The sequence below is a fragment of the Pithys albifrons genome, chromosome 22, assembly GCF_047495875.1.
Source record: "Pithys albifrons albifrons isolate INPA30051 chromosome 22, PitAlb_v1, whole genome shotgun sequence".
NCBI lineage: Eukaryota > Metazoa > Chordata > Aves > Passeriformes > Thamnophilidae > Pithys > Pithys albifrons.
Genome location: NC_092479.1, coordinates 4146869 through 4199983, shown reverse-complemented (window position 1 = coordinate 4199983; position 53115 = coordinate 4146869). Strand labels below are relative to the sequence as shown.

Sequence of the window (53115 nt, the reverse complement as noted above, 5' to 3'; positions counted from 1 at the left end):
GTACAGGTAATTTACTTTCAGCAAAGGGTTACCCAGCATATCAAATGACTGTAAAGCACCGAGTATGCCTGAAGAGTGGAAGGAAAAACAAAGAGCTTTGGTTTGGGTCATTCTCTGAATTTATTCTCTGGTTCATTCTCCGAGTTTACTCTTGCACTTGGTTTGTCAGAGACATGTTCTCAAAAGCTCTCAGTCTAACCAGACACACTGACACAGAGGTGGGCATTGTTGCTTCAAGGCTGTGATTTTTGATGAACAAATATTTCTTGCCTAAAAGGAAGACAATAACCTAAACATGAAGTATGTTCTTAGCAGTTTTGCATTATGCTTTTGTCACCAGTACAGGAAGTGCCTAAAGGGAAGACAAGGTTTCTCCTGGACTTTCCTGTTCTGTGCTTCCTGTGGTCAGCTTAAAATACAGTCACAAACTATGTTTAGAAAGTTTTTAAAGAGGCAAGGTTAGGAAGAAATTACTTTGAACTTTATATAGGTAGTTGAGGATCAGCCTCTACGTTTCTGTATTTCTGCTGCCTCAGTGAAACTTCTGACTTCTTTTTGGGAACAGGGAATTTCATTGTGAAGAGCGAACTGATAACCATTATTATTGCACAGAGTCTAAAAGCTTTAATCCCAGGCTGTGGTTGGATGCACAGGAGCTGTACAACTTGATCCAACAGGCAGAGCCCCCTGACACTTCTGCCAATGCCGTGCCAGAGTTGGTGTGGTACAGCTGTGAATTGGCAGCATGGAGAGCTGGCCACGCTACTGGACCTGTGGGCTACGAGAGAAAAGCAGAGAGATGGTGAATGTGTGTCATCGTGGACCATTGTACATCCCTGCAGTTCCTCCCTTTGAATTTCTGCAGGTGGTATGAGGCTGTTTAACACACTCTGTAGAGGGGAAGAGCTCGTGGGATGGGCAGTGGAGAGTGAAACACCAGATGCATTTCTCAGGTGAGGGTGAGGGCAGTGTGAGTGAACCCCACGGTCAAGGCTGTTCTAACCTTGCCTCAAGTCCTTCAGAATCACCTGGGAGTGAAAGCCAAGCCAGTCTCGGTCTCTAGCACCGCACTGTGGTGTGCAGGACTCAGCCTGTTGGAACTGCTTAAGTGTTCTCTTTGCTGCTCATTCATTTTGAGTCCAATGCTTTGGGCTATTCGTTGCTGCAAACCACAAATGCTGAGGGACAGCTTTTCTGCAATCTGTTTCATGTCTGAAGTGCTGATTGACAAGATGGTTGGTGTTTTCTATGTCCCAATGTGTACTCCAACTCACATTTCTTATTTTTGGTCTAGTTTGCCTCCAGCTGCAAACATCCCATGAGAATATGAAGGTGCATTTCAGAGGCATTGCTAAGCCCTCACATAGAGCTGTAATTGTAGCAGCTACTTTTTCAAACAGGCTTTCCCTGGCCATTCATGCCAAAAGTGTCACCAGACTTGGCTGTTATACCATTAAACAGCAGGGGTTTTTATCAAGACTGTTACAATTTACTGCCATCATGCTGTGGTTACTAAAGGTAAGTAAAAACATGCTGTGTGTAGTAGTACTGTGGGATGAACACAGATTGCACAAACTTCAGAATTTGGAGCGCTACATTCTTCTTTTTTGGTTCCTAGTCATCCTTTTACAATCTGAAAAATTAATTCAAGAGTAGCTTTACTCTGATTTTGCCATAGAAGAGGTGAATGACCCCTTGATGGTTTCTGGCAGGTTGATAAAGCTTTTCCTTCCTGCTGATAAGAAACACTCCCCATATGAAAACTACTACAGAATCTGTTTTATAGTTGTGTCCATGCCCTTCTGTCCTCTTCTGGGAATGCATGAATAATAAAATTTAACTTCTCAGCACACAGCATAGCCATGATCGAGGAACATCCTTTCATTTCCAGGTTCCACCTACATATTATCATGAACCACTTATTATAAAGAACAAGCACTAGAGACTGAAGAGGAGTAAATCTCTAGGAAAGATGAAATTTGCTTTTAGCTTGCTTAGAGTGTGAATTGCAGTAAATGACCATAGTCTATGTCTAGGAAGTATTTACTGTTTGGATGGTGTTCACTTTACAGCAGTACTTGGCATCCAGAAAGAAGTTTAACACTCATCTGCCTTTACTACTACTCAGTTAAGTTTCAGAGGGGAAAAAAACCCAACAGCAACAAAACAAACCAAACAACCCCCCCAAAAATGCAAAACAAAACAAAAACCAAAACCCCCACCCACACCAAGCTCATAAGGTGCCTGAAAGACCTTTACAGATATAGGTAGTGTTTTAAAAGTATTTTGCCATACTCATTCCTAGGTGTTGCCAAGTGATGTTCATCCTTGTAACCAATAATTTTGAGTTTTTATGCTTGTAAACATAACAGTGTAGGGGTTTATTTACTGCCATAACATCATCTGACTGGTACTTGCATTCAAGTGTGTGGCAAGAGGCTGTTGGAATTATGTGTATGTGTAAAAGTAAATATGGCCAGTGGAACAGAGTGTGTTTGTCCTCAGGACCATGAGCCTCACCTCTCTCCTTCTTAAAATGTATTTTTAATCAGTCTTAGAAATAGTTTTGGTCTTGTAGGAATCCTGACAAAAGACTCTGAGGTCCACATGGATAGTCTGGAATAGGAGTCACTTCCCAGTTCTCTGACTCATCCCACAGATGAACAATTTTATGACTTTTAAATAATTGCTTATGAATCATCTGAAGGACCATAAAGGAAGATGTATGGTACCCAAATTCATGCCAGTGCTTTTCTCTGACTGTGGTAGGATAGTAGTGAATTGTAATCAAGGGAGAAGGGCAGTTGCATGAACCTCTGCAGGAACACTGAGACCTCACAGAAAATCGAAGTGGCACAAACCCTGTAATTTCTTTGTTCTCTTTTTCTTGTTAGATTTTTTTTTGTGCTTTCTGTTACTTTTTTGTGTCAGTATTTCCTTCCCTGAATTGTTGGACTGTTATTCATGTCTGGATTATTACACCTTTGTCCATGATTTTACCTTGTAAAGCTTGTACACCTTTTTACACCTTAACAGCAGTCTCAGCACAGGAGAGTCCAGGTTGCCCACATAGGCTTTGGATCAGAGCCTAAATGTCCATGCTGAGTGTTACAGAGAGCCAGGAGTGGGGTCCCTGCTGTGCTCTTCACTTTAATGGTGCCTTCACTGTGACATGAGCACGAGACCTCTGTGCTCTGCAGAGGTTGGGTTTCTTCAGGCTCTTTACAAAGTATATTTGATGTCAGTCTGTGCTGCTGCTCCTCCATGCTCTCAAATTTCCCTTGTGAGAATGTTCCAAAGATGAGGGGAGCACAGCTCATTTCTGTCTGTGGGGTTCTTGGTCCTTCTGCCCCCCTGTTTTCATGTCAGTGGGAGTCACTGCTGTTCTCTTGGCATCATCAAGCTGTGGGGATTCAGCTCCAAAAAGTTGTATTTACAGTCAGCCAAATGAAACTCAGATGTAAGTACATTAAAACAGAGGGCTTGTCCCTGTGGCTTTTAGAATAGAATACGGTGGTGTGTTCTAAAAACCACTGTGGATGTTCCTGCTTAAATTCCACGTTAGCCAAGAGACATGCAATTGTTGAGTAACATGGCAAATATCTGATGTTCCAAGAAATCTTGCTGACAAATTTTTTATTGTGTCATGATCTTTTCTGAGTCATTTTGAAGAGAAATGAAATCTCTCTCATGTTGTACATGATCTTCGGTGACGAGCGATGAGCAGAATTCTTGATGTGCTTGTTTTATCTCTGTGACAGGAGGTCAGTACTTTTTTTACACAATAGGAATTTATGAATGCAGTACTGCAAAAGCTGTGTTGGATCTCAGTTACAAAGTGTAACATAGAGTGATTTGGTGGAATTAGAGTGGAATACAGTAAGATTTTAAAGCACTCTGTATCATATTACCTGTTTGTAACTTATCAGTGGTGGTGTTTCAGTCTCCAAAATGCTGTTTGACTAGGACAGTATGTGATATGAGATAGTTTGTGTAGGAGAATGTTTTCTTTGCTTATGTGACAGGGTTGACTTGTGAATTAAAATCCTACTGGCTTGACAAGCTCCACCCACAGCCATATATTAACTTGAAGATTACCTGAAGACTTCTGACCCTTTTGAAATGAGGAGCCCGGTCTGTCTGATCAGGTCTGGTCTGTAAAAACCTGATCTTTGCCTCGTCACTTAGAGCAGTCAGGACTCTACTGGTATGGGTTGCTGTGAATGACAAAGCTCTTACCCAGTGACTAGAGGAGTACTTGTGGCTGGAATAGCTGCCCTAGGAATGTTCCCGTCAGCTCTGTGAGGAGGAGTTGTGAGTCATGTCCAGGGATTTTCTGTGCATCACTGAGTTATGTGGCTGACTCTTTATAGACTGGACAGTTTTCAAGAAATCTGTGCTTCTCCAGTCAAATCCTGCCACTGCCTCAGGTCGGGGATAGATTTTGTAGCTTGTTTGAGGAGTCTGAGGGTTGGGTACATGCTTGTATCTTGGAAACAGGTCGCTGCCCAGTTTGAAAGGGGATCCCACACTTTTAACCAGCTATAGAACAAGTACTGCTTGCTTTGTGTGAGCAGCTCAGAAGGTGGAAGGTTTGGTTAATACCCATCTGCTCAGTCAGCTGTGGTGATTTCTTTTTGTCATCCCCAAACTTCCCTCCCTCCTGCCCATTTTGGGACTTCCCTGTGTATGCTGGAAAAGGTCTGACGTTGTGGTTTTGAGGTTATGGTCTTTCAGGAAGCTGAAATCTCCCAGACTCTGCAGGCACATCAGTCTCCTCAGGTCTCAGAGTTATTGTGGAATCTGTGAACTGCATGCTGTGCTCAGAAAGAGAAAAAGCAGGAAGGATTTGCCTATCCAAGTATAAACTTCTGTTTGGAGCTGGTTATCTTGGTTTCCTCAGTAGTCAGTGGAGAGAAACAGGTATTGGTGGGGATGACCTGTCCCAAAAACTAACTGGCCCCTGAGACCATCAGAAACAACAAGGTCCAAGTTTTGCCAGAGAGGATTTATGCCAGGGATAAATAATCCACATTTTCTTTACAAGCTCAGAGTATCTTTGCCATTAGTTGAAAATTATGTTATATTATTTGACCCATGCATATTTCTCTTGACAGTAATAGCTTGATTACTATTGTGACAGGTTTTCATTGTGTTGTTTCTTTCCCTGTGTTAATTGAACAGAGAAAGAAAATATGCACAGACTAAGGAAGATTTTGGCTATTTTTAATGGCACCAGTGGCCAAGTGTCTGTGTGCATTTGTGCTTCGTCAGCTGAGAGCAAAACTGCAGGTTGTGTGTTGATGACAAGTCAAGAATAGCAGTCTCGTTCCTGTTAAACAGTTGTTCTTATTTTAGCCTTGTGCTGGCAAAGGGCAGTTTTTGAAGGATTCTTAATGTGAGTGGGATCCTCACCACTTCCAGCAGAGAGTTTTGTGTCACAGGAAACTCTTATGGCTCTATCTTTGCTTCAGCTCCCATTTTCAAGTGTGCCAAAAAGGTTGGTATTCAAGGGTAGTCTCAAGAGATGAATCTTTCTCCATTAGCCAGGCTTGGTGAACAAATCCTGGCAACATTCCTCTTTCAGGATCTCCACAGAATACTCTGACATCTCATGTTTCTTCTAAAATACGGAACCAGACTGGCAGAATTGCTGGAGTGTTAATTTACTACCTGGTGTCTGTCTCCTGAAGGAGAAGGAAAAAAAACTGGAAAGCAGTAGCCTCCCACTGGAATCTTGGCTTGAGGTGAATAGATGAATGACAAGGTCTTTGTTCTGCAGTAGGGCTTGTCTGACCTTTCGTTTCCTGTTGAGTTGTGAAACAACAAAGTAAACATTTAACTGAATGTGGCAGCCTGAGACAATTGGCCCCATTGTAGAAGGAACGCCAGTCCCTTTACTCTGCATAAATTCTCTCTGCTGGCAATGCTAATAGAGCTGCAGTGGAAGAAAGCCAGGCCTTGCACTGGGCAAGATCCAATTTTTTTCAGTCAGAGAATTGTGGAATCCAACAGATTGCTTTTATTATTGTTTTTGTATCAAGTGGAAAGAGGTTATTTGAACTAGTGTTCCTATAGCTGAGAGGCACTTCAGTCTCATCTGCAGGTTTTCTGCTTGCTTTAGTTGTTAATTTGTTTTGTGCCCATCTCTAATTAGGATACCGGTACTCTCTGCAGATGTTTCTGCCAGTGTGTCTTTGCAGTAACATTTTGTAGTGAAATGGGTCTGTACAGACAATCCTTATCTTAAAAAAGGAATTAGGGGCAATGGTGGCTGGGTCCTGTCATCTCTCCCACTGAGCTCCAGCTACAGACAGTCCTTGCTCTGGGTGATCCTTGAAATTAAGAACTTCTGTCATATATGCAGAGCTAAAATATATCAGGGAAAATATCAAAAAAGCAACAAAATAGGTGGTATATTCACAGCTGAGCACTGAGCCCTGCCATTTTGTGAATAGGAAAGTCTTAGTTGTTTTGGATTCCCTTCCTGGATCCATTTTGTCTCCTCAGTCCGTGGTCTTGACCATTTTCACGAGCATGTATTTTCCAAGCAGGGCAGTTAATGCCTCCCTGACATCCGATCCTGTCAGATCTCGGAAGCTCAGCAGGGTCAGCCCCGGATTAGTACTTGGATGGGAGACCTGCTGGGCAATGCCGGGGGCTGTAGGTTCTAGTCCTGAGGACTTCACTGTCCCTGTCCAAGCTCGCTCGGCCGTGGCAGATGAACCTCAGGACTGAAACGGTGGGGCCAGTTCTGTGCACGCTGAGCCTCACCTAAAATCCACTGGGCAGGCTGGAAGGGCACCCACGTGGTGACAGCCCTGCCCAAATCCTCGTTTGTGAAGTTTGGCCATACAATACATACAACAACAACATTTCCCAAGCTGTTTTCTAGGGGAACTTTTCAATGCCATGCACTTTGATTTGGCAAACCTCAACCCTGGCAGGGCAATCTTGCCCCTTCTCTGTGAGAAAAACTAAGGGTGCTGGAACTGACCCTTCCCCAGTTTTTCAAGCATATTGCTGTTCTGTTTATTCTTCAAGCATCACCTCATGTAAATGAGTTCCTCTTGCTCACACAAGAATTTTTTTATAACCCAGCATGCAATGATGTAATCTCAGTCTAATGTTCATTAAACTGTTGTACCTTAGAGTTCATAACTTCCTTGCACATCAGTTCTTTGTCAGATGGGCACCTTCAAGCTTCTCAGGAGATGTCTTGTGGATCTCTTAATATTTTCATGACTTGGACCTGTCGAAGTTCTCACGTCTTCTGTTTTGTGAGGCTTCATCTGCATGAGGATGGACTTCAAGAGCTGTAGTTTGGACAGCAGCCTTAACTTACTAAGCTTTCATTGAAATTCATTTTCTCCAAGGTCTGTTGCGTTCTCACACTTGCCACCATGATCACTGCTCTGCTGAGCTCTCCTAATATTTAACAAATCCAGGACTTGCTGGATTGTAACTCAGTGAGGTTTTTTCTTAGGTATTTTAAAGTGGACTATGCACAATTATTATGGTGTATAGAAATCACAATACCTGTGGCTTAAAATGGACCACTCTGTTGAGAGTGGTCCATTCCTTTCTGAGAGAAAAGGAATCTAAAAAGCTCAACTGTTTGAGGTGTCCAGCTTTGAGCAGTGGTTGTTACAGCCTAAGGATGGCCTTGCTGGAAGCACAGACAGGACAATGCTACTCCCTGTGTGTTTTTCTTCTTTGTAGCAACGTGATTAATTCCTGAAATACAACAAAAACTGACCAACTGAAAAACCCCATAAACCTCTTCTTGAAGAAAAGTGTTTAATTCACTACTTCCAAAGGCCCTGGAAAAATGAAGGTGATTTGTCACCAGTGCTTCCTACTGTGAGGTCATTTGCAATTTGCAAACACTGCCTGGGTTTCTTCCCCAGGATTGTATCCAGCTCACACTTGTTCTTTACCTTCACAAGTGACTGTGTAAAACTACAGGTCTGTGTGGTGTCAAATCACAGTAGAGTATCCCATTTGTCTTCTCCAGATTTAAATTCTAATGATTTTCAAGATCCACCTGTCAGACAAGTTTTGTTACTTAAAAAATTTAGCTGTGTACAGGTTTGAAGTACGTGTACCTTGACAAGGGAAGTTGCAGAAACCTTTTGGAATCTCAAAACATTAAGGCAGGACAAGAGATGGATAATGGACAAGAACCTTGTACAGAGTTGCTGGGGGGAAAGGGCTGAGACAGAGGAAGGGTTTGGGGTCACAGAACTGTGTAGAGGTGGGAAGGAAATGAAAGAGGGACTGTTCTCCCCTGGAGAGGACAGAAGGAATGTACAAGCCCAGGTGTTACTCAGCTTGTGAAAAGTAAGTTTTATTTTTGAATCCTGCCTTTTCCCAGGGTTCAGCAATCGAGCCATCTGTGTGTAAATGCAGCTTCTCAGCAGAACCAGCTTCTCTGTGCTGCCCCGAGGATCTCTGCTTTGCTTTTTGTGGAACTCTTAACGAAGCCGTATCTTTGTTCTGTCTCCTGCAGTTCTAAAAAAGAGTAGCAATTTAAATATGCTACAGGATGTTTTATGTAAGCCTAAACCATGCCTTATGGACAAGAGTATTGTGCTGAGTGTATTTCTTCAGCTGGCTTTACTGTAATGGAATGTTCACAGCAGCTGCAGGAGTGCAGGCTCAGGATGGACAGGGTCTGTCATACAGGCTGTGAAAGGACTTAAAACCAGGATGGAGATTGCCAGACCCATGACTGTAACTTAGGCTCTAAGGAAAATACTGAGGTTTTGGTAGTGGGCTTTGTACTGGTCTGCTCTTCAAAGGTGTACAGACATGTTAATGCTACTTGAATTTCCATGAAATAAACCCAGAAAATCTCAATACTTTAGTATGAAATATTAATGCTGTGACCTTAGTATGAAAATACAAAAAAAAAATTAAGCAGTTACCACATTTGCTGATGTATAAGAAACAAAGCAGTGGCAATAGATGAATAACTTCTTATGAGAAGTTAACAAATTTAGTGGTATGTTAACCTTTCCCCTTCAGATTTTTTCCTGTGTTTGGAGAGTGAAGGGTTTCCTTTTGGAAGAAGGGGCACAGGGTGATCTCTTTCTGTGTCGTATGAACATGTTCCTTTTGTTCTTCAGGAAAATACAGGAATACAAACTCTGATTGGTTTTAAATTGACATAGAGTTTCCAGAGCAAGGCAAATATACATGTCTGGATTCAGTCCAAAGCATCTTCTGAACTGGCCTAGACCAGAGAGACAGGATGTTCCACAGAGCAAAACCCATGTGATTAAAGAACATGAACAAACACAGAGTATATTATTAACAAAACACTAGACTGCATTTCATGTTGGGTTTTCTGGCCTGGTGACCCATGGAGTTGACTGAAAAAGTTACCAGAGAGGCAAAGGTTCAGTCTGTTCTAACATAATAATTACTAAAGATTCTCTGAAGGCTTCTTTCCTGTGTGGTGGTCTTAAAAATCTGTTCACATGGGTCCTGACAGTGGTATAAGAACACCACAGTGTGAGATTCTGTGCTCAGGAATGTGTCCTGAGAGAATGTTAAAGCTTCTGCTGAGGAGTTTTATCTGGATTCACCATTCTGTATGTCTGGCAATTTGGCTCCCTGTTACCTCCAGGCTTCTCATGCTGTCAACAGTATCTTCATTTCTCCCTTATGTTCTGACTCACATGCCTGTCAGTGCCGTCCTGTCTGTCCTACTTTTTGGCTTTTTCCATTTTCAGGATGTGGTTGAATCCTCCACATCCTGATCAGCAGCTGTCTAGGCCATGATCAGTGTGGGCAGACTTTGAGTCACCCTGTTTTGTGGTGAGGATGAAGGTAGTTGAGGCATGAGGTGAAGGGTATGTGGTATGTGAAGTGCTTGACTAGCAGCTGACAAGAAATTTTGATCATAAGCAGGTAAATAAGGTGGAGTAGTCTTGGCTGGTCATGTCTTCCCTTACAGAAGACAACTGGGGAAAAAATGAACCTCTTTTTCAGTAGTTGATAGCACTGAGAGATTCTGCTCCTGGGCATTTCCACACCTTTGACCCCAGAAAACCTGGAGAGATGCATCAATCTTTACCAATGTAAAAGTGTCTTCATTCAGTCAAAAAGTGTTGGAAGGGCTGTTCCCACCCTGTCCACACACTTTGTCCTGGGAGGCTGCTCTTCTGCTCTCCCCTCTGTCAGCAGAGGGCTGAGTGCCAGTGAGCCTATGAGTCCTGGGGGTCTTTTACAGAAACTGCTTTCTGCTCTCTGGGCAATGAGTGTGTCTCAGGAAGGGGAACACCAGGCCCATATGCATTTACTTTTCACAGGTTACTTTATTACAAATGGACTTATGTATTTGTGATTTTCCATTTCAGGGTTGCACAAATACTGTGATTTTTTTCCATTGGTTTTTAACACTTTTAGCCAGAGAGTTCCAGCTGCTGATTAATTTCTCTTTAGTGTTCCAGGCTCGTCATATTAAACATGCATTTTAGCCAGGAGGGAAAGGAGTGTTTGGTGCTGCGGAAGCAGTGGGTGTCAGATCCCCGAGAGACAATGTACAGCTTTTCCTGTACTGCCCAGAGCATCCCTCAGGAGCCGTCTCCTCCCTCCCAGAGATGCCAACCATCTTCCCATCCCATCCCCACTGTTAGTCAGCAGCTGCACTTCACTCTTCTGGATCCAAAGCAGAAGATATTGGCAACACACTTCCTCGCTCTGCTTTGTTGACTTCTTCGTTGTTAATGCTGAAACGGAGATTTTCCCGAGTGCCTGTGGGCATGAGGAGTGATGTTGGGGAGCAGCACGTATCGGAGCTGCCAGGGGAGCCCTGGGCTGCCTCCGGGTGTGAGTGCCAAGCTGCAGAACCAGGAGGGCCAGGCTGGCAGTGCTGCTCCTGCCTGAGTCACTCGGAGGCACCAGCAGGTCAGCTGGGAGGTGGCTGCAGTCTCTGAAGGGGAAGCTCAGCCCTCACCAGCCAGCACACAGCTCCAAAAGCGACTATCTACATTTCATCAGCGTCTTGTATTGTCTCAGAAACAGTATTCAGTTTCAGGTAATTGGTAGTGCTCTGGTTTCCTGTGGCTTTCCACCTATTCATTTGTGTTGGGTCAGCTCAGCTGCTTAATAAACATGGAAATGTGCCTGAAATCTGATGAGCTTGCAACGCCAAAGACAATCGACAGTGCTTTTAGATCTCAGACACCAGAACTGTGGGGCTTTCTACCAAGCTCCAGTTCAAGTTTGCATTTCATGGTGAAATTAAAACTTTGCACTTCTTTCAGGCTCATTTAGAGACATTGTCCCCAAGTCTGTAACAATCAGAGGACCGGATTATCCTTCAGTGCTTGCCCTCTTCAAAAAAAGGCAAGTATGTTGGAATCCTGTAGCAGCCAAGAGGAACCAGTGAAATCAGCTGGCCTAGAAATGTTTTCATGTGTCCTTGGTATGAAAATGCAAGGAAGTTTCACAACAAAATGGCAAACAGAACTTACTGTGACCTGCTTTGTAACCCTGGGACAAGATTAAATTTGAACTAGTGACAGGTTTGCTTAAGCAAACACTGTAATAGTTATGTTAAGTCTTTTGGCATGTTCAGTCACCCATTTCTACTTGATTTGCATGATAAAATCTCAAAGAATGGAATGGAAATACTTTTCATTTGTAAAGTAACAATCATCAAGTTCTTCCAGAATGTTCTTCTTTATACTGAAATGTTCGGCCGATTTCTCTGTAACTTAAGTGAACAAAAAGGCAAATTTACTTTCCTAACTGTGGTTCTCTGATTGCATCCCAAAGAGATTAAGCTACAGTTGTGTTTACTTAATACAAACATTTTGAAATTAAAGTTGCATTTACTTGTAGTTCTCTCACTGTTGATGTCACAATTTATTTACTAGCGAAGAAATTCTAGTCAGAGACCATAAGTAACATTTATATAGTCCCTCCAAATCTCCTTGCAAAACCTCCCAATTTCGTAATGACTCTTAAACTTATTCCCGTTTTTTAATAAAGTTTTCCATGCTACAGACTTAGAGATGCTTTGGCTATTTCCTGGCTATAGTCTCCAAATACTTGAGAGATTATTTTGTCCCAAAGAGATTATTTTGCACTGGTATTGAACTTTATCTCACAGCTCAGCATCCTCCCATCTCAGTGCTCATCCTTGAGCTGAGCTCTGCCACCTTTGACTCCCATTCCCTGAGCAATCAGTGGCTGTGGAGCCTTTGGTGAAAATGTTGGTGCCTGTGGCTTCCTGGGAACCTGAGGAGTTGGGCGAGGGTGTGATGGGTGGGCTGCCAGGTGGTGCCTGGCTGGCAGCTCCTTTTGGAATGTCCTCCCTCCTGGTGCAAAGAGGGAGTTCCCTCTCCTGCCTTTGGACAGGTGTTGAGCTCTCAGTCCTGGATTGTCCTTGCAGAGATCACCTTTCTCCTTGACCGATGGCACTTACTTCTTTTTCAATGACTTGCAGAAACTGAGTTTTGGCAATCAGAGCTTCAGTTATCTTGTAGGGCTCTGGGGTACTGTTTAAATATCACTCTGAGTTGTTTGTTTGAGCTATGATATGAAATGCATCATCTTGCATTACAGAGCAGAAATAATGATGAGAAATATCTGCCTTTTCTCTATTACTGTTGACATATTTTGCCCTATGAATATCCTAATGCACACTTGATTATTACACGTTTTCTTAGATTGATGTGTTTGTTTTTATACTAATGTGCACTTCTGATTGTCTGCTGGAAGGTGAGGGGTTGTTTTGATTTGGTTTTTTTCCCTGGTTCCACACCAACTCTTACTTCTGTTATCTGTTTCCCAAGCTGATCATGTGTAGTTGCTGCTATTTTTTAGCTCCTTTCTGGTTTTCATTAAACTTGAATTTCCAAAATTGCCATTATGAAATTTGGGACTAGGGTTTTCTACTTAAATTCCCTTCTTTTGAACTGCCCTGATTTATAGGATCTGACTCAGAAAAGACACATTTTAAATATCATTTGTGATTGCTAGAGATGCACCTTTTCCTGACACAGGTATAGTCAGCAGCTCATGGTTTGGCTACAAACCTACTTTGTTTCTTGTTTTTCAGGTCAAAGTAACATCCAGTCAGACTTTGCATGGCATGAGGCAGAAACAGGATTTTCTAGCATGGTGAGTACTTGTAGAATCAACAGGCTGATGGTTTCTAACAACCAAGAATTCAGGAGACACTGAGGCCTAAATAAAAGCAAAAGGGGGTCAGTAGTCTGGCAAGCAAATTCTGTTTCACCTCCACATGTTTTATAGGTGGCTCCAGGGAGGAATTTAGGAAAGGAGCATTGCAGAGTGACTTCATGTGAGCTCTCGTGGTTGAAAGGAGCACTACCATGGGGAGCTTCACAAATGGAGTTGGAAGGAGCTGTTTAAAATTATAATCTGGGTAGGGATTTAATGACAGTGCTCATGAGAAGACCTTAAATAGGGATCATGTAGCAGAGGATGTTTTTCCCTTTAGCACTCCCTGGTTTTGACTTCAATTGTAAACTCTTTTTTGTTTTGTTACTTTGCTACATGGGGACTTTTTAAGCCTTCTTTGTCTTTTTTAAAAATTTTTTTTATTCCAGAGCTGAAAATAGACCAGAATTGTCTCTTTTACCAGGTTTTAGTTCGCTGCTTTTCCAGGCCACTTTCACTGAATGATTCCAGGAATAGCTAGAAAAGACCTTGCAAGATCACAGAGTTCCTCTATGTCATCTCCTTGGCCCAAGGCAGGATCTAATAACACTGACATGCTCTCAAACATCCTGGCAGATGAACTTAAAAATCTCCAGTGATAGAAACTCTCCATCTCCTTAAGCAAGTTAAAATTATTTTTAATAGAAATTTTTCTCCTCTATCTAACTTGTAAAGGAGAAATAATATAAATAATCAAACATGATTTCATCACTTGCACAGGAGCACTCAGGATTGGGCATGGGCAGCAGAGATTTTATGAACTTGACTGCTGTAGCTTTATTTTGTGTTCTGGTGCAAGCCATCATGTGAAAGAAGTTATATGTAGTTTGCTGCAATAATGACCCCCCTCTCGTGCTCACCTTTTGGCCCCTGTGATTATCTTTGAGGTTCTGTGCCCTGAAGAATTCTCATTTATTCTTATGTGTTTTCCTGATCTTTGCTTGTGCTCATTTCATGAATGAAAATGTATTTCCTGTCTCCAGAGAGGATTGTTGGTAAAACCGGTGTTACAGAAATACAGATGAGACAGAGAGACAGAAAAGGGGCTAAATTAGACCCAGACAACACACAGATAAATGATGTGCAGATTAGGGTCATATTTCACATCAGGGCATACAGTAATGATTTACCATGGAAGGCATAACGCCTTAAAAACACATGAAGAAATTGTATTTACTGATATTGTTTAAATGTAAGTCCCAAAGGCAACACAGTGAATGCTAATTATGTCATCCAAATTCTGAGTATCTCTCCATTTAGGTGCTTTTTCTTGCAGTGTAGTCTGGGGTCAATATAATCCAACAACAGGAGTCTGGGAAAGCTACAATTCAGAAAGTGCTTTAAGTCACTTTGAAGCTGTGAGGGAAAGAGAGCAAGTGTCAGTACCCACCCAGAGGAAGAGATGAGTGGGGCAGAGTTCCTGCCTGGGGATTGGATCAGTAGTGCTGAATGTCTGGGGGGCAGAAGTAGGCACTGCAATGTACAGTGCAGGGTAAGAGCTGTTTAGAATGGAATTGTTTGCCAAATGTATTTATTCAGAGCCGGGTCCATCCTATGCAGTAGCCAAGCCATTACAATTACAGATTTCTCTGTTAAGTCCATGTTATTTGATTTCTTTGAAAGCCATGATAGAAGTAGTTTCTTGGGATGCAGGTGCCTGCAGTGCAGTGCTTCTGCAGCAGAAGTAATTACTTTCTCATTAAGCCTAAAAGATTAGTTACAAGGTCCATCAAGTTGTACCTCCCAACAAGCCATCCAGTCATTTTCATTGGAACCAAAACCCTCAGCCATGGTCTGGTGATACACAAGAATTACATCCACAGGCCTGTAGTCAGTCCCACTCTGCTCCAGGATGATCAGCAACTGCCAGTTTTACGGCTTCATTTCCACTTGCCTCTTGGCTAAAGGAAGGCAATAATCTGATACAGAATCATAGAATCACAGAATCATAGAATCAATTGGGTTGGAAAAGACCTCCAAGATCATCAAGTCCAACCCTTGGTCCAACTCCAGTCCCTTTACCAGATCATGGCACTCAGTGCCACGGCCAAGCTCAGGTTAAAAACCTCCAGGGATGGGGAATCCACCCCCTCTCTGGGCAGCCCATTCCAATCCCTGAGCACTCTCTCTGCAAAGAATTTCCTCCTGATCTCCAACTTCAATTTCCCCTGGCAGAGCTTGAGCCCATCGTGCCCCCTTGTTCTGTTGCTGAGTGCCTGGGAGAAGAGACCAACCCCCACCTGGCCAGAACTTCCCTTCAGGCAGTTCCAGACAGTGCTGAGGTCACCTCTGAGCCTCCTCTTCTCCAGGCTGAGCACCCCCAGCTCCCTCAGCCTCTCCCCACAGGGCTTGTGCTCCAGTCCCTTCTCCACCCTCGTTGCTCTTCTCTGGCCCCGCTCCAGCCCCTCAATCTCTTTCCTGACCTGAGGGGCCCAGAACTGAACACAACACTCAAGGTGTGGCCTCCCCAAGGCAGAGTCCAGGGGAAGGGTCACTGCCCTGGGCTTGCTGGCCACGCTATTCTTGATCCAGTCCAGGATCCCATTGGCCTTCTTGGCCACCTGGGCACACTGGTGGCTCCTGTTGAGCTTCCTGTCCCTCAGTCCCCCCAGGTCCCTTCCTGCCTGGCTGCTCTCCAGCCACTCTGGAGCACTGGAGGGGTTGGTGTGGCCAAAGTGATGCAGTAGATGTTTCAAAGTCCTCATCAGTGAGGAGATTACACTGTTACCTAAATTAGTCATATTACGGAATTCAGAAATGCAAAAAGAGATGTCCAAGCTAGGCTTAAATTGCCTAAGAAAGTTTGGGGATTTAGACTTGTAGGGGAAGCCTCCTATGATACTGCCTTTTGACCAGAATTTTATTTGTCTGGTGCTTATTCTGTCCCTAAAACACTAGTGCAAGGAGCAGGTCAGGAGAGAAAATACAACTGGATGATGGACTTGGTTTGCTGTAGGGGAATAATTTACCTTTGCATTGCTTATTTGCCTCCTGTCACCTGATTTACCATGACCTGCAAGGGAACATTCCTTTTCCACAGCCAAGATATTCAGGTGGAGTTAATTGAGCAATCAAATTATCAGGTGATGGAAATAAAAAATTCTCATCCCCATAGGATTTGGCAATGTGATTCCTTTCAATTTCTGAGTTACTATTATGTAATATGTGTGTTGTTACACAGGTGTACACTTTGCAAAACTAAGAGGTGAGCAGCTGCTCTGACTTTAGTTCATGGCTTCTATCAACTGACCAGAGAAGGAGGTGACAGTTGGGGTTTCTGAGGATAAAGCTGATTGTGGACAGTCCATTTAATAGAACCTCCCTTCCCAACTCCTTTCTGGGAAATCTCCTGTCAGGAGTTTGTAGCAGTGGCTGAGCTAACAAATACATTAAAACCCCTGTCCAGTTGGATGTGTTTCACCTGTAAGTATCCATGAAGGAGTGAGCAAAGCTAAACAGTGTCCAGGTGCTGGTGGGTCTATATGGAATTGCAAAAGGAAGCAAATTCCATTTTGGTGAGGAATAACAATGATGATTGTCTGGCTTAAGATCCATTTGGTCTCACAAGTAGAGGCAATCTAAGATCCATCTGTTTCCAAGATGTGACATTTGTCTGTGCCAACTGTCCAGCTTGGGAGTTCTAGGAGTGATAAGTGTGATAAAAGCACACTGGAGTTCTAGCTCCCTCTTCCTGTTTAGAGCTACTATTACACAGGTTGCTGTTTTAGCTACAAAATCTGTATCTGTATGTATCTGTATGGCCAAACTTCGCCGATGAAGATTTGGGCAGGGCTGTCCCCACGTGGGTGCCCTTCCAGCCTGCACAGTGGATTTCAGGTGAGGCTCAGCGTGCACAGAACTGGCCCCACCGTTTCAGTCCTGAGGTTCATCTGCCACGGCCGAGCGAGCTTGGACAGTGCCAGGGAAGTCCTCAGGACTAGAACCTACAGCACCCGGCATTGCCCAGGAGGTCTCCCATCCAAGTACTAATCCGGGGCTGACCCTGCTGAGCTTCCGACATCTGACGGGATCGGATGTCAGGGAGGCATTAACTGCCCAGCTACAAAATCAGTGATGCTAAAACCACATTGGGACAGTCCTTCTCTCTGTCCATAACACTTCAGAAGAAGATTTTTTAGACTTTTTGAGAGCTGGTGTATTGACTTGGAGTGAATCTAGCTCTGTCCCTACTGTCTTTGAGAAGAGATTGTTGAGATAAGTTCTTGTCCTTACGGCTGCAAAGGACCGTAAGTCTCATGGCCTGAGCTGTCATAGACCACAAGCATCTTCCACCCATGTTCTCTCTTCTGTTTGACTAATGCAGGATTCCACAGAAGTGGGCATGTCTACTGCTTCCCACAGAAGCTTATTGCAACAGTTGATCTTTTCTAACTCTGAAAAACATTTCACATGTAATTTGAATTTGTTTAGCCTTATTTTTCAGTCCTTAGAAGCTTTAGAAGCCCCTGCTCTGTGTCCTACGCAGGAATTCAACCAATAGAACTCTTGAATTCGATTATTGCAGGTATTTTCCAGCTCTTAAATAATTTCTGTCATTCTCCACCCTGGTTTTTGCAATGCTATCTTTCAGTTGTGGACCCCAGAGCTAGACTCAGGCTCCAGTGTCATTGTCATCTATTCCAGGCCTAGAAGGAAAAATACTCCCTGCTGGTTAAGGTATTCCAGGGCTGAGATCAGATCCCTTCCTGGGGAATCTCTTGGTGTGGCTCAGTCTCAGAAGAGAGAAACCAATTACTCATTTACTGATTCCTACATGTTTAATCTTCTGAAATAAAACTGACCTAGAAGTTGCATTAAACTTTCATGTATAACCAAACCCATGGATTCTCAGCAGACTCTGCTGGTCTTATGCTCAAAGAGATGATAATATTACTGAGAAACTGAGTAACTCTGTACCTGCAGAAATCACTTATTCCTCATGGGAGAGGAAAACAAAAGTAGAGAAGTCAAACCAAGAGCAGGTCTGGTTTTATTCTCTCAGAGAGCAGATTAATGAGCTGACTTTGAGGTCTGACCTCCAATTTTGTATACAAAGGTCACGGCTTTTTTTGGAGAGATCAATGAATATATCAGTGTATCAGGCTCAAGGCAGAAATGCCACCTGAACAGTGTACAGGGAACACTTGCATACCTTTGCCTATTTGCTGTAGCAGATAGTTAATCTGGATTACTCCTTGCTACCTGTTCTATTTCTCTTGCTCAAGAGCATTAGCAAATGTTTATTTCACAGAATGTTCTGTTCCTCTCCTTTCTCCCCCCTCTTTTTTTTTCCTCTTCTCCTAAGACAATGCAGGCAAAGCTCAGAGCAACTCCAGGCTGGAAACATCATGTTTCAAGTTGGACAGATGGGGAAAGGGTAGAAAACAATGGTTTGCCAAACAGGGGAAGAGCCTTAACTAAAGGGTAAGAAATCAGAAGAGCACTGATTTCACCTGAAATCCTGTTGGGAGTGGGAAATGACAGACTAGCTAGTGACTTGTCAGAAACAAACATTTATCTGGTACATGGTGAGTGCTGGAATGCCACTGTCAGAGATGGACATTTAGGAGGGAAACAAAATAAAGATGCTGAAGCCCATTGTCCTTTGATATGATCATGCCTCGGGAAAAGGTAAATTGTACTCATTATCCAGCAAATGTTCTCAAACTTAGTTTCCACAGGAGAATTTTCTGAGCCCTACACGTGTGTCAGGTCAGAATACACAGCCCCTGCTTGTTTCTGTGCTCTGTACTCTGATGCTTTTGAGGGTTGTTTGGTATTTTTGGCAAACAGAGGCCCTGGAAGAGACTGCCAAGCTTTGAGAGCAGCCTGGGGCTGTCCTTTTTCGGTTATTTAATCTCTGCCCTTTTCTCTGCCTTCAGTAGATGCAAGAGGCAAAAAAGGCTGCCTGGCTTTGGGGCCATCCAGCAGTAATACAGCACCTATTGTTCACACTGAGTGGCTGTAATGCATCCCAACATCTGTCTGTCTCCATAAGGTAACTGATTGTTTGGGATGGTATGTGGACATCCCGCTGGTCCCTACCTTGTTAGGTATTTTCAGGCAGAAAGAGGATGACAGCCCCTGCCTCGCCTGTCTGACAGGCGATCTGGATGGAAGGATGGAAAGATGGAAGAGGGTAAATTAAAACCAGCAGAAGTGGACTTTCTGGTTTTTCTTGATAACTGTTATAAAGGAGAGAAGGGAGCAGTCTGTGCACTGCAATTAACATCAAGTGCTATTGCAACTCATCCTGTAATGCGATGTAGATACAATCTCAGCAGAAAACTGAATGTTGAGGTGAGTCAGAAACACAGACCAATGCTGGGTTTTGAAGAAAGTAATTAGCCCCAGGGACACGGTGGATTCTCATTTCCCCTGTGGCAAACACAGGGAACTGGAGCAGTATTTCCAAAGTCAATTTAGACAAGGTACAGAGACAATTTATAAACCACAGTTTTAATGACTACTTAGCAAGATACAGGCACAGCTCCAGTTGTCTGCAGTGTCCACCACATACCAGGGCCATGCTGAATTTCTATAGCGTGCTCTGATTACCCCATTGCTGCCCAGGCACTGAGCGAGCCGAAGACACTGCCAAGTGCAGCTGCGGGAGAACAGGCACGTCGTTGGTCCCTGAGAGCCCAAGGCTGCCACCTTTCCTCTTGGCGCAAAGAATCTTGAATTCTGGGCTGAAAAATGGCAATTTCCCAGACCCGCCCGTGCCAAGAATGATTGAGCTTTGCACCAAGAAAAAAGGTGGCAGCCTTGGGCTCTCAGGTGCCGATGATGCCGCCCGACTGACAGAAGAAAAGCAGCAATCCCTTTGTGTCCTGGCGCCTTTTCCCTGGCAGGAATCTACGTCCGTCCGCAGTTCTGGGCTGGACAATGGCAATTTCCCAGGCCTGCCCGTGCCACCAATGATTGAGGTTTGTGCCCAGGTAGAAGGTGGCAGCCCCGGGCTCTCAGGTGCCGATGGTGCGGCCCGACTGACACTAGAAAAGCAGCAATCCCTTTGTGTCCTGGCGCCTTTTCCCTGGCAGGAATCTTCGTCCGTCTGGAATTCTGGGCTGAAAAACGGCAATTTCCCGGGCCTGTCCTCGCCACAAATGATTGAACGTTGCGCCAGGGTAAAAGGTGGCAGCCCCGGGCTCTCGAGTGTCGATGGTGCGGCCCAACTGACACTAGAAAAGCAGCAATCCCTTTCTATCCTGGCACCTTTTCCCTGGCAGGAATCTTCGTCCGTCTGGAATTCTGGGCTGAAAAACGGCAATTTCCCGGACCTGCACGTGGCACGCGCCGTCGAGCTTTGTGCCCAGGGAAAAGGTGGCAGCCTTTGGCTCTGAAATGAAAATGGTGGGGCCCCATTAACACTAGAACACGAACAATGGCTTTCTGTCCTGGCACCTTTTCCCTGGCAGGAATCTTCGTCCGTCCGGAATTCTGGGCTGAAAAATGGCACTTTCCCGGACCTGCACGTGGCGTCCCAATCTCAGGGGAACAGGTTTTGATAAATAATTAATTTTCCATTAATTAATTAATTTTCTAATTAATATAAACCATCATAAACCGTTGGATATGTGGGAAAAAAGGTTCCAAGGTCATTTTTTGGGGGACCTTTGGCTGATTTTCGACCACTCTTTGTGGCACAAGACCCAATACAGGGGTATAATTAAAAATTAAACCTAATTATCTACTAATGAATTAATTTGTATATCAATAAAACCCACCATAATCCCTTGGATATGTGGGGAATAAAAAGCTTCCCAGGTGAGTTTTGGGGGATCTTTTGGCTGGTTGTGAGGACAGGAGTTGATCCCGGGGGAGAGATTGATTAATTAATTATTTTTCTATTACTTCATTAATTTTATCTTAATAAAACCCACCTAAACCCCTTTGATATATGGGGGGAAAAAAAGACTCCAAGGTGGTTTTTTGAGGGGCTTTTTGTTGGGTTTTGTGGCACGGGAGCTCATCCTAGGTTGATAATTAATGATTAAACCTCATTATCTATCAATTAATTAGTTATATATCAATATAAGCCACCCCAAAGACTGGGAAATGTACCGGAAAATACAAGGTGGTTTTGGGGGGGGCTTTTGGCTGGTTCTGAGGACAGGAGCTGATCCCAGGGGGAGAGGTTGAATAATTAATTAGTTTTCAATTAATGAATTATTTTTCCAATTAATATAAACCACCCTAAACCCTTGAACATGTGGAGGAAAAAACAGTACAAGGTGTTTTTTGGGGTACCTTTGGCTGGTGGTGAAGACAGGAGTTGATTAATTATTTTTCTGTTAATTAATTATTTTCCTATCAATAAACCCCATCCCATTCCCTCAGATATTGTGGGAAAAAAGTTCCAAGGCCATTTTTTGAGGGCACTTCTTCCCCTGGTTGTGTCCCAACACCCAATCCCAAGGTGAGAGATTCATTAATTAATTTTCCATTAATTAATTATTTTTCTATCAATAAACCCCATCCTAATCCCTCAGATATTTGCAGAAAAAAATTCCAAGGCGATTTTTTGGGGGCACTTGATCCCAACCCCCGATCCCAATGGGAAACAATCAATGCCCAAACTCAATTTCGTCTTCATTAATTAACTTTTCCCTTTCATTAATTAAGTTTTCCCCTTCGCTACCCCCTGTCAGGGCAGGGCCCGCCCGGGGTGAGTCAGTGCCCGCCGTGCCCAGCGCGGTGCCCGCAGTGCCAACCGCGCCCGCCCGGCGTTCCCACGGTGAGGCTTCGGGATCGGGGCACCGGGAACCGCTGGAAGTGCCGGCAAGGTCTGGAATTCCTGGGAAGAGCTGCTGGGAAGGGCTGGAATTGCCATGATGGGCCTCCAGGAAGGGCTGGAATTCCTGGGATGGAGCTCTGGGAAGGGCTGGAATTGATGGCACGGGCTTGAATTCCTGGGATGCGCCGCCAGGAAGGGCTAAAATTCCCAGGATGGGCTGGTATTCCTGGGAAGAGCTGGAATTCCCAAGAAGGGCTAAAATTCCTGGGAAGAGCTGGAATTCCTGGGATGCACCACCCGTAAGGGCTGGAATTCCTGGGAAAGGCTGGAATTCCTAGGATGCACCACCAAGAAGGGCTGGAATTGCTGGGATGGGACTCTGGGAAGGGTTGGAATTCCTGGGAAAAGGCAGAATTTTTGGAATGGACTGCAGTTCCTGGGATGCACCACTGGGAAGGGCTGGAATTTCCATTAAACATCCCCCCCCCCCCCCCCCTTTCCTTCCCCAATTCACTTTAATTCCCAGAAAAGTTCATTTGAATTCTCAGGGAAAAATAAAACAGAAAAATCACTTTAATTCCCAGAACAAATGGAGAAAATGTCACTTGAAATCCCAGGGGAAAAAACCCAGAAATTTTCACTTTAATTTCCAGGAAAAAAACCAGAAAATTTCACTGTAATTCCCATTAAAAAAAAAAAAAGCCCTAAAATTCACTTTAATTCCCAGAAAAATTCACTTGAATTCTCAGGGAAAAAAAAAAAAACAACAAAAAAAAACCAAACAGAAAAATCACTTTAATTCCCAGGAAAAAAAAAAATTAAAAATCCCTTAATTCCCAGAAAAATCACTTTAATTCCCTTGAATTCCTAGAAAATTCCCTTGAATTCCCAATTACCACAAAGACCCTTTTGCTGCTTCCCCAAAACCCCTCGGGAATCGCCTCCCCCTCCCAAACATTGGGAGAATCCTCATCCCAATCCCTGCCCAAGGAGCTTTTCCCGGCCCAGCCCATTATCCCGGGAAAAGGGGGGAGTGGCTTTTCCCTGGAGTCACCTGGAGAAATTTGTACATTTATATATTTATATATTTCCATATTTATATATTTAAATATTTCTTTCTCTCTGCCGGGCAGGTTGGGCAGGTTTGGAGCCCAAAAAATCCCAACAAACCGGAATTTGTTTGCTAAAGGCGTTTTCCAGCCCTGAGCCGGCCGAAAATTCCTCGGAAAAACACGGATGAAGAGGTAAAAATTGTGGATTTTATATCAAGGATATCGATGGAATTAAATCCATGGGAAGGCTCTTCCTGCTGCTCTAAATCCTCTTTTTTTCCAGGAATATTTTGTATTTTGGGGGGATTTTTAGGATGAAAAGGTGCTGAGGGTGGGAATAACTTGGAATGGGAACATGGAGCTGTGTTTGGGAGGGTGAATATCCCGGGAAAATCAGCTTGGCCTGGATATTCTGCCCTCTCCCTGGATATTTTCCCTCTCCCTGGATATTGTGCTCTATCCCTGGCTATTTTCCCCTGTTATCCCTGGACATTCCCCCCTAATATCCCTGGATATTTTCCCCTCTCCCTGGATATTTTCCCCTATTATTCCTGGGTAATTTTCCCTATTATCCCTGGACATTTCCCCCACTATCCCTGGACATTTCCCCCTATTATCCCTGGACATTTCCCCCTATTATCCCTGGACATTTTCCCCCCTCCTTGGTTATCTTCCCCTCTCCCTGGATATTTCCCCCTGTTATCCCTGGATATTTTTCCCTCTCCTTGGCTATTTTTCCCTCTTCCTAGATGTTTTCCCCTATTATTCCTGGATGTTTTCCCCTATTATTCCTGGATGTTTTCCCCTATTATTCCTGGATGTTTTCCCCTATTATTCCTGGATGTTTTCCCCTATTATTCCTGGATGTTTTCCCCTATTATTCCTGGATGTTTTCCCCTATTATTCCTGGATGTTTTCCCCTATTATTCCTGGATATTTCCCCTATTATCCCTGGATATTTTTCCCCCTCCTTGGTTATCTTCCCCTCTCCCTGGATATTTCCCCCTGTTATCCCTGGATAATTTTCCGCTCCCCCTGGATAATTTTCCGCTCCCCCTGGATAATTTTCCGCTCCCCCTGGATAATTTTCCGCTCCCCCTGGATATATTTCCCTCCCCCTGGATATATTTCCCTCCCCCTGGATATATTTCCCTCCCCCTGGATATATTTCCCTCCCCCTGGATATATTTCCCTCCCCCTGGATATTTTTCCCTCTCCCTGGATATTTTCCCCAATTATCCCTGGCTATTTTCCGCTCTCCCTGGATACTTTTCCCTATCCCTGGGATAATTTTCTCTATCTCTGGATATTTTTCCGCTATTATCCCTGGCTATTTCCCTCCGGGATTCGGGAACGCCGCTCCATTCCCGGGAAGCCGAGGAGGAGGAGCCGCTGGAAAAGGGGCGGAGCTGCCGCTCCATTCCCGGGAACGAGCGGGGGAGGAGCCGTTGGAAAAGGGGCGGGGACGGCGATGGAAAAGGGGTGGGGCGGGGATTGCCATGGAAAAGGGGCGGAGCTGTTGCTGGATGGGGCGGGGATTCCGCTGGAAAAGGGGCGGGGATGGCGACGGAAAAGGGGCGGAGCTTTCGCTGGATGGGGCGGAGCTGCCGCTCCATTCCCGGGAAAAGACGGAGGAGGAGCCCCTGGAAAAGGGGCGGGGATTCCGCTGGAAAAGGGGCGGAGCTGCCGCTCCCATTCCCGGCATTCCCCGCTCCAGCGGCGGCTCCAGCGGGGCCCGCACCGGGATTCGGGAATGCCGGGGGTGCCCCCCCGGTGCCCCCCACGCCGGGCATCGCCCTGAGGGCCCTGGCACCGATCCCGCGGGAGCCGCGGCCGCTTTTCCCGGGAATTCCAGCCCCGCGCGGATGTGGAGACAAAGGCGGGGGAGCCGCGGCCTTCCCAGGTCAGCAAATTCCCGGCTTTCCTTCTCCTTCTCCGCCCCTAAATCCGAATAGCCAGGGAAGAATCCAGGGATAGCCATGGGGGAAGGGATGGAGATCCATAGGGAAATATATAAATATCCATAGGGAAATAAAGGTATGGAGTTCCATCGGGAAGTGTATGGATATCCATAGGAGAATGTGTAGATATCCATAGGGAAAGGTATGGATATCCATATGGAGATTCATAGGGAAGTGTATGGATGTCCTTAGGGAAGTGTAGGGATATCCATAGGGAAGTGTAGGGATATCCATAGGGAAGTGTAGGGATATCCATAGGGAAGTGTAGGGATATCCATAGGGAAGTGTAGGGATATCCATAGGGAAGTGTAGGGATATCCATAGGGAAGTGTAGGGATATCCATAGGGAAGTGTAGGGATATCCATAGGGAAGTGTAGGGATATCCTTAGGGAAGTGTAGGGATATCCTTAGGGAAGTGTAGGGATATCCATAGGGAAGTGTAGGGATATCCTTAGGGGAAGGTATAACTATCCACAGGGAAAGAAATGTATGGAGATCCACTGGGAAGTGTATGGGTATCCATAGGAAAATGTATAGATATCCATAGGGAAATAAATGTATGGAGATCCATAAAGAAATTTATGGATGTCCACAGGGAAGGGTATGGATATCCATAGGGAAATAAATATCTGGATATCCAAAGGTTATCCCATAATCCTGCACCTTTTGCTTCCCATCTTTGCTTTTATTATCCCCATAAAATTCCCTATTTTGGGAGGAATGATTATAGAAATATAAGGAAAACCACCCAGGAATGGAGAGGGAAAAGTTCTGGAATATTTCCCTCCCCATTCCTTTTATTATCCTGATAAAATTCCCTTTTTTTGGTGGGGATGATTTTAGAAATAGAAGGAAAAGGGGCTGGAATATTTTATCCTGATTTTTGCAGCACTGGGAAGGGGCTGGAATGTTTTTATCCCATTTTTTGCAGCACTTTGATTTATTTTTTAATTCTTGGTGTTTTAGTTGAAAAAACAAACAGCAAAGAGCAGGTTTTTCCCACAAAATACCTGGAAAAATATCCGGGAAACACCTTTGGAAGGGAAAATTCCCGATGGTTTGTGGGGGTTTGGAGAGAGTTGGGAAATCAGGAAGGAAATAAAAATTATTGGGTGAAATAAAGTGATTTTTGGGCAAAATAAGGTGATTTTTTTGGCAAAATAAGGTGGTGATTTTCCACTGGAAACAATTTTTTTATTGTTCATTTTCCTTCAGGTTATTTTTGTGCAGAGAATTTTAATTTTAAATTTAGTTTTCAATGCAAATTTATTTTCTATGCAAATTTATTTTCCAGCCTAATTTTGTTTCCCAATTTAAATTTTGTTTCCCAATTTAAATTTTATTTCCCAATTTCATTTTCCAACCTAAATTTTCCTTCCCAATCTAATTTTAGTTTCCAGCCTATTTATTTTTCAGTCTAATTTTTATTTCCCAACCTCAATTTTATTTTCCATCTTATTTTCATTTCCCAATTAAATTTTTACTTCCCAACTTATTTCCATTTAATTCTTTCATTCCATTTTAACTTTTAATTTTTTTTCCCATTTCATTTCCTTTTTAAAATTTCACCTCCCAACTTTTCCTTTCAAATTATATTTTTCTTATTATTTTAAAAAATTGGGATCCAGGGGAAAAAAGCTCCCAGTTTTCCTGCTTCAGGGACTCCTCCCATCCCACAAACTGGAAAACACTGGAATTAATCCAATTTTTTCTCAAGGTGAGGGTGGAAAATCCCACTTGGAATGTGGGAATTCATCTGGAAAGGGAGGAAAACCTTGGGAGAGAAAACCCAATTTAATTCCTCCCATCCCATATAAATAATTCCAGGTTTATTTAACCTGTGGGATGTGGAAGGAGAACATTCCCAGGGCAAATCCTGTGGGAATGTCATGGTGGTTTCCCAAATCATTGGAGGGGATGGAGAGGCCTGAGAAGGGATCCTGGATTTGGGATCATTCCCTGAATTCTGGGTGGGATGGAGAGCCCTGGGAAGGAGATCTTGGATTTGGGATCATTCCCTGAATTCTGGGTGGGATGGAGAGCCCTGGGAAGGGATCCTGGATTTGGGATCATTCCCTGAATTCTGGGTGGGATGGAGAGCCCTGGGAAGGAGATCTTGGATTTGGGATCATTCCCTGATTTCTGGGTGGGCTGGAGAGCCCTGGGAAGGGATCCTGGATTTGGGGTCATTCCCTGAATTCTGGGTGGGATGGAGAGCCCTGGGAAGGGATCCTGGATTTGGGATCATTCCCTGATTTTTTGGGTGGGATGGAGAGCCCTGGGAAGGGATCCTGGATTTGGGATCATTCCTTGATTTCCCAGTGGGATGGAGATCCTGGTATTTTAGTATTATTTTATCTTTCTTCTCTCTCTGTTGTCCTGGAGCTCTTTGAAAACCCAGACCTGTGGGATTTATATAAAGTATCATTAATATTGTAATTATTATCATTATCATAATTATTATAATTGTCATCATTATTATCATTATATTTTAGTATTATTTTATCTATTTTTTATCTCTCTGTGTCTCTGGAGCTCTTTGAAAACCCAAACCTGGGGCAGGTGCAGCTCTGGGTTTATAGTTATTAATATAATTTTATATATATTTTATATATATTTATATATTTTTTAATATATTTCCCTCTCTTTGTCCCACCTGGGGCAGGTGCAGCTCTGCATTTATACTGATTATCATTAATATAATTTTATATATATTTATTTTTTTTAAATATATTTCCCTCTCTTTGTCCCACCTGGGGCAGGTGCAGCTCTGCATCTATATTGATTATCATTAATGTCATTAATACAATTAATATCATTATTATAATTGTATTTTAGTATAATTTTATGTGTTTTCTTCTCTCTCTTTGTCCCACCTGGGGCAGGTGCAGCTTTGCATTTATAATTATTATTATCAATATAATTTTATAGATTTTTTTATATTTAAATCTATGTGTGTGTGTATTTATATAAATAAAGGTATATACATAAATATATATAAAATATATTTTATGTATTTTCCTCTCTTAGTCCCAGCTGGGGCAGCCCCCCCCCCCCCCCCCCCGTGCTGCATCTCCAGGGAATTTTGATCCAGAGGGAACCACCCAATCCTGGATAAATCCATCCTAAATCCTTTTATTTGGGATCTCCATCCCTTTTATCCCCCATTTCCCAGGAAAAAAGTGGGACAAACAATCCCTGAGGAGGAGGGTGGTGACCCTTTGGAATGCCTCTTCCAGCAGCACCAAATTCCCAGGATTTAGCCCCATTTTTTCCCAGCTGGAATATTTCCCAATCCTTGAGGATGGAGGTCCCTTCTGTGTCCTTCTTGGTGACCTTCCTGGTGACCTTCCAGGATATCTCCAGTTACAGGAGCAGGAGAACCATCGATCCCAAGGAGGATCTCCGGCGCTTCCCGCCCTCCGAGACCTTCCAAAGTTCCGGAATTGCCATCCCTGGGATCGATTTTCCACGCAGCCCAAGCCCTGGGGGGGTGATCTCCAGCTTCCCTGGGAGGCTCTGCAGCAGCTGGAGCTGGATTTATCCCACCTGGAATGTCCCAGGGATGGAGCTGAGGGGCTGAGCCACCTTTTGGATCCGTTTTTCCTTCTCTCCTGCAGGGAAAACTCGGGGAAGGGCCTGGGAGGAACATCCGGATCCCACTGGAAATGGCTTCGTCTGAGCTGCCCCCACACCCTGCAGTAGGTACTGTCAACCCTCTGGAGCTGGGAATTTGGGAAGGGGATCCCTGTCCTGGGGAAGGAAGGGGGGGTTCATCCTGAATATCCCAACTGGAGCCTCTTGGAATGGTGAAGAAACTCAGGGCTGTTGGATCTGGGAGTCTTTTTGGGGGGTGATGCTTTTCCCTCCATCCCCTTCTCCATCCCCTTCTCCATTTCTTCCCTATCCTTGTTTTTTGGGGAAGGGAACTCCCATCCTTGGGCAGAAAGGGGGGTTCATCCTGAGCATCCCAACTGGAGCCTCTTGGGATTGTGAGAACACTCAGGGCTGTTGGATCTGGGAGTCCCCCTTGTCCCCCCATCCCCTCCCTCCCTGTCCCCTCCTGGTGTCCCCAGTGCCACGTCCCTTATGGTGTCCCCCCACCCCGTGTCATGTCCCCCCCCCCCCCCCACCCCGTGCCGTGTCCCCCCCTCTGGTGTCCCCTCTGGTGTCCTCAGTGCCATGTCCTCTCCCAGTGTCCCCAGTGCCATGTCCCCAGTGCCATGTCCTCTCCCAGTGTCCCCAGTGCCATGTCCCCAGTGCCATGTCCTCTCCCAGTGTCCCCAGTGCCATGTCCCCCCAGTGCCATGTCCTCTCCCAGTGTCCCCAGTGCCATGTCCCCCCAGTGCCATGTCCTCTCCCAGTGTCCCCAGTGCCATGTCCCCCCTGTGCCGTGTCCCCTCCGGTGTCCCCAGTGCCGTGTCCCCCCCTGTCAGGTGCCACGGTGCCCCCTGAGCCCCCCAGCCCGGTGCCCGCAGGGGGTGAGGCCGTGGGCGAAGCCTTTGCCTTCGAGGACAGTGAGGAGGAAGAGGAGGAGGAAGAGGAGGATTCCACGGCCGATCCCGGTGGGAACGTTGTCCTGCAGGCCCCGCCGCGCCGGCGGCGCACGACGAGCTCCGGGGGCGGTGAGAGCGCGAGGCCCGGTGTCCCCACATTTGTCTCCATGTCCCCCATGTCTCCACGCTGTCCCCCATGTCCCCACGGTGTCCCTACGTTGTCCCCAATGTCCCCATAGTGTCCCCACTTTGTCCCCACTTTGTCCCCGGTGTCCCCACTTTGTCCCCGGTGTCCCCACATTGTCCCCGGTGTCCCCACATTGTCCCCGGTGTCCCCAATGTCCCCACATTGTCCCCGGTGTCCCCACATTGTCCCCGGTGTCCCCAATGTCCCCACATTGTCCCCGATGTCCCCACGTTGTCCCCACCGAGTCCCCTTCGGGTGCCAACACTTTTCCTTCGCTTTCCCCCACAGAGGGGCCGGTGCCGGAGACCCAGGAAGGGTAAGTGACATTTCCATGGGATTTTGGGCGGATTTGGGGGATTTCTGGGGGATTGAAGGAGTTTTGGGGTCTGTCCCTCCCTTTCCTGTCCCAGCCTGAAGCTGTGCCTCAGTTTCCCTCAGTTCTCCCCATTCCAAGGACAGGAATTCCCAGGCTTTTGAGGTGCACCTGCAGCCCTGGGGATCTCTGGGGACATTAATGGGATCCTGGGGAATTTTGGTGGGATTTTATGTCCCTTGAAGGGTCTTTGGGGTCTGTCCCCCCATTTGATGTCCCAGCCTGGAGCTGTGCTTGTTTTCTTGGCTTCTCCCCATTCCAAGAGCAGGAATTCCCAGGATTTTGAGGTGCACCTGGAGCCCTGGGGATCTGTGGAGGCATTAGTGGGATTCTAGGGGATTTTGGCGGGATTTTTACACCCAACCCTGGGGGATTTGCCCCCAACCCTGGGGGATTTGCACCCAATCCTGAGGGATTTGCCACCAATCCCAAGGGATTTGCTTCCTGACCCCCTTCCCCACAGGCTCCCGACGAGGATGAGCAATGGGGAGGCCGGAGGAGCCCCCCCCAGTCGCCCCCAGACCTGGAAGAGGGAGAGCATCTGCCGAGGTGGGTCCAAACTCTGGCACAAAACCCCCCTTGCCAGGGCTTGGGAAGGATTTTTCCAGCCTGGCTCAGCCCTTGGATGCTGATCCAGGTCCCTGGGGGGGGTTTGTCCCCCAAAGGCGAGCGCTTCTCCTTCCCGGAGGTGGAGGACGACGTGATCTACGATGACGTTCCCTGTGAAAACCTGGATGTCCTTCAGGATGGTAGGGATGGACCTTCCCTCTCCCTTTTCCAAGGACTAGAAGCCCATTTACCAGCTGGATAAACTAAGGGAAGGAGAAGCCCATCCTGAAAGAGGATGTGGAGGAGGGATAATGGTGGGAAAACCGCTGGGATTGGGAAAGATTTTGGGGGTGACTCCTGTGGATCCCAAAGAGAGAGGAATTCACCTTCCTGGATGGAAAAAAAGCTGGATTTGCCTTGGCAGGAGCAGGGAGGGAGCAGAGCCTGATCTATGAGGAGGTGCAGAGGGGAGAGGGCTCCAGGATCAGCGAGGATCTGGGCTGGAGCTCCAGCGAGTTCGAGAGCTACAGCGAGGACTCCGCCGAGGAATCCAAGCGCGAGGCCGAGCCCACCAAACACCGAGCATCCTTCCAGCCCAAGGTACCCCCTGGAACTGCCCTTCATTCCCATTATCCTCCTTTTCCCCTGGTTTGCCTGTCCAAAGGCAGTGCAGCATGAAGCCCACAGGTGGTGATGCCAAGGATGCCCCAAACTTGGTGGGGGGTTGAGTGGTTTGAAGGTAAAACCAGCAGGAGAAATGAGCCCAACACAAAAGAGACCATAAGTCAGAGTTACAATTTAATAACAATATTACAATAAATGAAATGACACAAAGAGAAATTGGGTTTAACCCCCAAACCCAGCAGTGTAACCCACGCCCTGGGGCACAAACACAGGGGGGTTTGGTGGCCCCTGTGCTGAGCCCCACGTGGTTACGCCGAGTCCAAAGGAAAAGGAAGGGACAAACCTGTTGGTGCAGATGATGGCACAGTCTGGTGGAGAGTGGGGGGCTCCTCCTGTCCAGGTTCTGCTCCTCCTCTGCATCCATTGAGTGGTCCCCAAGTCCCCAACCCCCAAGATTCTATCCCCTCAGGCCCAGGTGGGAGCCCCCAGTGCCTCCCCCAGAGCAGGGAGTTCCACCCTGGGGGATCTGACTCTGGCAGTCAGGGGGGAGTTTGGAATCGTTGCTGGCCCCTGAGCAGAGCTGAGCCCTCAGGTGGGTGTGGAGGTGCCAAGGACTCCCTGCAGGGCAGTTCTCCCAGCTCCTCTGCCAGGCTTCTTTCCCAGCCAGCTCCCAGCCTGAGGGCTCAGCTGTGCCCTGGGCAGCTGCTGCCAATGGGCCATTGGGAACAGTTGGTGGGCAATGAATGGAGGGGGGAGAATCCCCAGCTTTGGTCACCCCCACACAGGGATCAACTGGTCACACCTGCTGAACTGGGACAGGGGTTCATTTCTTTCTGTTTTTCTTCCTTCCCTATTTTCATTTTCCCCCTTTTCCATGTGCATTTTGGCCCTGCTGGAGCTTGGCTGCTGCTTCTCCCTGCTCTTGCTCCCTTCCCTGCTCAAACCAAACCAGGATCTTTGGAATGGTGCTGCTGCTTTGGGATGATTTCTCCTCTTTTTTCATGGTTTTTGCTGCTTACCTGGATCTCTTCTCTGCCTCCTCCTCCTCCTCTTCCTCCTCCTCCTTCTGCTGCTGCTGCTGCTGCCTGGTTTGCTTGAGCTCAGCTTTCTCCAGACCTGAATAGACTAAAGGAGAGATACACCAGGACTAAGAGGGACATCCTGGCTTTAAGAGTTGGGGGGAAGGACATGCAGGAGCTGAAGCAGAAGTACGATTGGAAGGTACTGTCCCTTCTCCCTCCCTTGTCCCTTCTCCCCCAGAATTCCCAGGGGGAAGCAAAAAAACAAACTTCATGGCATTTCTCCAGGCTGAATTCATCCCATTTCATCCCTCCCCAAAAAAAGAGAAACCCTCATGGAATTTCTCCAGGCTGAATTCATCCCATTTCATCCCTCCCCAAAAAAAGAAAGGAATGAAGTGAAGCCCCTCCAAGCTGTCTCTCATGTCCATCTGTCTTGCAGCTCCCTGTCCTGCAGCTTCCCAACCCGCTGGAGTTTGGGATGTTCCCTGTTTTTAAGGGACATTCCGACAGCTTTGGGTTTCCCACGGGATGTTTGGATCTGAGAAGGTTTTTGGTGGAAATGGGGTGGGGAAAAAGGAGGTTTTTGGGGAGAAAACTACAAACCATCCCAGCTCCCAAAACCATCCAGGGATTTCCTGGCTGGAAAGGCGACTCCCATGGGAATTTTGGGCTAAAGTGCTGCGATTTGAGGTGTGAAAGGCCATCACTTCCCACCCTTTGTTCTCCCACACATCAGAGCCTGGCACAAGGAGGAGCTGGAGCTCTCCTGCCTCTCCTCCCTCCCTCTGCTCTGCTTGGCCTCATCCTGCTTTGCTTGGGCATCCCTCTGGATTGGGAAGAGGGCATGGAGCATCCCAATTCCTTGGATATGCTGCTGTTCCTGCTGCATGGGCACAACAGGCATGATGCCCTCGGGGTGGTCCCTCTGGACCCCAGGGAAGGATCCAGAAGGTGATCTCGGGGCCACTTTGAGCCTCCCTATCCCTCTGTGCCCCTTCCCAGATGACCCAGCTGATGAAAGCGGCCAAAAGTGGCACCAAGGATGGTCTGGAGAAGACCAAGATCGCGGTGATGAGGAAGGTGACCTTCCTGCACCGGAAAGAAGCGCCAGGTGAGAGAGAACACCAACCCCTCCCTTCCCTTTCCACTGCCCCAAACCTCTTTATTTCAGAGTATTTTTAAAAATAATCCCTAGGAATCTTCATCCCTTCCAACATTCCCTCTATTTCTAGTTTATTCCCTGCATTTTAAGCTTTTATTTCACTGGTTCCCCCCTCGCTCTGAGCACACACATCCCTCTGGGAGCTCCCTGGGCACGGAGCAGGATTTTCCCTGGAATGCTGAGCTCTGGGGGAGGCTTTTCCTGACTCTCCTGCTGTCACAGGGAATGGGGAGAGCAGGAGGAGGGCCCAGGAGGTGCCAAAGGAGGTGCCCAAGGCGCTGCCCTCCCGCCGGAGCTCGCGGGTGTGCCCGGAGCGGCGCGGGGGAGGTACGAGGATCCCGGGGGGTGCTCCGGCCGGAGCTTCCCGAGGGATCCCACGTGTGTGTCCTGGCCTGGCTGCATGGCCCCAGTGTGGCTTAATGCTTCTGGGGGAGCTGGAGGGATCCCCATGGACTGGGAGCATCCCTGGAGCTGGGGGAGCTGGAGGGATCCCCATGGACTGGGAGCATCCCTGGAGCTGGGGGAGATGGAGGGATCCCTGTCCACTGGGAGCATCCTTAGAGCTGGGAGAGATGGAGGGATCCCCGTCCACTGGGAGGATCCCTGGCAGAGCAGGAATGGGCAGAAGGTGGAGCTGGAGAGCTCCCTGTCCACTGGGAGCATCCCTGGCACGTGGAGCTGTGGGAGGTGGAGGGATTCTCATCCAATGGGAACATCCCTGGCAAAGTGGAGCTGTGAGAGCTGGAGGGATCCCTCTCCTCTGGGAGCATCCCTGGAGCTGGGGGAGATGGAGGGATCCCCTTTCACTGGGAGCATCCCTGGAACATGGAGTTATGGGAACTGGAGGGATCCCCTTCCACTGGGAGCATCCCTGGAGCTGTGGGAGCTGGAGGGATCCCCTTCCACTGGGAGCATCCCTGGAAAAGTGGAGCTGAAGGGATCCCTGTCCACTGGGAGCATCCCTGGAGCTGTGGGAGCTGGAGGGATCCCCATCCACTGGGAGGATCCCTGGCATGGTGGGGATGGGGAGAAGAAGGAGCTGGAGGGATTCCCATCCCCATGGGAACATCAGGAATGGGCAGAAGGTGGAGCTGGAGGGATCCCCTTCCCATGGAAACATCAGGAATGGGCAGAAGGTGGAGCTGGAGGGATCCCCATCCATGGGAATATCAGGAATGGGCAGAAGGTGGAGCTGCAGGACAATTTGTCCCGGCTGAAATTAGGGAAGGAAAAGGTCCCGTGGCTGCCCCGCCCCTCCCTCCCGGCCCGGCGGGTCCTTCCCCATTCCCGGCTATTTTTAACTCCCGGGATGGACCCGTGGTGCCCGGAGGGGCCATGTGGAAGAGCCGGCCCTGCTTCCCTCGGGATGCATCCCTGGCTCGCTCACGCTCCTCCTCCTCAGCAGCTTCAGCCTCGGGTGAGGGATCCCTGTGCCTTCCCCTTCCCTGTTTTCCTCTGCTTGTGGCTTCTTATTCCCTGTTTTCTGCACTCCACCCACCCCTGGAAGGAGGAGAAGGGGGCTCTTCCCCCAGCCAGGATGGGATTTTGGGAATGGGGGTCTCCTTGCCCCCTCCCTGCTCCCAGCCTGTCTCATCCTGGGGGACACTGGGATTCAGCTCCAAACCCAGGGAGCTGATGGAAACTGGGATTCAGCTCCAAACCCAGGGAGCTGATGGAAACTGGGATTCAGCTCCAAACCCAGGGAACTGATGGAAACTGGGACTCAGGTCCAAGTCTAAGGAGCTGATGGAACTCCAGACCCCAAAAAGCCTTGGGGGTGAGGGATCCCTGTGTCTTCCTCTTCCCTGTTTTCCTCTTGCTTGTGGCTTCTTATTTCCTGTTTTCTGCACTCTTCCCACTTCTGGAGGGAGGAGAAGGGGGATTTGGGGAATGGGGATGTCTTTGCTCCCTCCCTGCTCCCAACCTGACTCCTCAGGGTGGACACTGGGATTCAGCTCCAAACCCAAGTAGGTGATGGAAACTGGGATTCGGCTCCAAACCCAAGCAGCTGATGGAACTCCAGAACCCAAAAATCCCAAAATTGTGGGAGTTTGGCATTTTTTTGGGGTTCTGTTCCTGGCAGGAGACTCGGAGGAGGAGGACACAGGATTCCTGGAGGTCACCGTGTCCGACATGAAGCACCCCCCGCCGGAGCTGGGCCCCATGCCCGAGGGGCTGAGCCCTCAGCAGGTGGGGCTGGGTGTGGGTTGGGGTTTGGGGGGCACAGGGGGGCACAGGGGGCACTCTGCTCCCCCTGGTCCTGTGACGGTGCAGCCAAGACAGGGCGAGGCAGCACAAAGTGGCACTGCTGTGTCAGCACTTCTGCCCCAGCCTGGGCCTGCACTTCCCCATCCTGGGATTTGGAGGCCAGGAGGAACATCACTGAGCCCCCCCATACCAGGATTTGGGGGTTGGGATTGTGGCTGAGCCCCCATACCGGGATTTGGGATCATGGCTGAGCCCCTCATTCCAGGATTTGGGATTTGGGATGATGGCTGAGCTCCCCATTCCAGGATTTGGGTTTTGGGATCATTGCTGAGCCCCACATCCTGGGATTTGAGGGCCAGGAGGAGCATCGCTGAGCCCCCCATCCCGGGATTTGTGGGTTGGGATTATGGCTGAACCCCCTATACCAAGATTTGGGATCTGAGCCCCCATCCCAGGATTTGGGGTTTGGGATAATGGCTGAGCCCATCATCCTGGGATTTGGGGATTGGGACCATGGCTGAGCCTCTATATTGGGGATTGGGATCATGACTGAGCCTCTATCCCAGGATTTGGGATCCATGACTGAGCACCCCTCTCCTGGGATTTGGGATTGGGGTGAGCTCCAGCTGCTCCCCTCCAGGATTTGGGATTGGGGTGGGCTCCAGCTGCTCCCCTCCCAGGATTTGGGATTGGGATGGGCTCCTCTCCCAGGATCTGGGATTGGGATGGCTCCAGCTGCTCCTGTGCCCGCAGGTGGTGCGGAGGCACATCCTGGGCTCCATCGTGCAGAGCGAGAGGAGCTACGTGGACTCCCTGAAGCGCATCCTGCAGGTGGGACCCCTTTTGGTGGAGGTGTCTCCCCAGATCCAGGGATTCTGATGCTCCAGTTCCCCCTTTTTGGCTGCCTTGGTAGAGATGTCTCCCCAGAACCAGGCCAGATCCTCTCTTTGGCTGCCTTGGTGGAGGTGTCTCCCAGCTCCAGGGATTCCACCTCCAGTTCTCCCTCAGGATTACAGGAACCCTCTGCTGGAGATGGAGCCGAAGGTGCTGAGTGCCAGGAAGTGCCAGGTGGTGTTTTTCCGGCTGAAGGAGATCCTGCAGTGCCACTCCATGTTCCAGATCGCCCTCTCCTCCCGCGTGGCCGAGTGGGACTCGGCCGAGAAGATTGGGGACCTCTTCGTGGCCTCGGTAGGAGGGAATTTTGGAATCACAAAATCAGTCAGGTTGGGAAGGACCTCTGAGATCATCCAGTCCAACCTTGGACCCAACACCACCTGTCACCCAGCCTATGGCACTCAGTGTCATGTCCAGTGTCTCCCTAAACCCCTCCAGGGTTGGTGACTCCACCACCTCCCTGGGCAGCCCCTTCCAATGGCCAGTCACTCTTCCTGGGAAGAACTTCTTCCCAATGTCCAACCTAAACCAGCTCAAGATGGTGCCCTCTTTGTCCTCCTGCTGGTTCCCTGGAGCAGAGCCCGACCCCCACCTGGCTCTGCCCTCCTGTCAGGGCGTTGTGGGCAGTGAGAAGGTCCCGCTGAGCCCCCCCAGCTCCCTCAGCTGCTCCTCCCAGGAATTGTGCTCCAGACCCTTCTCCCACCTCATTGCCCTTCCCTGGACCTGCTCCAGCCCCTCAATGTCCCTCCTGAACTGGCACAGCACTCGAGATGTGGCCTCACCAGTGCCCAGTCCAGGGGCAGAATCACCTCCTGATCCTGCTGCCCACACTATCTCTGATCCATACCAAGGAGAAGTTCTTTCCAGGAGTGTCTGGCCACTGGAATGGTCTGCCCATGAGCTGGTAGAGTCGCCATCCCTGGAGGGGTTTAAGGAGACACTGGAGGTGGCACTGAGTGCCATGGGCTGGGTGACAAGGTGGTGTTGGGTCCAAGGCTGGACTGTGTGACCTCAGAGGTCTTTTCCAACCTTGGGGATTGGGTGACATCCAGGAGGCCACTCCTGGGTGGGAGTGGGAGGCTGAGACCAAGTCAATTAAAGGAGCTCCACTTGAGTCCTGAGCTTCTCTCTAAGCTCAGAGCTGAGCCTGAGTCCCATCTTGGCCTTGGCTCTGCCAACAGTTGGAGTATAAGGAATTAAAAAGGTGTGATGAGTTTTGTCCAATGGGATGTAGTGCTGGAAAACCAGATACGTTTATATAAAATGAATTATTTATCAGAACAAATGATCACACAAAAAAGTCTTAATCAGAATTAATCACTCCACGATATAAAAGTAGGATAGGACAGTGCATGATATTAAAGCAGTTGTTGAATTAATTATATTAAAGTAAAAGGAAATAATTATTAAGGAGAGATTTGATGTGACTGACCCAGAGAATGTTCATGAGATTTCTCCTCTCAACCTCAAGGATTATCTTTGGGGGGCATCCCCACCCATGAGAGGAATCTCCACACACCCCCAAAAGGGTTCTGTTGGAAGAACCTGCCCCATTTGATGGTGGGCTGGACTTTAATGGTCTCAAACCTGCTGGTGACACATTCCCAGGCCAACCAGGAGTTTGTGTGTCCCATCTCCCTTCACAAAGCAGGATGTGGTGGGAGTTGGGTCAACCAGGTTGGGTTGAGCAGAATTGGACACCAAAACAGCCCCCTGGCAGCAGCAGGAGCTCACCAGAGACAGCCTGGAGGAGAACTTGCCTTCCATGAGTGGTTCTGGGCCTTCTTGGGGTGGGATCATCCCCCCCCAAGCACCACCAGGACCTCCCCTGGACCTCCCAGCGACAGCAGGGGTTGGGTGGAGGGTTTAAATGATGCAGCTCCAACCTTGGGGTCCCACCAGCACCTTCAACATCACCCCAAAAACACCCTCCCCCCCTTTTTGGGGGACACCCACACCACCCCAGGTCTCCTGTGCTCTCCCCAGTTCTCCAAGTCCATGGTGCTGGACGTCTACAGCGACTACGTCAACAACTTCACCACGGCCATGTCGCTCATCAAGAAGGCCTGTCTCACCAAACCTGCCTTCCTGGACTTCCTTAAGGTCAGCACCACCCAAGGGTGGCCCCATGGGGCTGCTGGCCACCATTTGGGGTGAAAACTCCTCGGTTTTGGCCTTTGTCCCCCCACCCCCACCCCCTGCAGAAGAGGCAGATGGCCAGCGCCGACCGCGTCACGCTCTACGGGCTGATGGTGAAGCCCATCCAGAGGTTCCCTCAGTTCATCCTCCTCCTGCAGGTATGGCAGATACCTTCACCCACCAACTTTGCACCCCTGGGACATGTTTTTGCACCCTTTCTTTGGCATGGGGCTTGTTTTGGGGTTGGCATCTTTGGGGACCATCCCAAGTTTCATCTTCCAAGCTTTGATTTCGGAGCTGCTTCCAATTGTCATGTCCCCAGCTGGGCTGATTTTTCTGGGGTGGTTTTTCTCCCCACTGTTTTCCCTTCTCCAGGACATGCTGAAAAACACCCCCAAGGGCCACGCAGACCGTCTGTCCCTCCAGTTGGCCCTCACTGAGCTGGAGACGTTGGCGGAGAAACTCAACGAGCAGAAGCGCTTGGCCGACCAAGTGGCCGAAATCCAACAGCTCAGCAAGAGCATCAGTGACAGGAGCAGCCTCAACAAGGTGGGTCCTTCAGTCTCTCCCCACCTCATCCTCATCCTCATCACGGGTGTGTTTGGGACCTGCTGGTTGGGAGTTGCAGCTTCCACCTCCCTCTTTGTTTTGGGGGTTTTAGGAAACCACATCTCTGTTTCCCCTGAAAATCAAAGATTTTTCCCTGTTGCTCAAAACCAAGCCCTGGGGTTGGCCCAGGGGAAATTCCTCTCCAGGATGAGCTGCTGGGTCTCACCCTCCCTGATTTTGCAATTCTTGGTGTTTAAAAAAAGGACCTGAAACGAAATTGTTGCGACACATCCTGGACTGGGAACAGCAAAAAAAGCCACCACGGGGCACCCACTGGGTCAGCTCTGGCATGAGATTTGGATCCAGAGGGTGAAGAGAGACCCCCAAAAAGGGCTGTGTTGGCTTTTCAGGGCTCTCCATGGGGTGGTGACACACACAGGGCACAAAGGGAACTCACTGCTCTTGACGCTCTTACTTGGAGGACAATCCTTGCAAAACCAACCCCAATCTTTTGGGTCAGGAGGTTTCCAAGACCCCCAGGCTGAGCCCCCCACCTGCCCCATCCCCTTTGCAGCTGCTGAGCTCGGGGCAGAGGCAGCTCCTGCTCTGCGAGACGCTGACGGAGACAGTGTACGGCGACCGCGGGCAGCTCATCAAGTCCAAGGAGAGGAAGGTCTTCCTGCTCAACGACATGTTGGTCTGTGCCAACATCAACTTCAAGTACGTGTTGGTGCCCCCAGACCCCTCAAATCACTTTGGAAAGTACTGATAGAATTTTTCTGCTTCCCCACCTCCATTTTTGGCTTGGGGGAATTTTGGGGAAACAACTCCAAGAAGGGGTAGAACCTTTTCAAATCATCTCACCTTGTTTTGGGGGCAACCCACCTGCTTTGGGGTCTCTTGGCATGTCTCCATGCCAAGTCTCCATTCCTTAGTGCTGAGGGGTCCCGGAGTTGGTGCTGGGTCCAGGAACCTGTGGGGACCTCAGGGATTGGTGGGATTTTTAGGGAATGACCCTAAGGAGGAGTAGAAACTTTAGGAACCACCTCACCTTTCTGGGGGGGAACCCACCTGCTTTGGGGTCTCTTTGGCATGACTCCATGCCAAGTCTCCATCCTTGGTGCTGAGGGGTCATGGAGTCAGTGCAGGCTCCAGGAACCTGTGGGCACCTCAGAGCTTGGTCAGATTTTTGGGAAGTTACCCCAAGGAGGGATAGAACCTTTAAAGGCCATTCTACCTTGTTTTGGGGGGAATCCACTTGGTTTGGGGTCTCTTGGCACCCTTCATGCCAAACCTGCATTCCTTGGTGCTGAGGGGTCCTGGAGTCAGTGCTGGCTCCAAGAACCTGTGGGGACCTCAGAGCTTGGTAGAGGTTCCTTGAACTGCCCACCAACTTCTTCATCACCCCTTCTCCCCTTTTCCAGGCCAGTGGACACAGGGTAGGTCCCAACCATGGTGTGCTGTGCTGGTGTGCCCCAAACTGGGGGTTCAGGCATGGACTGGTGCACGGTGTGGGCTCTCAGGCGGGGCCTTGGCTCGCATGGCTCGTTTTTGGCACGTGCCGTGGCACCCACCGGGCACTGACAGGCACTTTGCCCTCTCCCCTTGGCAGGGGCCAGTTGGAGATCAGCAGCCTGGTGCCCCTGGGGCCCAAGTACGTGTTGAAGTGGAGCACAGCCCTGCCACAGGTGCAGGTGGTGGAGGTGGGGCAGGAGAGCGGCGCCTACGACAAGGACAACGTCGTCATCCACAACGCGGGTGCCAAGAGACACGCACCGGCCGGGCAGGCCTCACACAGTGAGTGCCCTTCCTTGGGGTTGGCATGGCTGGGGGTGCTGGCAGGGAGGGATTCTTCACACCATGGGCTGGCCTGGGAGGTGGTGGAGTCACCATCCCTGGAGGTCTTGCAGGAAAGACTGAGTGTGGCACTTGGTGCTGTGGTGGTGTTGGATCAAAGGCTGGACTTGGTCTTGAAGGTCTTTCCAGCCTAATTAACTCAGATCCTCCATGGACTTTGATTCTCCATTTTCCCACCCAAGATAAAGTCACACCATGGGCTGCCCTGGGAGGGGGTGGAGTCCCCATCACTGGAGGTGTTTGGTGGTCTAGTTGACATGGTGGTGTTGGGTCAAAGGTTGGACTTGCTCTTGGAGGTCTTTTCCAGCCTAATTGGGATCCTTCATGGACCTCCATTGTCCGTTTTTCCACCCAAGATAAAGTCTACCTGGGGCCACCACGGCTCTTCCAGGAGCTGCAGGACCTGCAGAAGGACCTGGCGGTGGTGGAGCAGATCACCCTCCTCATCAGCACCTTGCATGGCACCTACCAGGTACCAACAGGTTCAGCCCATTGTCAGGGCATGGTTTGGGTAGAACCAACCTGGGGCAATGCCCAGGAACCATGTGGTTCTTCAGGTATCCCTGGGGACTTTTGGGGGGTCTCTGGGCACTTCTTTGGGGATCTCTGGGCACCTCCTTGGGGGTCTCTGGGCACTTTTTGTGGATCTCTGGGCAATTTGGGGGGATCTCTGGGCACCTCCTTGGGCATCACTGGGCCACCTCCACAAGGCTCACTGGGCACTTTTGGGGGATCTCTGGCACCTCCCCGAGGATCCCTGGGCACTTTTTGGGCATCTCTGGGCACCTCTTCAGGAATCTCTGGGCATCTACTTGAGGATCTCTGGACACCTCCCTGGGGATCTCTGGGCACTTTTTTGGGGATCCCTTGGCACTTTTTTGGGACCTCTGGGCACCTCCCTGGAGATGCCTCCTCTGGAGCTTCACAGATGAAACCTGGGGGTGGTCCAGGCTCGTTCTGGAGGCCCTTCCACCACTCCTGACCTTCTCCCAGAACCTGAACATGACAGTGGCCCAGGACTGGTGCTTGGCCCTGCAGAGGATGATGAAGGTGAAGGAGGAGGAGATCCACTCTGCCAACAAGTGCCGCCTGCGGCTCCTGCTCCCTGGCAAACCGGATAAGTGAGTCTGGAGCTCCTGGGTGGGCTCTTCCCACCCTGGAGAAGGTGGAGACCCACCTGGTGGTGCTTTCCCCACACAGGTCAGGTCGCCCCATCAGCGTCATGGTGGTCTTCATCACCCCCAACCCCCTGAGCAAGATCTCCTGGGTGAACCGGCTGCACTTGGCCAAGATAGGACTGAGTGAGTGGCCCCCAGAATTCCTTGGAAAAGCCACACTTGGGAGCTCCCAAAATCCCGGGGTTGTGGGGGTGGGGAACGTTGGGAGAGCATCTCACCCTGGAAATGGTGGGAATTGGGAGTTGTGGCTCCAAAGGTTTCAGGATTTGCTGCTCTTGGGTGGGATGTCCAAGCTGGAGTCACCAAGGGATGGGTTTCTGGTTTCCATGGAATGGGATGAATACGGAAAGGGAGGAACCTTTCCCAATCCCTGTTCCTCCAGAGCTCCCTCAGCCACTGCAGCAACAACACAGTAAAGCTGAACAGAAGAAAATAAAAATAACTCCAAATCCTCTTGGAGTGTTTGGATCCCCCTGGGCTGGAATAATTTTGGAGTCTCTTTTTAACACTTTATGTGTTATTTTCCCTGTTTTTTTGTCTTATCCTGGGGGACAATCCTGTATCCATGAGTTAGAAATGAAAACACATTCAAGTCTAATGTGAAGAAACACATCTGGAGGTGTTTTTTTGCCCTTATAAATCTGGATTTTGGGACTTTTTGCTGCTTCCAGAGGCAGTGCCTTGGCTGTGCTTTGGAGCACAGGGTGAGGTGTGTCCCAGATCCATGGTCATGCTGAGGTGTGTCCCAAATCCATGGTGAGGTGTGTCCCAGATCCATGGTCATGGTGAGGTGTGTCCCAGATCCATGGTCATGGTGAGGTGTGTCCCAGATCCATGGTCATGGTGAGGTGTGTCCCAGATCCATGGTGAGGTGTGTCCCAGATCCATGGTGAGGTGTGCCCCAAATCCGTGGTGAGGTGTGTCCCAAATCCATGGTCATGGTGAGGTGTGTCCCAAATCCATGGGTCCTGGTGGTTTGGGGATGGAGATGACAGCCCTGCACATCCAGTTATGGATTTTGGGATCTCATTGGGATCTTGGTGATCCTTGACCTCCTGTTTTTCCACAGGGGAGGAGAACCAGCCAGGATGGCTCTGTCCTGACGAGGACAAGAAAAGCAAAGCTCCTTTCTGGTGCCCCATCCTGTCCTGCCACATGCCAGCCTTCTCCTCCAAAGCCCTTGATCTGCAGGTGAGAGTGGTGACCAACCTCTCCTCCATCCCCCCTTCCCCTTTCCATCCATCCTTTTGGGGACACAAGGCAGGAATCCCATGGAGGATGGGCTGGGTGGGGTGGGACAAGTTGGTCACGAGGGCAGAAGTTGGTACAGCTTATCAGGAAATTTGGAAGAAGCAGCTGGACTGTGGCTGGATCCCAAATTTTGGGGTGTCCACTGCAATCCTACCTGCTTTGAGATAACTTGGGCCCTCCATCCATCCTCCCTTTCCATCCATCTTTTGGGGAGGAAAAGCAGAATCCCACAGTGGATGGGCTGGATGGGTTGTGATGGTGGAATTTGGTGCAACCCACCCTGGAAAAGTTGGAAATATCAGGCTGGCCACTGCCACCCTGCCTGCATTGGGGTCCCCTGGCAGTGCCCCCCATGCCCTGCTCTCTCCCCAGCTCGGTGCTGCCGTCCACAACCCCGTGCAGTCCTCCCTGCTGGGCTTCTCCGCCGTCAGCACGTCGTTGCCGCAGGGCTACCTCTGGGTGAGCCAAACCTGCCCCAACGGGGCCAGGCCCGCGGGATTCGGGTCATTTTACCTCCAAAACTTGGTCCTGGTGTGTGTTAACCCCCAACTTGGTGGCCCCAACAGGTTGGGGGTGGCCAGGAGGGCGCGGGGGGGCAAGTGGAGATCTTCTCGCTCAACCGCGCCGTGCCGCGCACCGTCAAGTCCTTCCCGGTGACGTCGCCGGTGCTGTGCATGGAATACATCCCGGAGCCGGAGCAGGGAGAGCCCAGGGATTCCCAGGAAGCCCGAGCCAGTGAGCAGCCCCCCTCCAACCCTCATCCCACCGTGTGCCTGGGACTGCAGGATGGAAGGTGAGCCCTGAGCATCAACACCCAACCCTGAGCAGCAACAGGGCCACCTCCTGCATGTCCCACCCCATTCCATGACCACATGGAACAATGACCAACTAACTCAGCAGTGAACACCACCATGACAACCCCTATCACCCCATCAACCATACTTACAAATTAACACCACCATCACAGCCCTTATAGATTCATAGAATCAGTTGGGTTGGAAGAGACCTCTGAGATCATCAAGTCCAACCCTTGATCCAACCCCCTTTGATCGCCAGATTATGGCATTCAGTGCCATGTCCAGTCTCATCTTAAATCTTCCAGGGTTGGGGAATCCACCCCTTCTCTGGGCAGAACATTCCAATGCCTGACCACTCTCTCTGTAAAGAATTATCTTTCTGATATCCAACCTAAACCTCCCCTGTCAGAGCTTGAGCCCATCGTGCCCCCTTGTCCTATTGCTGCGTGCCTGGGAGAAGAGACCAACCCCCAGCTGGCCAGAACTTCCCTTCAGGCAGTTCCAGACAGTGCTGAGGTCACCTCTGAGCCTCCTCTTCTCCAGGCTGAACACCCCCAGCTCCCTCAGCTTCTCCCCACAGCACTTGTGCTCCAGTCCCTTCTCCAGCCTCGTTGCTCTTCTCTGGCCCCGCTCAAGCCCCTCAATCTCTTTCCTCAACTGAGGAGCCCAGAACTGAACACAACACTCAAGGTGTGGCCTCCCCAAGGCAGAGTCCAGGGGAAGGGTCACTGCCCTGGGCCTGCTGGCCACGCTGGTTTGGATCCAGGCCAGGATCCCCTTGGCCTTCTTGGCCACCTGGGCACACTGTTGGCTCCTGTTGAGCTTCCTGTCCCTCAGTCCCCCCAGGTCCCTTTCCCCCTGTCCCTCTCCACCCACTCTGTGCCCACCTGTGGCACTGCAGGGGGTTGGTGTGGCCAAAGGGCAGGACCTGCACTTGGCCTTGGTGAACCTCATCCCACTGGAATCAACCCACCAAATCACCCAATCAACCATACTTAAAAATAACACCACCATCACAGCCCTTATCCCCCCATCAGTCATCCTCCTCCCACTCTCCCCCATGGTCTTCACAACCCCCTGGAAACTTGGGATCACCATAAAACAAAGGCCTTCAAAGCCTTAAACAAGAACAAGAGGGCCCAGCTCAAGCTCTGCCAGGGGAGGTTTGGGTTCGATATCAGAAAGATAATTCTTTACAGAGAGAGTGCTCAGGCATTGGAATGGGCTGCCCAGGGAGGGGGTGGATTCTCCATCCCTGGAGGTGTTTAAGATGAGACTGGATGTGGCACTGAGTGCCATGATCTGGTGATCACAGTGGGGTTGGATCAAGGGTTGCACTTGATGATCTCAGAGGTCTCTTCCAACCCAACTGATTCTATGATTCTGAAAGTTAAACCCTCTTAGTTTTTGCTGAGATCCTCAAGACATGAACCTGCATCCTCTGAATGCAACTAAGATGGTTTAATTGAGCTAATTAATTAGCCTTGGGCAGATGGGCTTTGATCCATAACACTGTAGGCAACAGCCAAACCCCTCTCAGCCCATGGCACGTATTCCATGCCCATTTTCCCTCCCTGCAGCATCCTGGTCTATGGCAGTGTGGACACTGGAGCCCCTTGTCTGCTGAGCTGCAGGAGCCCAGGGATGCAGCCAATCCTGTGCCTGAGGCACAGCCCAGAATTCCTGTTTGCTGGATTGCAGGACGGCTCCGTGGCCGCCTATCCCCGGAGCGACGGTGAGGACAACCCTGGGCTTGAACAGCACCCAACACCTGGGTCTGGGATTCTTTGGGGTGGTGAAAACTCCTAAGAAATATAGATAAGAGGTTGTCCATGCTGCTAAAATGGGGATAAATCCCCCAGTTTTTTCAGGGTTTTTTCCCCCCAAAAAAATTTCATTCTTGCAGCTCTGGGGGAGAAAAGACTGGTTGTCATGGGGTGCAAAAGGGGTTGTTTTGGGGGGGGTAAAAACATGGAAAATGGTCCTGCTGAAGGGTGGATTAGGCAACATCCCCATCCTTGGAGGGGATGCACAAGGATTTGGAGCTTTTCCCTTGCAAAAATCACTTGTTTTGGTGCTATAAATGGAGCTGATCCCCCTCCAACCCCCACCCACGTGGAGACTCTTCCCTTCACCACGTTCATTTTGGGGTTATTTACCCTGGGATTGGCTCATACCAAATTTCATCTCCTGTCCTGCTAAACACCCTTTTTTTACCACTAGAGGGTAGCAAAGACCCTGAAATAACGTGGGATTTTGGCTCAACCTGGTTTTCTCCAAGAACCTGCAGGGAGCAGCACCCAAACCAACCCCGAGCCACCAAACCCACCCCCTTAAACTGCATTTTTGGGTCCTCCTTTCCCACATCACAGCCAATTAAAGGCATTTTTAATTGAATTCTGATTGTGGAAAGGCACATTGGTGGCAGCAGCTGCAGGAGTGAAGGTTTTAATCTTATCCCTGTTTTTTTTTGGATGGAAAAAGCTTCCCTAAAATGAGGATTTGCTGAAAGGGGGATCGGTTTCTAAACCCCTGCTGGGGGAGCAGAGGTTGGAGAATCCAAAAGGCTCTTTGATCCATCAGGTCTTAGAGGTTTAGTTAAAAAAATGCATTAGAAATCCAAAAAAGGAGAGTAATTATGTCTTGGAGCTGCTGCTGGTGGATTCATCCCAATCCAGACTGGATGCTCCTCACAGGGACACTCTGGAATGACTTTGGAGTGGCACTTGAAAAGCAAATAAATGGGGGAAAAAAGGGGGATTTGGGGCTTTTCCAGCAAAATTGCTGCAGGTGGGCAGTTGTTCCCAGCTCCAAAGGTGTTTGCATGGGAGCAAAGGGATTTTGGGAGGGTTGGATGAGGGAATGAGGGAATGGAGTGAGGGAATAGAATAGGGGAATGGAATGAGGGAATGAGGGACTGGAGTGAAGGAATGGAGTGAGGGAGTGAGGGAATGAGGGAATGGAGTGAGGGAATAGAATAGGGGAATGGAATGAGGGAATGAGGGACTGGAGTGAAGGAATGGAGTGAGGGAGTGAGGGAATGAAGGAATGGAGTGAGGGAATAGAATAGGGGAATGGAATGAGGGACTGGAGGGAGGGAATGATTCCTTTTTTCCCTTTGGGTGAGGAGTTGAGCCCCCTGGCACAGCCTGGGGGGTGTGGGAGGTCCCCAGTGCCCTCAGGAGGCATCTGGGAGGGGTTCAGCTCCCCCCAGAGCTGCTGTTCCATCTGGGGGGGGGTTCAGCTCCCCCCAGAGCTGCTGTTCCATCTGGGGGGGGGTTCAGCTCCCCCCAGAGATGCTGTTCCATCTGGGGGGGTTCAGCTCCCCCCAGAGCTGCTGTTTCCACGTGCTGAGCCTCTCCCTGTGCCCCCTGTGCTCCAGGGGGGCTGTGGGACCCGGCAGTGCTGCCCACCCCTGTGCCTGTGGGCACCGGCCCCGTCCGTGCCCTCCTGACCCTGGATGAGACGCTCTGGGCCAGCTGTGCCAACCAGGTCACTGTCCTCGATGCCACCACCCTCCGTGCCCAGGTAGGAGCCTCCCCAAATCCTGGATCTGCATCTCTTGGGAACACCTGGGAGGTTTAGGGGGGTTTGGAGCCCCAGATAGTGCCCATTCATGTGCCCATCCCTGCCTTGCCACGCCCATCCCAACCTTTTCCTGCTGCTTTTCCTCACTTTTGGCTCCATTCCCTGTGGTGTTGCATCCCAAGGGGAAGGTGCCAAGACACCTCCTCCAGCTGCAGGAACAGGGAATGCTCAAGAGTGGCTTTTTTTCCTTCAAAACCCCCCTTTTTCCTCCCCTTTCATTCTCACATGTAGAGCCCAAACTGGGTTTTCATGGATTAACTCTCCTAAATCCAGCCCGAGGGTGGGGATGGACATGAATTATGTATTATGGATTCCTTTCCAGGCTCCCTTTTTATTTATGGCAGGAGGGAATTTTTTCTTGCAGAGGAAAGAGGAAAAAATACAGGGCTGGGGGTTGCTGGTGGAAATAGAGTTTCCCCTTTTATTTATGCCAGGAGGGAATTTTTTCTTGCAGAGGGAGGGAGGGTAAAAAACCAAGGGCTGGGTGGGGGTTGCTGGTGGAAATAAGAGTTGTGGACCAGGGATTTGATCTGGGAATAAACCAACAGGGAATGGATCCCATGGAGGGTGTGGAATGAGGGGGAGATCTCCTGAAAGTCTCTTCATCCCTGTTTTTGGGAAGGGTTTTTTTGGGGATGTTCTTTATGCACCTTCTGTGGCAAAGGGATCGATCTCAGCTCCTCTTTTTTCACTCTAAAGTCGATTTTAAAGGCCAGGCTGCAGCAGGGATGGGTTTGATGGAAAAAAAAAAACCAAAAAGGTGGTTTTCCTGTTTGTACCCCATTTGCTCTGATGGGAAGTTTGGGAAGCAGATGGACCAATCCATGACCCTCAAGGATCATGGGCTGAGCCTCTGGTGGCTGATTTTTGGGGTTGGAAAAGTCTCATCCCCTCCTGGGATGGATTTTACAGCTGCATTTTGGGAAATGAGTCTTTTAAAGCAGCAAATAAACCTGGGAAAGGCTTTTATCCCCCCAAAAAATCCCAGGAGGGGTTTGGAGATGGGCTGGTTCCATGTGCTCTCCCAGAACTGGTGAGGAGGGATGAGACCTCAGGGCCACTCTAATCCTCCCTGGGCACCCTTGGAGCCCTGAGGCAGCTCCCAAGCTGGCAGGAATTTGGGGAATTCTCCTCTTTGATTTCCATCCTGGCAGCAAACCTTCGAGGCCCACCCCGAGGCCGATGCCAGCGTGACCCACATGGTCAAGGCGGGCAGTGGGGTCTGGATGGCCTTCTCCTCGGGCTCCTCCATCCGCCTGTTCCACACCGAGACCCTGGAGCACCTGCAGGAGATCAACATCGCCACCAGGACCACCTTCGTGCTCCCAGGTGAGCCCCCACACCCCAGGGCTTAATTGCAATTAGTGGCCAAGTTGGGGGGTCACCCCCTGGATGGGCTGCTGGGCTCACTGGGTGAGGAATGGGGGCATGGGGAGAAGGTTTGGGGTTTGGAGCTCCCAGGTCTGTGCTTGGGGTCTGAAGAGGTGGAGCTGGTGGTGGCTTTGCAGCTCTGTGTGTGTCCATGAATCCCAGCCTTGTGTGTTTCTCGTCCATGAGCTCCATCCCATCCCTGTGCCCCATCCCTGTGCCCCATCCCTACATCCCAGCTTTGCATCCTCAGGTGTGCTCCTGGTCCCTGTGCCCCATCCCTGTGCCCCATCCCTGTGCCCCATCCCTGTGCCCCATCCCTGTGTCCCATCCCTGTGCCCCATCCCTGAATCCCAGCTTTGCATCCTATTGTGTGCTCCTGGTCCATGTGCCCCATCCATGTGTCCCATCCCTGTGTCCCATCCCTACATCCCAGCTTTGCATCCTCATGTGTGCTCCTGGTCCATGAACTCCATCCCTGTGCCCCGTCCCTGTGTCCCATCTTTGCATCCCTGTGCCCCATCCAAATCCACCGGATTTGAATTCTTTGGAAGTTCAGGATGTGAAATTATCCTTTCTCTTCTTTTTTCTGGTTCCAAAGATCAAAACCACATCTGTGTCACCAGCCAGGGTGACACAGGGTGGGCACCAACCAGGGCATCATTGTAGTTTGGGGGCTTCCAGGGGGATGTTCCACATGAAAAATCCACTGGGTTTGAATTCTTTTGGAGTTTAGGAAGAGAAATCATCCTTTATCCTCTTTTTCCCAGGTCAAAACCATGTCTGTGTCACCAGGCAGGGTTTGTTCTGGGTGGGCACCAACCAGGGCATCATCTTTGTTTTGGGGGATTCCAGAGGCAAAAAATCCACTGGATTTCAATTCTTTTGGAGTTTAGGAAGCAAAATCATCCTTTATCCTCTTTCTTCCAGGTCAAAAACATGTCCATGTCACCAACCAGGGTTCCCTCTAGGTGGGCACCAATCAGGGCATCATCTTTGTTCTGGGGGCTTCCAGGGGGTGAAAAATCCACTGGATTTGAATTCTTTGGGAGTTCAGGATGTGAAATCCTCCCTCATGCTCTTGTTCCCAGGTCAGAAACACGTCCGTGTCACCAGCCTGCTCATCTGCCAGGGCTCCCTCTGGGTGGGCACCGACCAGGGCATCATCGTCCTGCTGCCCGTGCCCCGCTTGGAGGGCATCCCCAAAATCACTGGTGAGCCCCCAGTCCCTCCCCTCCCTAAACCCCCAATTCCCAGGCTGGTTTTTAACCAAATCCCTCTTTTTTTTGGGCACAGGGAAGGGCATGGTGTCCCTCAACGGGCACAGCGGCCCCGTGGAATTCCTGGCTGTGGCTTCAAGCACTTTGGCCCCCGATGTCCTTAAGGGTGACCAGGAGGAGGAAGAGGAGGGTGAGGAGGAGAAACCCCCCGAGCTGGAGGGATTCCCACCCCGGGAGATGAGGAAAAAAGGGATTCTGCTGCAGTACCGGCTGCGCTCCACGTGCCACCTGCCCGGGCAGCTGCTGTCGGTGCGGGAGGCGGCACCGGGCACGCCGGGGCACCAGGAGGAGGAGGAGGAAGAGGAGGATGGCTCCATCTATGAGCTGGCCCACGAGCCTGACGTGTGGGTGAGGAGCAGGCCCTGTGCCAGGGATGCCCCCAGGAAGGAGATCTGCTCGGTGGCCATCGTGTCCGGCGGGCGCGGGTACCGCAGCTTTGGCAGCGATGCCACCCGGAGGGGCGGGGGCGGTGACAGTGCCCTGCTCATCTGGCAGCTGCCACTCATGCTGTAGCATTCCCGGGATCCAGGGGGCATATCCCGGGATTCTCAGCTCACCCAGGGCTGCTGTAGCATTCCCAGGATCCAGAGGACTCATCCTGGGATTCTCAGCTCACCCAGGGCTGCTGTAGCATTCCCAGGATCCAGGGGGCACATCCTGGGATTCTCAGCTCACCCAGGGCTGCTGTAGCATTCCCGGGATCCAGAGGACACATCCTGGGATTCTCAGCTCACCCAGGGCTGCTGTAGCATTCCCAGGATCCAGGGGGCATATCCCGGGATTCTCAGCTCACCCAGGGCTGCTGTAGCATTCCCAGGATCCAGAGGACTCATCCTGGGATTCTCAGCTAACCCAGGGCTGCTGTAGCATTCCCGGGATCCAGAGGACACATCCTGGGATTCTCAGCTCACCGAGGGCTGCTGTAGCATTCCCGGGATCCAGGGGGCACATCCCAGGATTCTCAGCTCACCCAGGGCTGCTGTAGCATTCCCAGGATCCAGAGGACACATCCTGGGATTCTCAGCTCACCGAGGGCTGCTGTAGCATTCCCGGGATCCAGGGGGCATATCCCAGGATTCTCATCTCACCCAGGGCTGCTGTAGCATTCCCAGGATTCATGGAGCAGATCCTGGGATTCCCAGCCCACCCTGCTCATCTGGCAGCTCCCACTGAGGCTGCAGCATTCCCGGGATTCCTCCCCACCTGGCAGCATTCCCAGGATCCTTCCCTGCTGCAGCATTCCTGGGATTTTTCCCCCACCCTCCCCACCTGGCAGATCCCACTGCTGCTACAGCATTCCCGGGATTCCCTTCCCTGGCACTACCTCAGCCCTGCCCTGGGTGCATCACCCGTTATTTTTATAAACAGGAAAAAACTTACAAAACAAAAAAAAACACACAAAAAAAAGGGGGGAATTTTCTTCCCTAAAAACCAGCTGTTTGCATGGAAAAGAGGAATTCCCAGTGGGATCTGGAAGGGCCTCTCGGTGCCCAAGGGCTCTGTGTGTGTGTGTGAACCCCCTATAAATTTATATATATATATAAATATGGTGTATATTCTGAGCTGTAAAAAGAAGGATCTGTATATATTGGGACAGCAGGAGCTGTGGGAATGGTGGGAGCTTCCAGAAGGGAAGCTCTGGAAAAAGCTCTGGAAGCTCTGCCTGGAAAACCCAACTCCTTTTGGACTGTGAATTGAGGAATTTCGGTACGAATTCCCCGCCCCGGGATTGGGAGCTGAGGATGCTCCACTTCTGTGGGAAGGGAATTTAGGGAGTGTGGAAATAAATCCTACAGGAATTGGTGTCTCCTTGGCTTTGGGTCCTTGGTTTGTGAGGGAATCCCAAGGGAATGTGGGGAGTGTGGAAATAAATCCTATAGGAATTGATGGCTCCTTGACTTTGGGTCCTTGGGTTCATGAGGGAATTCCAAAAGGTTCCACTTCCCTGGAAGTGTCCAGGGAAAGGCTGGATGGGGTTTGGAGTGATCTGGGATAGTGGGAGGTGTCCATGCCCATGGCAGGGGGTGGATTGGGATGGGATTTAAGGTTCCTCCAACCCAAACCAGTGTGGAATTCTGGGATTATCATGACTATGGAGAGTGCTGGGCTTGAGGGACTCCACCTCTTGGATACTGGGAAGGAATTCCTGGCTGGGAGGGTGGGCAGGCCCTGGGATGGAATTCCCAAAGAAGCTGTGGCTGCCCCTGGATCCCTGGGAGTGTCCAAGGCCAGGCTGGAGCAACTTGGGATAGTGGCTCTGAGGGGGGGATGAAGATGAGGAGGGTCATGGTGTTGTCCCCATTCCCACCCTTTCTGCTCCCTGTCCCAGCTGCTTTTCCAAGGCAGGAGAAGCCAAACTCCAAAGCTTTTTTTCCCCGCTGGGAACAGTCACCTTGAGCCCGGAGGAAGGGAAGGAAAACACTCGAGAAGTGTCAAAACACACATTCCAAAGTAATTTGCTAAACCAACAATTTGGGCTGCCAGAAGAGCCGTGATTTCCCCTCTTGAACATCTTGGATGGGTTTGTTTTCCCTCCTGGCTCGATGCCCTCCCGGCAGGATTTGGATTTCCGACTCCTCTTCCTCTGAAACTGCGGAGAGGGGGGTGGGGAGGGAGGAGAAATCCCGGGTTTTCCC

At 49.4% G+C, this 53115-nt stretch overlaps 1 protein-coding gene across 4 annotated transcripts; it reads left to right on the top strand.

Moving 5' to 3' along the window:
* The first annotated feature begins 21082 nt into the window (after window positions 1-21082).
* ARHGEF10L (Rho guanine nucleotide exchange factor 10 like) lies at window positions 21083-52370 on the top strand. Of its 4 annotated transcripts, none has more exons than XM_071575530.1 (29): window positions 21083-21625; window positions 21858-21992; window positions 23077-23187; window positions 28578-28662; window positions 29394-29582; window positions 29929-29956; window positions 30477-30562; window positions 30679-30762; window positions 30987-31162; window positions 33211-33319; window positions 35454-35560; window positions 36332-36409; window positions 36587-36766; window positions 38459-38575; window positions 38677-38769; window positions 38987-39160; window positions 39735-39880; window positions 40773-40957; window positions 41374-41489; window positions 42011-42138; window positions 42218-42318; window positions 43265-43386; window positions 43819-43905; window positions 44013-44239; window positions 45824-45978; window positions 47626-47771; window positions 48986-49160; window positions 50291-50413; window positions 50496-52370. In XM_071575530.1, exons 4-29 carry the CDS (start codon window positions 28626-28628, stop codon window positions 50990-50992), a joined length of 3666 nt encoding a protein of 1221 aa, XP_071431631.1. In that variant the 5' UTR covers window positions 21083-21625; window positions 21858-21992; window positions 23077-23187; window positions 28578-28625; the 3' UTR covers window positions 50993-52370. The 4 variants fall into 4 exon arrangements, with proteins under 4 accessions (XP_071431631.1, XP_071431633.1, XP_071431630.1 ...); XM_071575532.1 differs by lacking the exons at window positions 21083-21625; window positions 21858-21992; window positions 23077-23187 and adding exons at window positions 24677-24898; window positions 32291-32407; window positions 33593-33697; XM_071575529.1 differs by lacking the exons at window positions 21083-21625; window positions 21858-21992; window positions 23077-23187 and adding exons at window positions 24678-24898; window positions 32291-32407.
* The last annotated feature ends 745 nt before the right edge of the window (window positions 52371-53115 follow it).

Excerpts from the sequence above, each read along its gene's own strand:
- ARHGEF10L (XM_071575532.1), top strand. The coding sequence starts at position 28,626 with ATGGCTTCGTCTGAGCTGCCCCCACACCCTGCAGTAG. Across the intron at positions 39,881-40,772 it reads TGTGCCAACATCAACTTCAA|GGGCCAGTTGGAGATCAGCA; the intron begins GTACGTGTTGGT and ends TCCCCTTGGCAG. Across the intron at positions 42,139-42,217 it reads CTCCCTGGCAAACCGGATAA|GTCAGGTCGCCCCATCAGCG; the intron begins GTGAGTCTGGAG and ends TTCCCCACACAG.